Source organism: Salvelinus namaycush, unplaced genomic scaffold (genome assembly GCF_016432855.1).
Source record: "Salvelinus namaycush isolate Seneca unplaced genomic scaffold, SaNama_1.0 Scaffold1113, whole genome shotgun sequence".
Lineage (NCBI taxonomy): Eukaryota > Metazoa > Chordata > Actinopteri > Salmoniformes > Salmonidae > Salvelinus > Salvelinus namaycush.
Genome location: NW_024057802.1, coordinates 9,423 through 81,511, shown reverse-complemented (window position 1 = coordinate 81,511; position 72,089 = coordinate 9,423). Strand labels below are relative to the sequence as shown.

The 72,089-nt window shown below is 44.6% G+C and overlaps 1 protein-coding gene across 1 annotated transcript; it reads left to right on the top strand.

Moving 5' to 3' along the window:
• The first annotated feature begins 13,601 nt into the window (after positions 1-13,601).
• Positions 13,602-55,375, top strand: LOC120035845 (maestro heat-like repeat-containing protein family member 1). Its single transcript, XM_038982317.1, has 39 exons — positions 13,602-13,750; positions 13,966-14,064; positions 14,178-14,329; positions 16,156-16,296; positions 16,410-16,502; positions 16,977-17,055; positions 17,505-17,618; positions 19,676-19,749; positions 20,360-20,482; positions 20,644-20,754; positions 21,646-21,790; positions 22,426-22,466; positions 22,641-22,782; positions 23,408-23,460; positions 23,939-24,046; positions 24,353-24,472; positions 24,936-25,058; positions 25,522-25,668; positions 27,391-27,417; positions 28,391-28,513; positions 28,766-28,845; positions 29,154-29,298; positions 31,827-31,922; positions 32,016-32,120; positions 32,736-32,871; positions 33,292-33,404; positions 33,580-33,732; positions 33,812-33,966; positions 34,533-34,698; positions 34,826-35,022; positions 35,419-35,556; positions 35,696-35,810; positions 45,843-45,989; positions 46,394-46,582; positions 51,071-51,220; positions 51,592-51,726; positions 52,003-52,105; positions 52,557-52,622; positions 52,890-55,375. Exons 1-39 carry the CDS (start codon positions 13,663-13,665, stop codon positions 52,964-52,966), a joined length of 4,569 nt encoding a protein of 1,522 aa, XP_038838245.1. The 5' UTR covers positions 13,602-13,662; the 3' UTR covers positions 52,967-55,375.
• The last annotated feature ends 16,714 nt before the right edge of the window (positions 55,376-72,089 follow it).

The window sequence follows — 72,089 nt, the reverse complement described above, 5'->3', positions numbered from 1 at the left end:
CTTTACCAAAATAAAACAATAGAGCCATTCCCCCTCTATTATATCATACTTTACCAAAATAAAACAATAGAGCCATTCCTCCCCCTCTATTATATCATACTTTACCAAAATAAAACAATAGAGCCATTCCCCCTCTATTATATCATACTTTACCAAAATAAAACTATAGAGCCATTCCTCCCCCTCTATTATATCATACTTTACCAAAATAAAACAATAGAGCCATTCCCCCTCTATTATATCATACTTTACCAAAATAAAACAATAGAGCCATTCCTCCCCCTCTATTATATCATACTTCACCAAAATAAAACAATAGAGCCATTCCCCCTCTATTATATCATACTTTACCAAAATAAAACAATAGAGCCATTCCCCCTCTATTATATCATACTTTACCAAAATAAAACAATAGAGCCATTCCCCCTCTATTATATCATACTTTACCAAAATAAAACAATAGAGCCATTCCTCCCCCTCTATTATATCATACTTTACCAAAATAAAACAATAGAGCAATTCCCCCTGCTATTGTATCATACTTTACCAAAATAAAACAATAGAGCCATTCCCCCCGCTATTTCATCATACTTTACCAAATTAAAACAATAGAGCCATTCCCCCTCTATTACATCATACTTCACCAAAATAAAACAATAGAGCCATTCCTCCCCCTCTATTGTATCATACTTTACCAAAATACAAAATACATTAAAACCACTCCTCGTTTTGATTGGATAATTATTCAATGGAGATCTGTCCAGAGAGAGAGAGAGAGAGAGAGAGAGAGAGAGAGAGAGAGAGAGAGAGAGAGAGAGAGAGAGAGAGAGAGAGAGAGAGAGAGAGAGAGAGAGAGAGAGAGAGAGAGAGAGAGAGAGAGAGAGAGAGAGAGAGAGAGAGAGAGAGAGAGAGAGAGAGAGAGAATATAAGTCTATAAGAATAATAACAGAAACTCAACTGTAAGTGAATTAGATATTTTCAGCGACAGAAAGGTAGGAAACTAAGTAGTGTGATATCAGAAATGAAAGAGGAGTAGAATGTAATCTGTCATTTGCCAAGGAGAGTAGATGGTGATGTTCCACATGAGGGAGACATGTCTGCATGACTTCTCTCACCATGTCTGCCCTTCAAACTCAGAAACCCCCCACCGATAACCATAGAGCTGCAGGACATTTCAGCAACGTTACACCAGGGAAAGAGGGTCAAAAGTTCACCTCAATACGAGATCCTTTCAGATTCTTACAGATGATACAATCAGTCTCTGTGGGCTGGATGGAGGGAGAGGGTGTTGGGGTGCTGTGGGCTGGATGGAGGGAGAGGGTGTTGGGGTGCTGTGGGCTGGATGGAGGGAGAGGGTGTTGGGGTGCTGTGGGCTGGATGGAGGGAGAGGGTGTTGGGGTGCTGTGGGCTGGATGGAGGGAGAGGGTGTTGGGGTGCTGTGGGCTGGATGGAGGGAGAGGGTGTTGGGGTGCTGTGGGCTGGATGGAGGGAGAGGGTGTTGGGGTGCTGTGGGCTGGATGGAGGGAGGGGGTGTTGGGGTGCTGTGGGCTGGATGGAGGGAGAGGGTGTTGGGGTGCTTTGTGGGCTGGATGGAGGGAGAGGGTGTTGGGGTGCTGTGGGCTGGATGGAGGGAGAGGGTGTTGGGGTGCTGTGGGCTGGATGGAGGGAGAGGGTGTTGGGGTGCTGTGGGCTGGATGGAGGGAGAGGGTGTTGGGGTGCTGTGGGCTGGATGGAGGGAGAGGGTGTTGGGGTGCTGTGGGCTGGATGGAGGGAGAGGGTGTTGGGGTGCTGTGGGCTGGATGGAGGAGAGGGTGTTGGGGTGCTATGGGCTGGATGGAGGGAGAGGGTGTTGGGGTGCTGTGGGCTGGATGGAGGGAGGGGGTGTTGGGGTGCTGTGGGCTGGATGGAGGGAGAGGATGTTGGGGTGCTGTGGGCTGTGAGCTGCTCTGCTCCATGACTTCAGCTGAATAAACAGTGTATGTTCCACTGGTTACGTCACAAATGGCACCCTTTACCCTATATAGTGCACTACGTTAGAACAGAGCGCGGGTCAAAACTAGTGCACTATATCGGGAATAGGGTGCCATTTGGGACACTCCCCCAGTCTAAGCCATGTAGGGGTGGACCCGGACTTAAGGGCTTTGGTCTGTGCCTAACCTTTGTATTATTGCGCTTTAAACACCCTCATTTTATTGAATATGAAAATATTAACGAAGAGGGTGAGGTACTTGCCTGAGGGGCATAAAGATTTGTTTAACTGGTACATATAGCTTAGGTGGTTTTAAATGATTTCCACAAGTTTGACCCAGAGCCATATATACAGACTGGTTTGACCTAGTGCAAAACACCCTGAGAGCCCTTCACTGTACACTCTGAAGGAGAAAAGGGGCCCCATAGGAGAACCCTTTTTGGTTCCAGTTAGAACCCTTTTTGGTTCAACGTAAAACTCTTTTGGGTTCCATGTAGAACCCTCTGTGGAAACAGTTCTACATGGAACTCAGAAGGGTTCTACCTGGAACCAAAAAGGGTAAACCTGGAACCAAAAAGGGTTCTTCAAAGGGTTCTCCTATGGGGACAGCAGAAAACCCTTATAGGCTCTATATAACACCTTTTTTTTACCAAGAGTGTACCTGGTAACTCTGTTTTTAGGGTGAAATACAGTAGGTGACAATGTCTCACTGATAGGATAACATTATGTTTGAACTATAGATCGTGGTTTCATAAAACAACACTTTCACAGTTTGGTTTGTCATAGTTGTGCAAAACTCGACTATACCTGTTACAGTTTAAAAATACCTGAATAACTGAAAAAGCTAATTTTTCCCCTCATCAGAGTGAATGAACTTTCTCCCACAACTGTCAAGCCAAGGTAAATGTTCAGTAGTGGGGAAAATACATTCAACAACGCTCAAACTAGGCCCTTATTTAATCAGGTGATTGGTTTTCCTTCAGAGGCGTTAGTTTGTTGAGAACAGACAGAGTTGTGTTTATTGTACTAACCAGTTCTATAACTATTCAACGGGCTGAACCTCCATGGCAACCAGGGATCACATTGATTTACGTTCATGGTTGTCAATGCAGTCCCCATATGGACTATGGACAGGGCCAAATTGTCTCAATGCTTTGCATTCCTAATTCAAATTGGTCACAGGGTTGATATGCCTGTTGGCCTGTAATTTGTTTAATGTTGTTTAATAAAAGTCTAAACCTCCGTTCCGTCTCGTCTGTCTCCTTAAACTTTTCATTATGGACTGTGTTAAAACTCAGGAGGATAGACTGGGCCGCCAGGAGAGACCATTCATTTAGTCTCGGGGAGCTAACGGACTTGGAGCCGTGAAAATGCAGAGTTTTATAAACAGTCGTCTCCCCAAATCAACAGATGCAGCGATATTTAACGGAGAGTTATTGAGCTTTAGCCATGGCTGGTTTCCTAATGGGCCTCTCACCCTCATTGTTTATACTGACTTTAAGCTATAGCAAATGTTTGAATGTAGGATATTATTTAACTAGCTGGCAAATGTAAACCTTTATGTAAGCAATGTGGTATTGGAAAATGTATAAATAAAATGTCAAAGTAATGCTTTGACATTTTATTTCATATCTGATTCATGTCCATCACTCTTGAAATATCCGTATTCACTCTGCACCTACCAAATCATGGCTATTTAGATGTTTGCTTAGGTTGCTTAGAGTGACAGCTCAGTGCCCCTGGCAGTCTCTCTCTCTCTCTCTCTCTCTCTCACACACACACACACACACACACACACACACACACACACACACACACACACACACACACACACACACACACACACACACACACACACACACACACACACACACACACACACACACACTTACTACCAGTCCCAGACAAATATTTCCTGTGAATTTGGAGTGGGACTTGGATTTGACACATTCATTTAACAAGTGCCTCATTTCAATATACAATTTGTGTAATGAAGTTTAAATATCAAGAAATACAGTCTGGGCCTGTTACTACAGCTGCACTGTTTCAGAAAACAATTATTTGTGGTTTATAAAAAAGAAAATAAATTCCCATACAAATGACAAACAAAGCCTCTATCCACACAGAGACTACAACTCCATGTCCTAAACTAGCTCATTAGACAGCATTCAAACACACCAGAATATTTTAGTACAAACATCAGACAAAATACTTTCATTTTTTTTTCTTTTTTTCCCCCACCTTTATTTAAGCAGGTAGGCTAGTTGAGAACAAGTTCTCATTTACAACTGCGACCTGGCCAAGATAAAGCATAGCAGTGTGAACAGACAACAACACAGAGTTACACATGGAGTAAACAATAAACAAGTCAATAACACAGTAGGGGAAAAAATGAGTCTATATACATTGTGTGCAAAAGGCATGAGGAGGTACGCAATAAATAGGCCATAGGAGCGAATAATTACAATTTAGCAGATTAACACTGGAGTGATAAATCATCAGATGATCATGTGCAAGTAGAGATACTGGTGTGCAAAAGAGCAGAAAAGTAAATAAATAAAAACAGTAAGGGGATGAGGTAGGTAAATTGGGTGGGCTGTTTACAGATGGACTATGTACAGCTGCAGCGATTGGTCAGCTGCTCAGATAGCAGATGTTTAAAGTTGGTGAGGGAAATAAAAGTCTCCAATTTCAGCGATTTTTGCAATTCGTTCCAGTCACAGGCAGCAGAGAACTGGAAGGAAAAGTGGCCAAATGAGGTGTTGGCTTTTGGGATGATCAGTGAGATATTCATGCCAAATTGACTGGGAGGAGGGGTGGTCCAAAATAGGGGAGAGTTGTCAAAGTTTTTTCTTTGCTTTAGGGAGGGTAGTGTGGTTTTTGGGGGGCACAGGGGAGGGTAGTGTGGTTTTTGGGGGGCACAGGGGAGGGTAGTGTGGTTTTTGGGGGCACAGAGGAGGGTTGTGTAGTTTTTGGAGGGCACAGGGGAGGGTTGTGTAGTTTTTGGGGGGGCACAATTGGGGGGGTTGTGTAGTTTTGGGGGGGCACAGGGGAGGGTTGTGTAGTTTTGGGGGGTGGCACAATTGGGGGGGTTGTGTAGTTTTTGGGGGGCACAGGGGAGGGTTGCGTAGTTTTTGGGGGGCACAATTGGGGGGGTTGTGTAGTTTTGGGGGGGGCACAGGGGAGGGTTGTGTAGTTTTGGGGAGGCACAATTGGGGGGGTTGTGTCGTTTTTGGGGGGCACAGGGGAGGGTTGTGTAGTTTTTGGCGGGCACAGAGGAGGGTTGTGTAGTTTTTGGGGGGCACAGGGGAGGGTTGTGTAGTTTTTGGGGGGCACAGGGGAGGGTTGTGTCGTTTTTGGGGGGCACAATTGGGGGGGTTGTGTAGTTTTTGGGGGGCACAGGGGAGGGTTGTGTCGTTTTTGGGGTTTACATTTGCTCTTCTGCTCGTATTTTCCCTATTAACAATGGCTTGACTTACTTTTGATATTACCCTAATAAAGTTTAGAAACAGTTGTGAAGGTTTGTTATGGTGTGGCTATTACTAAGCTTTAGCTACTGCAGGTCTACGATATGAAGGCAGTGCGCCCCGTCACTCCAACTGACTCCGACAGTTGAACTTGAGGTGAGGAAGACTGTTTCAAGCCTACCAGAGTTAGTGCCTTTGAAAAATATTCAAACCCATTGACTTTTTCCACATTTTGTTATGTTACAGCCTTATTCTAAAATGAATTACATTTTAAAACATCCTCAGTAATCTACACACAATACCCCATAATGACAAAGCGAAAACAGAAATACCTTATTTACATAAGTATTCAGACCCTTTGCTCTGAGACTCGAAATTGAGCTCAGTTTACATTGATCCTCCTTGAGATGTTTCTACAACTTCATTGGAGTCCACCTGTGGTAAATTCAGTTGATTGGACATGATTTAGAAAGGCACACACCTATCTATATAAGGTCCCACAGTTCACAGTTCACAGAGCAAAAACCAAGCCATGAGGTCTAAGGAATTGTCCGTAGAGCTCTGAGATAGGATTGTGTTGAGACACAGATCTGGGGAAGGGACCAAAACATTTCTGCAGCATTGAAGGTCCCCAACAACACAGTGGCCTCCATCATTCTTAAATGGAAGATGTTTGGAACCACCAAGACTCTTCCTAGATCTGGCCACACGGCCAAACTGAGCAATCGGTGGAGAAAGGCCTTGATCAGGGAGTTGACCAAGAACCTGATGGTCACTCTGACAGAGCTCTAGAGTTCCTTTGTGGAGATGGGACAACTTTATAGAAGGACAACCATCTCTGCAGCACTCCACCAATCAGGCCTTTATGGTAGAGTGGCGAGACGGAAGCCACTCCTCAGTACAAGGCACATGACAGCCCACTTGGAGTTTGCCAAAAGGCACCTAATGACTCTCAGACCATGAGAAACAAGATTCCCTGGTGTGATGAAACCAAGATTGATGGTCTGATGAAACCAAGCGTCACGTCTGGATGAAACCTGGCACCATCCCTATGGTTAAGCGCATGGTGGTGGCATGCTGTGGGGATGGTTTTCAGCAGCAGGGACTGGGAGACTAGTCAGAATCGAGGCAAAGATGAATGGAGCAAAGTACAGCGAGATCCTTGATGATAACCTGCTCCAGAGAGCTCAGGATCTCAGACTGGGGTGAAGGTTCACCTTCCAACAGGACAATGACCCTAAGCACACAGCCAAGACAACACAGGAGTGGCTTCGGGACAAGTCTCTGAATGTCCTTGAGTGGCCCAGCCAGAGCCTGGTCTTGAACCCGATCGAACATCTCTGGAGAGACCTGAAAATAGCTGTGCAGCAATGCTCCCCATCAAACTCCCTGACAGAGCTTGAGAGGATCTGCAGAAAAGAATGGGAGAAACTCCCCAAATACAGCTGTGCCAAGCTTGTAGAGTCAGACCCAAGAATACTCGATGCTTACTGTGTAAAGGGTCTGAATATTTATGGAAATGTGATATTTCAGTTTTTTTTATTTATAAATGAACAAAATATTCAAAAAAACTATTTTTGCATTGTCATTATGGGGTATTGTGTGTAGATTGCTGAGGATTTTTTATTTATTTAATCCATTTTAGAATAAATATATATTTTTTTACCTGAGAAATAAAATCAATCAATCAATCAATCCAAACTGTGCAGCAGCCAATTGATGAATGGAACGAGACATCTGTTACAAAACAGCAAAAAGTTTAATGACATTCGTAGATTGTGAAGACAAGCCTTTGATACTGAGTAAGTCTACATGGTAGGGAGGGATGTATCTCTGTTTGTAGAGATTGACATATCTACAGTATGAATAGTCAATTTATTGTGGTGTTGAAAATGCAAACCATGATATTGAAGTGCCCGAAGATGGTATGCTTTGTTTATTGGTTGTGTGGTGCATTGGCACAGAAACCTGTTTTGTGGAAAGTTCATTGCATTTATTTTATATAATTATAAAAATGGCATCAAAATGTTGAAAATCTAATTTCCCCCTAGCTGATCATTGTCTGCTGCTGGCTCTGATCGTAGTGTAATGAAATAGGCAGGGAGAGTGAGCTCGTCTGTGGTGGTCGGCGAACGCTAAACCTTCTGGCCCGTATCCCTGCGTGGCATCGACTGTATCACAAAAGCATGCTGAATTGGCAAAGTCGATATCCACGGTTATAAACACAGGGTCGCTACAGTTATTGTTATTTGTGTTCGTAAACATTATTTTGAGTAAATTTTATGAGGGGGGAGGGTGTTCAATTTATTTTACAATACAAGGGGAGGGTCATGTGAAAATATTTATAACTTTGGGGAGAGGGGCGAATTTTTTTCAATGACACCTTGAGATGGACCAGTCCCCCCCCAGTAAATTGTTGGATTGGGTTTAGTTCATGCTGATGAATTATTATGATAGACTTGTGCCACATTGAATAGAAGAAGTCATAGGATGTAATATCACATGCGTCCTGTTTGACTTCAAATGCACTAATAGTTGAGAAAGAGAGGAAGTAAGTTGTGTTCATACATTCACCATGCATAAAACAATGTGATTCATGTCTTTATCTTGACTGAGCATCCCAAAGGGCATCCTACCCCCTATATAGTGCACTACTTTTGACCAGAGCCCTATGGGGAATAGAGGGGATAATGGGAATAGGGTGCCATTGAGGACGGATCCCTAATAGTTGAGAAAGAGAGGAAGTAAGTTGTGTTTATTCACCATGAGTATAGCAAGATTTTATCTTGATAGATATGGCATTGCACCTTGAACAGAGGCAAATGTGATTCACTACACTCATAATGAAGCCCTAGATTGATCTGCCTCTCCAATTTCCAAAGGCTTCAAGAAAGAAGGGCAGTTTCATTATGAGTTCCACAGAATGTCGTTAGGCTATGCCTTGACTATTTATTGGCCTACCTTGGATGCACATTTCCTTGACCATAAACCATGTTTTTCCCCCCCTATCTTCTCTTGGAGCGACCATGATGCCATGATCTTTTCAATTTGAAGAGTGGTGCTGATGTTGTCATCACTAAGAGCTTATTGAAAACATTTGTCAGGTTGTGCTGGTGTTTTTGCAGGTGACGGTAACAGTACAGTACATGCCTAGGCCTCTCGCTGGAGTGCACTGGAAGCAGGTAAATATAGAAGCCTAGTCCAACTGAGTGGCTCCCCCTAGTGCAGTTTTCTAGGTTTTGTCCAAGACCCAGTGGCTTGTTCTTAATGTTATTACCATCAGCAAGAGATGTCAAATAGCCAAGATGGTACAGCAGGCTGCTGAGGGGAGGACGGCTCATAACAATGGCTGGAACCAAATGGAAACCAAGGATTTGATGTATTTGATACTATTCCACCTATTCTGCTCCAGCCATTACCACGAGCCCGTTATTGTGACACCAACCTCCTGTGTAATAAAATACAATCAAATATCTAATCAAATCTAATTTTATTAGTCACATGCGCCAAATACAACAGATGTAGAGATCTTACAGTGAAATGCTTACTTACGAGCCCCTAACCAACAGTGCAGTTAAAAAAAATATGGATAAGAATAAGAGATAAAAGTAACAAGTAACTAAAGAGGAGCAGTAAAAAATAACAATATATACAGGGGGGTGCCGGTACAGAGTCAATGTGCGGGGGCACCGGTTAGTTGAGGTAGTATGTACATGCAGGTAGAGTTAATTAAAGTGACTATGCATAGATGACAACAGGGAGTGGCAGTGGTGTGGGGAGGATGGGCAATGTGAATAGTCTGGGTAGCCATTTAACTAGATGTTCAGGAGTCTTATGGCTTGGGGGTATAAGCTGTTTAGAATCCTCTTGGACCTAGACTTGGCGCTCCGGTACAGCTTGCCGTGTGGTAGCAGAGACAACAGTCTATGACTAGGGTGGCTGGAGTCTTTGACAATTTCTAGGGCCTTCCTCTGACACCGCCTGGTATAGAGGTCCTGGATGGCAGGAAGCTTGGCCCCAGTGATGTACTGGGCTGCTCGCACTACCCTCTGTAGTGCCTTGCAGTCGGAGGCCGAGCAGTTGCCATACCAGGCAGTGATGCAACCCGTCAGGATGCTCTCGATGGTGCAGCTGTAGAACCTTTTGAGGATCTGAGGACCCATGCCAAATCTTTTCAGTCTCCTGAGGGGGAATAGGTTTTGTCGTGCCCGCTTCACGACTGTCATAGTGTGCTTGGACCATGTTAGTTTGTTGGTGATGTGGACACCAAGGAACTTGAAGCTCTCAACCTGCTCCACTGCAGCCCTGTCGAAGAGAAGGCGGGCGTGCTCAGTCCTCTTTTTCTTGTAGTCCACAATCATCTCCTTTGTCTTGATCACATTGAGGGAGAGGTTGTTGTCCTGGCACTACACAGCCAGGTCTCTGACCTCCTCCCTATAGGCTGTCTCGCTGTTGTAGGTGATCAGGCCTACCACTGTTGTGTCATCGGCAAATTTAATGATGGTGTTGGAGTCGTGCCTGGCCATGCAGTCATGAGTGAACAGGGAGTACAGGAGGGGGCTGAGCACGCACCCTTGAGGGGCCCCTGTGTTGAGGATCAGCGTGGCGGATGTGTTGTACCTACCCTTACCACATGGGGGCGGCCCGTCAGGAAGTCCAGGATCCAGTTGCAGAGGGAGGTGTTTAGACCCAGGGTCCTTAGCTTATTGATGAGCTTTGAGGGCACTATGGTGTTGAACGCTGAGCTGTAGTCAATGAATAGCATTCTCACATAGGTGTTCCTTTTGTCCAGGTGGGAAAGGGCAGTGTGGAGTGCAATAGAGACTGCATCATCTGTGGATCTGTTGGGGCGGTATGCAAATTGGAGTGGGTCTAGGGTTTCTGGGATGATTGTGTTGATTGTGTTGATGTAAGCCATGACCAGCCTTTCAAAGCACTTCATGGCTACAGACGTGAGTGCTACGGGTTGGTAGTCATTTAGGCAGGTTACCTTAGTGTTCTTGGGCACAGGCACTATGGTGGTTTGCTTAAAACATGTTGGTATTACAGACTCGGACAGGGAGAGGTAGAAAATGTCAGTGAAGACACTTGCTGGTTGGTCAGCGCATGCTCGCAGTAATATGGCTAATATTGCTGTAATTGTTGGATAGAAAATAGAAATTGAATATAAAAACATAGATATTGTGATGTATCCAGTCCACATTGTCAAAGTATTTCAAGTCATGATGCATGACACAAAAACACATTATTTTCCTATGGCTATAAAGTTGTAAAAGTTACAGAAAAGTGATATCTCACGTACCTCGTGATATCCAGTCAGTGATCTATCACATGCATCAAAATCATTCAATCAGCTCAACTCCTGTCAAAGTCACGCCCACACTGACTCGACGCACATGATTAGGGGTGTTTACCTGCGTGCGATGCGTTGCAGTGGCATAGAGCTAATCTAGCTATTGGATGCTAACAAGTCTCTCTCTTTATATTGAGGAAAAATACAATATCACAGTGGAAGACAGTTAGTCAGCCAAGTATCGGACAATATACATCGCATTTTCACTGGATTACTGCGCGTGAGGAGATTCATCCTTGCGTTTGTCTGTAACGTTAGCTAGCTTGCTAGTTAACATCAAGCTAGCCTGTCAGACGGGCTGTTCAAAAGGTGGGGAGCCTACTTTGCTGCATTTAACGACGCTCATCATTCCACGTGTTCGCCTCTGGTATGCGGTTAACAGTATGGATGTTGTCAATATACTAGAATTGAATACGTGAAATGTCATCGACCCCATTGTCTATTGTTACAGGTGACCGCTAGCTAGCTCTGTTACAGAGCTTGCCCTTCTGTCTCAGTCCGAAACAGAGCTAACTTGTCACCTGTAGTAATAGACGATGTAGGTCGATGACACTTCATGTATTCACATACAATTATAGCATATTGACAACAACCATACTATTAACCACTTACCAGCGCAGAACATGTGGAATAGCTAACTTAGCTACGTAATATCCCAACCAAGAAAAACAAGTCTTGGTCTGACTAGGAAGTGCTGCACTTCTCTCTGACTGTTTTCAGGTTCAGACTCGTTATGATTTGACAGCTAGTTAACAGTTGATTTACTTTGTCATGCACGGCAACGGTCTGTTGCAACTCTTTGTTTCTATCCAGCATAGGACATGTCATGTGGCTATTTGCACTAGTCTTAAAGTTGCCACATAGTGACGCAAGTGAGCTAGTCATGATGTTACTGCACATCATCGCCAGTGAGAATATAATGGAGATTGCACCGTTTTAAGCACATGAAAACCAATCACATTGTGTTGGTGTTCTCCATTCGCCCGACTATTACCATAGACTACATTCTTTGACATGTCAAACATGCATGTTTTCTCTCTTTGCAGTGTGGTGAAACCAGATGAACAAGTTTTAACCCTTTCTGACCACCAAATGAAATCCTAAATATCTCCAGGCCCAGCCATCAGACAGGCACTATGGAGGAGTCAGATGTGGAGCGTGAGTGACCTCTATTCATAATTGTGTCCTTATGCCATTACTTCTTTTGATATTGGCTATCCCTTGCATGCTGTTTGGTGGTATGAATAGACCCCAGGTCTCTCATTTGTCTCACTCCTCCACGTCTATTCTGTATTCTCTCAATCCTCCATGTCTTCTCTCCCCATCAGAGGTGACCCTGGCCCTGCTGGATTCAGCCAATGACAAGGACCCAGTGGTCAGGGAGCAGGTCAGGAAGTCCATACTGACCCTGGGGAAGCAGCAGCCTAACAAGGTCCTGTCCATGTGCCAGGACTACCTGGTCAAGCACCCCAAGGTCAGACACCACTACTACTACTGCCACTTACTGTTGATTGGCTACTGTGTGGAGCAGAGACTGGAACACTATAATAAAGTCCCGAGTCTCATTAGCAATTTATGCTGAACTTGATGTGGCCCATGTTTGTAGGCTATCTGTGTCTGTATTTGTGTTGAGGTAGGTGGTGCTCAATGCTGGCCTACGTAAACATTGCTCTATGTTAACAATATTAATATATTCTTCTTACTACCAAGACCCAAGAAAATTGTAATACAAGCCTGATGTTTAAAACCTACTGTAGCAGTCATATGTTTCCATTGTACTTGAATAACAGCATAGGTTTCTAGTTCTGTTTTAGAGGTGTCGTTCCTCTTTCAGCCATTTATCTGTCCTGTCACCATCCTTGATGTAAATTTCACTCTCAGAACATGGGAAGTGGAGGTGTGACAGTGAAAGGGTTCTTGGATATGAGAAGGCTACTGTACTATGTGTGACCATAACCCTCTGATGCAAGGGCAATTTCAGACAGCACCAATGCTGCTCTGTGCTGCAGATTTCCACACAATGCTGGAGAGATAAGGTTTTGAGTTTTATTAGTTGTTTGCATGGGATACGCATGGTATACATCGTCCAATGAAATGCTTACTTGCAGGTTCCTTCTCGACAGTGCAACAACAATAATAAATAATAAAAGATTGCATTAGGATGTGAGATGTTCTAACATGAAGAAATAACACGCATCCTACCAGAAGCTGGAGACCTTATCATCACTTCTCTGTTGACTGGGACTCTGCATGCGCTGCTCCAACGATATGAATACAAAAGAGATGATGAAATGTACTGTATGGGAGAGACTTTTCATACAGGCCACTGTGTTGACATTAATGCATGTAGACTTAAGGCCTGTGTTTTGAAGTGAATTACAATGTATATGTATTTTCCTGCAGCTTGTCATTGGGCACAGAGTTGTCATACTGCAGACGATTGAGCTGATTGTGAAGACCAAGATAGACGATATCAGTTACCCGAAAATCAAAAGCATAATTTCTTTGGCCTCCGATGAAATGACCCGATCAAAGGTTAGATTGTTTCTGATGATTGTTATTTGGTCTCATCTGAAATACAAAGTTGGTCATTCAATTTCTCTGCTTTTAGCCTAATATTACGTGTAATCTAGTTATTCTTCTGAGAATGTACTTGATTTATCAGTGGTTATACTTTGTTCTAACATTGAGGCCATTGCATCAATCTGAACACATGAATAGTATCTGTTTGTTTTCATGTAAATACAAAAAGTATGGCCTAGGGTTTGAGTCAACAGCTCAGTTTTCATGTTTTACAGGATGTTGTACCTGATTGGCAACAGGCAGCCAGCAATATTCTGGTTGCTGTGGGAAACAAGTACATCAATGACATCATGGAGGAAATCCTCAGCAAGTTCCAGCCAGGGATCCTGCCTCATTTTTTTGTGGTCCAAACATTAGCAAGCCTCTCTGAATCCAATGGTAGGCTAACACCAGACACAATGGTGTCAAGCGCACTGTATAGAGCTGTCTAAATACTTAGGCTGCTAACATGTATCATTTATGTCCTGTCACCTAGCTTCCGAGAAGCATTTGTTTTTCTTTTTACAAAGACTATCCCCCTCAGTGTTTTTCAAATTGCTTAGAGATCTCTTGCCATTGTAATAGAGTTAGTCTAATCTTTCTTTTGTTGACAGTTTATGGTATGGTGCCGTTTCTCAATGCCATCTTGGGCACCATGCTCCCAATGCTGGGCATGGCCAAGCAGGACAACATGAAGTGGGTGTTCTCCTCTGGTAGGGCTAGATGCACTATATCCAACATACTGTAGGGTTATATATTATTATTATTATTGTACATGGTTAAACATGTGTTACCAGACCCAGTTTATAGACCTTCCTTCTCCCAGCTCTGTCCCACTTCAGTGAGAGTATCCTGGAGTACCTAGCCAACCTGGACAAAGCTCCCGACCCGACGGTGAGAAAGGATACGTTCTCCAGCGAGATCTACGCAGCCTACGACATCCTCTACTGCAGCTGGCTCCAGAGCAGGGAATCCAAGGTACACCACATTACATTAAGAGGAGCAGGAAACCAATTTCTCCTAATTACATTTCTGTCTCAACGGTCCCTCTGTTGTAGGGATGTCTTGATGAACGCAACCCCTTAGACTGTGTGCTGGTATTTATAGGGAAGGGAGGAGAGAGGTCCGCAGTCAGGTCAATGACTGATATCAGATGAATAAAGACATTTAGGAGAGTTTCCTGGACATATTTGCCTGGTTAATTCTCAGCAAGGTTATGCAGATAGGTTTTCTTGTGGTGTCTGAGTAGAGGACATAACCACAGTACAGGTTGGTCTAGGCTTGTGGGAAAACAAATAGTCCCTTATCTGTAATCTGGTCATAAACTCTGTATTCCTCCATTTTGGTTCTGAAATGATTAGCCACAGAGCAACTGCAGCATAACTGCTGCTCTTTTATTTTTGAGAATGCCAAAAGTAAGATGACTCCCCGTCTCTGCATTGGTAAACAGATTTCTGCTTCAGTTAGATGTGGACTCGGTTGATAGAAATCACTGGAAAAAGATTCAGTGTCCCAAATGGCATTGTATTCCCTAAATCACGTGTCAAACTAATTCCATGGCGTGCCGAGTGTCTGCTGGTTTTGCTCCTCCTTTGTACTTAATTGATGAATTAAGGTCACTAATTAGTAGTAAACAACTCCTTACCTGGCTGTCTAGGTCTTGAGAGGAAAAACCAAAAACCCGCAGACACTAGGCTCTCCGTGGAAAGAGTTTGACACCCCTGCCCTATAGAGTAGTGCACTACTTCTGACCAGGACCCATAGGGTTCTGGTCAAACCTGATGCTGCTATATCTGGTCAAAAATAGTACACTGTAGAGAATAGGGTGCCATTTGGGATGCAGTCCTAGTGTGGTGTTTCTCTCTCTCCCTGGCTGGTGCTGTAGCTATGACTGTGGTGTTTCTCTCTCTCCCTGGCTGGTGCTGTAGCTATGACTAACTGTGGTGTTTCTCTCTCTCCCTGGCTGGTGCTGTAGCTATGACTAACTGTGGTGTTTCTCTCTCTCTCTCCCTGGCTGGGGCTGTAACTATGACTAACTGTGGTGTTTCTCTCTCTCCCTGGCTGGGGCTGTAGCTACGACTGACTGGTGTTTCTCTCTCTCTCTCCCTGGCTGGGGCTGTAGCTACGACTAACTGTGGTGTTTCTCTCTCTCACCCTGGCTGGGGCTGTAGCTACGACTAACTGTGGTGTTTCTCTCTCTCCCTGGCTGGGGCTGTAGCTACGACTGTGGTGTTTCTCTCTCTCTCTCCCTGGCTGGGGCTGTAGCTACGACTGTGGTGTTTCTCTCTCTCTCTCCCTGGCTGGGGCTGTAGCTACGACTGTGGTGTTTCTCTCTCTCTCTCCCTGGCTGGGGCTGTAGCTACGACTAACTGTGGTGTTTCTCTCTCTCTCTCCCTGGCTGGGGCTGTAGCTACGACTAACTGTGGTGTTTCTCTCTCTCTCTCCCTGGCTGGGGCTGTAGCTACGACTAACTGTGGTGTTTCTCTCTCTCTCTCCCTGGCTGGGGCTGTAGCTACGACTAACTGTGGTGTTTCTCTCTCTCTCTCTCTCTCCCTGGCTGGTGCTGTAGCTACGACTAACTGTGGTGTTTCTCTCTCCCTGGCTGGTGCTGTAGCTACGACTAACTGTGGTGTTTCTCTCTCTCTCTGGCTGGGGCTGTAGCTACGACTGTGGTGTTTCTCTCTCTCTCTCCCTGGCTGGGGCTGTAGCTACGACTGTGGTGTTTCTCTCTCTCTCTCCCTGGCTGGTGCTGTAGCTACGACTAACTGTGGTGTTTCTCTCTCTCTCCCTGGCTGGGGCTGTAGCTACGACTGACAGTGGCAGAAGCAGTGGGATCCATGAGTCACCTGATGGCTCATGATAAACTGGAGGAGCAGCTTCCCAAACTCATTCCCACAATCCTCTCCCTGTACAAGAAGAACACGGAGCATTACGTCATCAGTAAGGTAGGTCGGCCTCTAATGACCGCTGCTGGTGTTCTATACAGGGAATAATGTGCTGTGAGGCACCCAGAGGTCTGCTCACTAATCAGCTCATGTTGTTTTCACCTCCCCTGCAGAGCCTGTGTCAAGTTCTGGATGCTTCTGTGAACATGGGCAGCAGAGTTCTGGAGACGCAGATCGACAGCCTGCTCACTACTCTAAACCAGCAGGTACGGCAAAGTGACAGTCCGCTGATGGCACAGTACAATGCAATGTTGAGGGAGCTAGCATGCAAGCATTTCACTGCACCTTTTACACATGCTGTAAACTGTTGATGTAACTAATAACATTTGATTTGAAAGTACTTCCTTGAACACACAAAGCTTCTTGTCACTCCGCCTGGGCTGTTTGCGCAATGTCAATATTATGTTTTTCTTTATTTAGCATAGCTAGTAATACTAGAGACTGACTAAGGTTTCTCTATAACAGGATACATAATAAATCACTTCCTGTTGTAGTCACATGGTTTGTGACTCACCCTATGCGACTTTGAAATGTCCTCGATGCATTGGTTTGATTGCACTTAGATCAACATCAATTAGATTGAATCGAGAACAAACTTTTCAATATGGATTGGTTGATTTGTATGAATAATAGTTAATGTACCTACATGTACAGTAATTCTCATTTTGCGCCCCCTCCAGGTTTGTGCACCTGTTGACTACAGCAACCCACTGACGGTGAAAAATCACAACGAGGTATTGAGATGCTTCAGCATTCTAGGTTGGTTTTGTGTTCTTCAATAATCAGTGTTTTGTTCTCTGGGTGTATTGGATTGAGGTCAGGGTTGTAGTCAGTACGGTACTAGGCCTATATACCATGTTCAGAGTTCCAGACTGTTTTCCCTCTTCAACCAATACAAGACTCTGTGTCTCAAGTGGCACCCTACTCTCTATATAGACTACTTCTGACCAGAACCCTATGGGCCCAATAGGCCCTGGTCAAAAGTAGTGCACTATAAAGGGAATAGGGTGCCATTGTGAACAAGGTCTTTGTTATTCTGGAACTCGGAGCTGCTGCAGAGAAACTACATGATGGACACCATGTCCTCCTGTAATGAGAGAATCCATGATTTAGATCTTAGATGGTGTGACTTCACTCAGAGGTAAATGTGTTTAAACTTTAAACAGTGGTCTGACTCTGTGCCATACGCTTCCTTCCTTCCTCCTCAGCCAACACCTTCCCAGACCGGCTGGTCATGTTTGTGCTTCAGAAACTGGAGAACAGTAATGAGAGGATCCGCATGGGCTCCCTGGCTGTGCTCCGACACCTCATCAACTCCTCCAGTAAGACTGTTAGTTAGTCTGGCTCGGGCCTGTCTGCACAGGACAGGAGGCACTTACTGCAGTGTATATATAGACACTACTACAAACTAATACAGAATATATATAGGCACTACTACTAACTTCTCCATGCCTATAGTCACTACTACAGTATACATATAGACACTACTACTAATTTACTACAATACATACAGTACCAGTCAAAAGTTTGGACACACCTACTCATTCAAGGGTTTTTCTTTATTTTACAATTTTCTACATTGTAGAATAATAGTGAAGACATCAAAACTGAAATAACACATATGGAATCATATAGTAACCAAAAAAGTGTTAAACAAATCAAAATATAGTTTACATTTTAGATTCTTCAAAGTAGCCACCCTTTGCCTTGATAACAGCTTTGCACACTCTTGGCATTCTCTCAACCAGCTTCACCTGGAATGCTTTTCCAACAGTTAAAGGAGTTCCCACACATGCTGAGCACTTGTTGGCTGCTTTTCCTTCCTAAAAGGCACATAAAGATTCTCAGACCATGCGAAACAAGATTCTCTGGTCTGATGAAAGCAAGATTGAACTCTTTGGCCTGAATGCCAAGTGTCACATCTGGAGGAAACCTGGCATCATCCCTATGGTGAAGCATGGTGGTGGCAGCATCATGCTGTGTGGGTGTTTTTCAGAAGCAGGGACTGGGATACTAGTCAAGATCGAGGCAAAGTACAGAGAGATCATTGATGAAAACCTGCTCCAGAGCAGTCAGGACCTCAGACTGGGGCGAAGGTTCACCTTCCAACAGGACAACGACCCTAAGCACACAGCCAAGACAACGCAGGAGTGGCTAAGGGACAAGTCTTTGAATGTCCTTGAGTGGCCCAGCCAGAGCCCGGACTTGAACCTGATCGAACATTTCTGGAGAGATAGCTGTGCAGCAATGCTCCCCATCCAACCTGACAGAGCTTGAGAGGATCTGCAGAGAAGAATGGGAGAAAGTTCCCAAATACAAGTGTGCCAAGCTTGCTGCGTCAGACCCAAGAAGACTCGAGGCTGTAATTGCTGCCAAAGGTGCTTTAACAAAGTACTGAGTAAAGGGTCTGAATACTATTTTGATAAATTAGCAAAAATGTCTAAACCTGTTTTTGCTTTGTCATTATGAGGTATTGTGTGTAGATTGATGAGGGGGAAAAAACTATTTAATACATCTTAGGATAGGGCTGTAACAACAAAATGTGGAAAAAGTCAAGGGTTCTGAATTATTTTCCCAAGCCACTGTACATGGTGTGCTTCACATAATGGCATCAGTTGGATTTCATTTAGCGGTTATCCCTTGTCCTAACAGTCGACACACATCTTCACCACTTTTACTTGCTCGACACACTTCACACAAACACGTCACTTGCAGGGGACACAGGTGTCCTGGGTTCTGTTCTTTGTGCATCCGTCTCCTCCCTGCGAGCTGTGTGCAATTTGCCTCGTGCAAAGGCTCACAGGGCATCTTTGCTGCTGCCTTGACTCTCATATGTCTCTCAGGTAGCCCATATGCCAGACTCATGATGAAGTGTCTCCTGGGCATAGTGTTGTTCATGCACTTCTTGAACAACACGTGTGTTGACAGCAGCCAAGTCAAGCATGTTGTGTGTGTTGACAGCAGCCAAGTCAAGCATGTTGTAAAACACAGCAACAGGCCAGCGGAGGGTGTCTCCTTTCAGAGTATAGCCGTGCCATGTGATCAAAAACATCCACACTAATTTATGGTGTTAAAACCATTCAAATAATGAAATGCCCTCCTAAAACTCCAGTTCTGTTTGTGATATTAAGATTCTAACAACCACAGTGTCTTTTTATATAGACTTATTTAAGGCAGGTCAAGGACGGAGGGGGGGGGCATGACTTAAATGGCAGAGTAATAAAATACATTAATGAACAGTCAAAATGACTACTTTAGCAGTTCTAGTGTTATTTGACCCTGTTCTCTGGATTTGAAAGTGTCACTGGTACTTACAAAGAACTTGTTTGATATGAAATAACCTCAAGATGTTACTCAAGGCTTTCTGTCTGTGATCTAGCATCCATTATGGAGTCGAAGAAGCTTCTCATCCTGGCCAGCATCAGACAACCACTGGCTGACCACAGCAATAAGGTAACCTCATGCCATGTGTAAATATTAAACTGTTACAATTTGGCACAGTTTTCTCTCCTAAAAGGCATAGAAAATAAAAACAAACACAGTTTCAATGACCCATATCCATGTGCTGTAACAAAACAAACACAGTTTCAATGACACATATCCATGTGCTGTAACAAAACAAACACAGTTTCAATGACACACATCCATGTGCTGTAACTAAACACAGTTTCAATGACACATATCCATGTGCTGTAACAAAACAAACACAGTTTCAATGACACACATCCATGTGCTGTAACTAAACACAGTTTCAATGACACATATCCATGTGCTGTAACAAAACAAACACAGTTTCAATGACACACATCCATGTGCTGTAACTAAACAAACACATTTTCCATTGGGAAACATATCACACATTATGGGCCAATTTCCTAGACATGGATTAAATCTGGTCCTGGTTTGAAAATCACTTTCAATAGGCTATAATCTCCATTGAACATGTATTTTAGTACAAACATATGCTTAATCAGGGAAACCGGCCCTACATTGTTTCTTATTGTTGTGTTGTATTAGTGTTTTGCTTGACCTCTGACCTCGGTCAATCGTTGCCCCCCTGCAGGTGAAGAAGAGGGTTGTCCAGGTGATCAGTGCCATGGCTCACCATGGTTACCTGGAGCTGGAGGGAGGAGAGCTGCTGGTCAAGTTTATCATCCAACACTGTGCTCTCCCCGACACCTACTATGTACGTCTGTCATAAATACAATCCCTTTTGGTCTTAAGACATTATCCTTGGCGAGGGATTAGCATGACATTGTAGATGGTGGATCAGTTAACTACTCTCTGACTTGTATATGGTGGTCCGTGTGTTTCTAAAGAACTGTGTGTGGGTTTGGTCTGTTGCAGCGTCCAGGCCAGCGCCCCAGTGACCCGGAGGAAGTGACCAATGAGGCGCTGCGGAGCATGTGTGACAACACACTTCACCTCTTCACTACGACCGTGGGACGCCTGACTGACGTGAGTCTACTGCATGGAGATAAGAATCCTCTCGGCAGGCAGGCAGGCAGGCAGGCAGGCAGGCAGGCAGGCAGGCAGGCAGGCAGGCAGGCAGGCAATATATCACCTGTTTTCTTCTCTCACATTAACATTTTATCTGATCAGCATATTTATGCACAAACATATATTTTGTAGTTCATGAAATCGTTTCAGGTATAGAGGCAGTGAACAAAGGACATTTTAATGTTTGTTCCTGCTGTAAAAACGGCTTTTGAATACATCGAAGCCAAGTCACACTTAACACCAAACATAATACTGTTTATGAGAAGAGGCAGAGGGTGGAATTGCTATAATATGGAGTTTTGTGTAAAGAAGCTCAGTCAGGAGAGTATGAACTATCATCCGATGTCTTGAGAGGAAAACCGGCTCACATCCAAAGACGGCATCACCCTGTCTGTTTTACAGCCAATCACTCTGCTCTTAGTTACTTGTTCCTTTGCGGTTCCCAACATCAACACTCTGAGATGACATGTCTCTTGTATTACTTCCCACTGGAAGCTATGAGACAAGGCATTGACAGAGACTGAAGAGAACAAGGATTTACCATGCCTTCATGGGATTAAATCTCTGCAGAATTGGGTTCAAATCATACATTAAATATTTTGTTTGATTTAGCATGTCTAGAGCTCTGGGTTTGATTTAGCATGCCTAAAGCTCTGGGTTTCAACTTTTGTGACTATTCTATTGGTTCAATTGCACCAGGCGAACTCAATGTTGTGATATTACTGTACATCTGTCTCCCTGTGGCAGGTGCTGTGTTCCATGCTGTACTACCTGACTGTCTATGTCTGTCTTCAGGTGCTGTGGTCCATGTTGTACTACCTAACAGTGATCCTCTGTCTGTCTCTTCAGGTCCTTTGGCCCATGCTGCTGTACTACCTGACCCCAGGTCAGTACTCCAACGCCACCACACCGCTCTGTAAGAGCCTCACGCTGCTGGGAACCAAGAAGAGAGCCTCCCAGGAGCCCAACTTCAACATCGACTTCAACGAGCAAGGTAGGTGTCTTTTAGAAGAAGGAGCTCCATTTACTAGGTGTGCAACAGAAATGTATTTTTTCTATCCCATCCTCCCTGGTAGACATTTACAGTAGATTAATACACAGTACATTACATTCATATTAACAAGCCATTATGTCTTCACGATGAGCCGGGGTGATCTGATCAATGAGATGAGGTCTTTTCCTCCCTCCCTTTTTCACTCACCGAGTCAGTTTTGCGTTTCCGTATTGGGATTCGGCACACAGGCCCTTTAATGTAAACGAGATGGTCGCAGCCCGGGCCCACTCCTCGTCAGCACTTCTTTGGGATTGGGATTTTTTTTTTTTTTTTTCTTCGTTGAAACTGTATTTTATACAGCCATTTTGTTCTCATTAAAGGGCCGTTGGTCGGTTCTTAGAGGCCAGACAGACCAGAGTGTCTGGTTCTGATTAGCTGAATGAGAAGCCACATTTATCACTAAATAAAGCACTAGCATTGCCTGGGTCCTGAACTGGTCGTTGTTTCAATCATTAAGCTGAACTCTTTGTGGGGAGAAGTATGAGCCTGGCCAGTTAATCATTCAGTCATTCATTATAATGCTTAGTCTGCTATCAACCTTGTTTATTCTCATCTGTTTCTTCTTTCTAATTCAGTTAATCTTCCCTCTCCACATATACTGATGGTGCGGCTCTTGGTGAGTATGAAATCCTAATGACATGCCACTTGAATGCTCATGGATTTCAGTTTGCTATGTGGGTGTTATAAAACTGGAACTTGATTTAAACCCTCATGAACTATGATCAGTGTCTCCAGTAATAGCTAGGCTATGTCTTTGTCTTACCTGTAAGTCGGGGTGTGTGTGTCTCAGGTGAATGGTTCGTTCCCGTTCCGGAGTCGTGGCCATGGTGCACCGTCTTTGTCTCTACTGAATGTTATAAGTCCTAATATCCACCCTAACGCTGAGACACTCTGGGAGAAGGAGATCCCTGCTCTCCTCAGCTACCTGGAAGGTAAAGGACCTCAACTCAATGACCCCAGAGTCTTATAACCTGTAGCGAGCAATGTCTGTTCGTCAAATGGCACCCTATTCCCTAGGGTGCCATTGGGGCTCCTATCTCTCTCTCCAAAGCAGAAGTGACTCTGAGGGCTTTTATTGCTGCTGCAGTATTGACAGCTTAGGAGGCTGTTTGAACCTCATTTTAATGTCAGTGGTGTAAAATAGTTTTTCCTCCATGTATTCTACTGAGAACTGACATCAATAAAGACGCATGCTTCTACCACAACAGCTGCAGTTAAGGGACGTTATAAGTGATTCACAATTTTAAAGACTATTTTATGGCCTATATATATATATATATATATATATATATATATATATATATATTTATTATTTTTTTGAGATATCATTTTTTTGTTGCTGTGGGCCATTTTCATCTTTCCATCATAAAAATACATAGCTTGGATTGAAGTAGAGCATAGGGTATTAAAACTGATCTTAAATCATTTTAGCTCTTTGGTCGGTTTTGGAACGTGCACAGAATATTCTACTGCTCTCTTTTTAAATGTATTTATTTTTTGTCTGGGAGGAAGTGCGTCGAGCGAGGTCTGAGTAGTATGGTCTATTCTTCTTTACAGAGTCTACCCCAGAAACACTAGACAACAAGAAATGGGAAGAGAGTCTATTACAGGTATGCCCGTCTTTATCTAACATCCTCTTTGTCTGTCCCCACAACACTGTCAATAAGTCACTATGGTGATCTTTATTTAACATCCTCTTTGTCTGTCCCCACAACACTGTCAATAAGTCACTATGGTGATCTTTATTTAACATCCTTTTTGTCTGTCCCCACAACACTGTCAATAAGTCACTATGGTGATCTTTATTTAACATCCTCTTTGTCTGTCCCCACAACACTCAATAACAGTCAATATGTAGAACAAGTTTTGTCCCAAATGGCATCTTATTCATTTTATAATACACTAATATACTTTTGACCAGGGTCAACAGTATGGCACTACATAGGGAATAGGGTTCCATTTGGGATGCATACAGTGTCTGACACAGTGTTGGATGAGAAATGTTTTCTGTTTCAGTCACAAAGGGATTTGATATACAGCATTATGATGTGGTCACATGGCTGTGTGGTTTTGTTTGGACATGTACAGTTCCTAGCCAAGTCCCTGGTGGCCATAGCTGATGACAAGTGGAGCTGTCAGCTGGCTATAGAGGCCACACGTTACCTGTCCACCTATAACCAGTCCCTGGAAGAGAAGGTTAGTGAACAACCTCATCCTAACCTCTCTTCAACCATGAGTAGGGCCAAGAGTTCTTCATGACCTGACCAGGGAATTCTCTGGTCTCCACTTAGAGTTCAGGGAAAACTCCTAGCCCTAACCATTAAAAGAACCTCAAGGAACTCTTCTGAACCTGATAAACATTAACAAAATCTTGTTAAAACAATATATTCTACAAAGTATCCAGATTGGTAGAACCTCCATAAGCCTCAGCAAAATCTTAGTAAAAGAATATCTAATACAAACTATCAAGGTTTCTCATCTTGGCTTCATGGCTCTTTCCAGAGTTTCCTCTACAGGTGCGTTGGTGTGACTCTGCAGCAGTGTTCCAATAAGGAGGTGGTCCAGAAGCAGCTACAGGAGATACTGATCAGTGCACGACACAACGACGCCATCGAGAGAGCGGTAAACCTCTTGGTCCCCGTTTGAGTCAGGCCATGATTCTCTTGATAGCATTTGCTTTTATTTATCATCAAATGTTCAGCGTGACCCGTGATGTAATTGTCTGCGTACGGCAGGGCAGAGCGTCGCCGTGCAGAACAGTGTTTCTTTGTGCAGCTAAATTGCCCATTTAAGACAGTCTTGTGACAAGTACTCTTAAGCCTTTGCTTATTTTCAAAGGGAGGTCACGTCTGCCTTCCTAAGCTGTAATTTGTGTCTGGTGTTAAGTTTACGCTAATTTCCGTTGTATTTTAACCAGATGATTAGGAATTGTGGTGTTTTTACAGTCTTTAGGCCTAATAGAGAGTGGTAGTCAAATTGTAATGCCGGTGTTAATGATAATCCAGATGTACTGTTTGGTCATTGGAGGCTGAAGCGTCCATTAAACTGTGCTAATAGAGTGTGTTTGGGGTAATGGGTTTCCCAGGGTGTCGCCATGGGGATCGGGCTGTGTGCAAGCAGTCATCTCGATGCCACTCTGGCCAAACTGGACGACTTCGGGAAATCTGACGCCTTCAAGAAAGCCTCAGGAATATTCAGCCTGCTCAAAGTTAGTATGCTATTCGTGTTTTTATTTTCATCGTAGGCGGATAAACACAAACTTGGCAATGTCTGCCTGCCTGGGAGGTTCTCTCTACACCGTACAGTCAGCAATTTAACACATTCAGATTGAAGATTTTATGGAGTTTGTTTTTCTTTCTACTACTTTGAGCATTTGATTGAGCCTGCCTGTAGTGCCAGGTACAGTTGGCACGGTTTGCACTTTTGGGACTATTCCATTGGTTCCATTTCACCAGACAAGCTCGATCAAGCCCTGCTAACCTATTTCTAAAGGAAACGGGTATTGATAAACTGATTTTAATTAGCCTAATTTATATATTTGAAGGTTTTTATAAAGTTGACATTCATTCTACATTTGAAATAGCTTTTTAGTCCACTACTAGGCTCAATCTGTGTCTGGGAAACCAGCCCCATACACTGTAATCCTCCCATCTCTACCTCCTCCTTCACAGGACAAGAATGACTTGGATGTAGAGAAGATGAAGAGCACGCTGATCCTGTGTTACGGTTACGTAGCGCTCCACGCCCCAGAGGACCAGATCCTGTCCCGCATCGACTCAGACATCCTCCGCAGCATCAGTAAGCACTTCAACACCAAGGTAAGGAGCTAGGGCTTGGGAGACACTCACATGATTGCTCCACCACATCCCTTTAATAAAGCTAGTCCACAAAGTTTCGACCCAAGAGTGAATCTCTGTCAGGAAGGCCTGGATGAAACAGCCAGCATCTCTCAAATTTAAATAGTTCTTTAGATGTTGTCATCAGTCTCAATGGACCCGTTTTGGCCTTCAGGGCACATAGTCACAAAGCGTCTCAGAGTTGGAGTGCTGCTTTGGATCAGTTTTATCTTTTAAATCATAATGAATAAGAGGGGGAGGATCTGATCGTAGATCAGCACTCCTACTCAGACACTACAGGCCCAGGCCTTCATCAGCATAAAGACCGAAGAGAGTTAGTTAGGGTGTTACATTTGGCTGCCCATACTGTTAGAGTACAGAGGCTGCCAGGGACCGACCTGTTAAATACCCCCACATGTCCTATAAAGAGGTGCGGCCAGTCAAATTAAACCCCACTCCCATCTCCAACCATCCATTTATCCCCCCATTGCAGAGAGAGAAAATAATCACTGAGCATTACCTGTCGCTGATCACCACATAGCACTGTGTTTTCCCTTTCCTCAATGGCAGCGTTAGCTAGCGTAGTCAGAATAGCTGCAGTTTCACATTATTCCTGAAACTCTATTTTTACCGTTCTCCGTTGGCCCAGTGAGCATGCTTGGGTTGGCATGGTACTGAGTGACCTCACAGAGAAGAAGTTCTGTGAGCATGCTTGGGTTGGCATGGTACTGAGTGACCTCGCAGAGAAGAAGTTGTGATAAGACTGAGTCTGATGGAGTTAAAAAGACATGCTGGTCAGACAGAGGATCCATCCCAAATGGAACCCTATTCCCTATAGTGCACTATATAGTGAATTTGGGATGTACACAGTCGGTTAGGCTCACTGCTCACAATTACATACTGGTGGTTATATGGTTAAAACCAACGATGGGTCATAATGTGAGGCATTTGAAAGGTACATAAAACCACACAGCACAAACCACAGTGAAAGGAATGTGTGATTATATCAACCAGTTGGAGAAGTCCTGCTACGTTGTAGTGTTTCAAATGTCTCACTCGTATCATTCAGGAGCTCTCTGTCTCTCCATGGCTACAGATGAACCTGGTTTATGTCCTCAGTGGTTCTTCTCCTGTAGCTGCCGGCCATATGCTTAGCATCACAATGACTGTCTGAACTAGCCTCCATAGTTGTCTTGGTTAAATGAGTCCCGTTAAACTGCAGCCTTCAGGGGCCGCTGCCAATGTACACTATGACCTCCAGATGTCCACTTGAATTGGATCATGGGATTTTATGTCCATGGTTAGGGTGGGTGATTGGACACACACACACACACACACACACACAGTGTTTAATGTTAAAAAGCCGAGTCTATATCCATCGAGTCGTTTGGGTTCCACACAGGGCTCATTTAATTGGCTACTGCTAGTTGGCTAGCACTAACATTTGCTAACCTTTTTAGTGCAATGTGGAAATAGAGGTTGAGTTCATCTGTATGTGTGAGACATTTAATGTACCGCTGTCCCTTGCCATGGTTAACCATCTAAACGGGGAACACTTTCATGGTAAGGGCCTTCTGTAGTCTGATAACATTTTCTTAATGAGGGGAAAGAGCATATTCTCTTCTCTTTAGGGGGAAAGGATATATTCTCGTCTAGTAGCGTACACTTGTGGATTAAACTCCTTGTTGCTTTTATGTTGTGCAGGTTCTGGGAATTAAAATAGAGACCAAGGTACCGTGACTGGACCCTAATGAAGGATCCTCTCTCTGTCTCTCACTAAAACTCCTCTAACAATCTCTTCTCTCTAGAACGCTGCTGCTTCAACTTTCTGAACTTTTAGAAGTAAATGGCTCAGCACCACATGTAGTTATAATGGGAGGCGGTGTATTTGTTTGCCTCTGTTTCAGAAGTTCAGAACGTTTAGTGCTTTTGAATGCCCTCCATGTCCTACTAACACGGTATGACACTATGGTGTTTCTAGGGCCTTGTGGTTTCCTCCTCCCCTGTTTGATCGAAGACACACACCAGCTCTTAGGTTGTGATGCCAAATCAGATGGTGGAATTTGATGTTCAAATTCTTTTTCCCCTTCCAGATCGCAAAGCTTACATTTCTGTCTGACATTTACAGTCTCCAAATCAAGGCATGGATGATCATTCTTTAAAAATACACCCTCTACTTGTTGATTGTTTAATTCATATTGACCTGTATCTACACATTGATATTTAAGCCAACTGAAAAGTAGTCAAATTCATCTTCAGTAGAATGTGTGACTTACCCAACCATAAGCTGTTGTTTCTTATGCCATTTTCTGAAACCATTCTATTGATGAGATGCTCTTATCAAGTTAAAAATAATAATAATTATCGACCCCTAACATTTTCAACAAAATCAAAAAATCACTAGGGTTGAAATCCTTGGTCCTGCTCTAGGCTCTCCAGCTATCTCTAGATGTGTTATGGATGGCATAGGGAACTTTAGAATCATAGGGTCAGTGACTGTCTGTCTGTGTATGAGGGCTGCACTATACAACTAATATGTGGTCGTCTTGCTCACAATGATGCCAACAAACTAAACCTCGGACTGCTATCGCCATGAACACAGTCTGAGGCTGTGTGTTTGTCTCTGTGTTTGTCTGTCTCCCTGTCTCTGTGCATATGTGTGTGTCTATCGGTGTGTGTGTACGCTGTATTCCCCCCCCATCAGGACCTGACCATGAAGCTGAGTCTGATTCAGAGTGTGGGGCTCATAGCCAAGGCCATCAGCACCGTCGTACGTAATCAGGGCTACATGTTCGTCCGCAAGCAGGAACTCATGGGAGTCATGATGGTCAGTGTTTATGTCATGTTTATGTATTCTGTTATGTCGTTGTTAGGACAGTGTTATGTATCCCTTATGATGGAGGGTTACATTAAATGTTACTGGATTTAGATCACACCAACTGTAAAACATTGTTTATGACTGCCTATGACAGCTGTTATGTCTTAGGCAGCTGTTAGAAAGGCTTTATGATATAAGGGCTGCTACAGTCAAGTGGTTCTGATTGTGTTGACCCATCTCAATATCTTCCTTTTATTGAAGGATTTTATCAAGGCAGAACCCACGGATGCCATGCGGACTCCGGTTCGCCACCTTGTGATGACCACGTGTGCCAACCTCATGTATCCTTTAATGCCCAGAGGTGTGCTAGTGGGTTGCATATTAGAACAGAGCCCAGAGATGTCAGCCATAGACTGTCAGCCTGTCAGGAGCTTGTCAGTACCAGGTGTTTCATCTTCCTCTCGGGTTGCAAAAATCAGGGAACTTTCTCCAAATTCCCAGGTATTCCAGAAATCCTGGTTGGAAGATTCTAGATATTCCTTCCCTCCTGATTCCAGGAATCTTCCAACCAGGATGTCTGGAAAACCTGGGTAGTTTTTGCAACCCTAGCCTCTACTGAGTGACATCCTTGACCCCAGGTTGATCCCAGTAACCTGGAGCCGGCACTGACGGAGAATGAGAACTTTGATATGCTGCGGACGTGTCTGAACGGTGTGTACGGCCTTCCCCCGGTGAACACTCCAGACAAGGACAGGGGAAAAGACGAGGAGGTGCTGGAGCCCCAACAGAGAGAGGTGAGAGATGACGCTGTAGCATCTCAATACCTCGTTGTGATTTTTCCCCGTCACTGGGTTGCTGTAGTCAACAGGTGCACAAACCTGGAGGCGCAAAATGAGAATTACTGTACATGTAGGTACATTAACTATTATTCATACAAATCAACCAATCCATATTGAAAAGTAAGTTTGTTCTCGATTCAATCTAATTGATGTTGATCTAAGTGCAATCAAACCAATGAAAAATTGACATTTCAAAGTTAATGGATTGGCATAGGGTGAGTCACAAACCATGTGACTAAAGCAGGAAGTGATTTATTATGTATCCTGTTATAGAGAAACCTTAGTTATGTTCAACTTTAGGACACACATGAACAACCTCAAGTATACATACACTGTATGCACAGCCCTTCTCTCTGTGTGTAGACACGCAGTCATCTCAGCAAAAACATAAACCTGCACTTTGTTCCTTCACACTCATTTTGTGAAAGTATGTCTTTAAAACATATCTTAAATTCATTTATCTGATTTAAAGGCCTTAATAAGTCAAAAAATGTCTTAAATTCAGTTTTCAAATGTCTTAAAGAATGTGACGGAGATGACTACACTGTTTTATATTGTGCTTCTGCGTAATTGTTGCTACTTTGGCAAAACGGCAATATTAAATAACAATCGAACCGCACTTTCAAGATGGTGTGTGTGTGTGTGTGTGTCGGGCCGTTGCCAGAGGAGAGAGAGAAGGTAGCCTATACAATCAGACAACAACCCGATCTGGGATGAGAAACCGACATTGTCCTTCTTACCTAAGAAATGTTGCTTATGTTGGTGATTAGGCTACACAACGTTCCTGCAGATTGTTTTGGTTGTAAAAACATTTTTGTGCATTAATCTACTTTCATTTCAGGAAGCAGATATCTGCCCTGTCCCTGTTTCGCTGCTGGCTCTCGCTCCTTCTCCCCCCTTTACACACAGAGTGAAGGGAGAGATGCAGTCTGACAGTTGAGCAACATTTTAGAAATGTAATTGTGGGAAAGACGTTTTAAAACAACTACTGTTAAGAGTAGAGTCTCAGCTTTGTGTATACTGTAAAAAATAATTTCTGTCAAGATAGAGGAAATGACACCACATTAGAAACGGATGATGAGCCAGTGGAACGGAGAGGAGCGTACCATTTGGGGTGAATACAATGGAAAGTTTTTGTAGGATGTTACATTTACTGTTAGATCAATTGCATTGCTATCCAGCAACAATATCATATTTAGAGTTAGCACTCTAGTTAATGTGTTTTGTGTTCCCACTTCCTCGGGCAGCAGGTAGCCTAGCGGTTAGAGCGTTGGGCCTGTAACCGAAAGGTTGCTGGTTTCAATACCCGACTCGACAAGGTGAAAAATCTGAGCAAGGCACCTCAACCTTAATTAGCTCCAGGGGTGCTGCACTACTATGGCTGACCCTTTAAAACAACACATTTCACTGCACCTATCTAGTGTATGTGACAATACATTATATTTATTTGTATCATTATGTAGCATATAGCCTAGGCCAATATACACAAACATGCAGGCAAATAAAAATAATCTGATTATTCTGGATCCTATTTTGTTATCGCACATCAGAATAACTATCATGCATTCCCTGAACATGTTAGATGAAATGTCTATAATAATGTCTGTCTTTGCACTGGATCAAGTCAGTCTTAGAGCCTTCCCTCTTCGCTACCTTGCTTCAAAGTACAGCCATTTGATCCTGGATTCACTGAATGAGTTATTTTATTAGACTTTTTGGTTGTAGGCTAATGTTCTAGTCTTATCCCATCATTATTATTGGATAATACCTCCAGGAGACCTACTGGGTGTGTAGACTTTTGTTCCAGCCCCAGTCTAACACGAGCAGCTGATTTGTAGAATCTGACAACAGGACCTTGTTAATCTGACTCCGGTGTGTTTGAGCACTGCTGAATCAAACGCCTGCACACCCAGTGACCTAGTTCTCCAGGTGGAGAGTTGACCGCATCTTTATACACTTACTGTGCTGTATTTTTTACTTTAAGGATTTTTTCACAGTGGTATGGGGATGTTATTAAGTATCATTGTAGCAGGTATAGGTATCGAAGCCTGAGTTCTGGACACTTAGCTTGTGATCTAGCTAATGATTAGCCCATTGGGGCAGCCTAAACAAATGCAGATGGGGAACCCCCTTGCTTCAGCCATCTATAGCCTAGCAGCCCAGGAATCATCAACTAGATTCAGACGCAGGCTAATTAAAATAAAAAATAAAATAAAAATATTGAGTGGATGGAACATAATGACTAATAATTAGACTACAATTAGACTTCAATTTGTAGACTACAAATTGACCACAAGAAGCCCAAACAGATATGTTTGACTAAAACATAATAATTTCAAACCTTGCTTACATTTGTGTACGATCACGTGTCTCTCTATAATGCGTGGGAATACTTGGGAACAGTCTTAAATTCAACTTCATGGAACCAGCAGATACCCTGAAAGTGGAGATGGTAAAGCTTGTATCTACTGCTTTTCCCACAGGCATTATACAAAGACACCTTCGATGCTCTTCAGGAGTTGTTGAGGAATATTCTGTCAAGAGACCTGAGTCCAGACGGACTCCAGAGTGTATTCAAGGTAAGTTGGTGATGAGAAGTATACGCTTAAATGTTGACTTATTTATACGTTGATCTTTAGCTCAACCTTGACTGTGTCTTTGGTCGTCCGCAGCACATTGAGGAGTGGTTGAGTTCTGGTCAGGGTCATGAGAGGGAGAGGGCGATGAACACCACCGCTCACATCCTACAGTTCTACTTCAACAACCTCCACGTCAAAGTGAGTCAGAAAAACATCTGCAAACCCTTCTTTCTCAGGTAATATTTGCTGAAGTCCTTGAGTTCTGTAGACATAAACTAACAGCAAATATAGCTGTGTTTGTGTTTTTCAAAACGTTTGAGATGCCATAATGTTCAGTAGCGTATCTTATGAGCTGACCTTTGTTTGCAGTGGTTCTAAAGGCTCATTTGGTAGGAACATGGGGCTTGTGGTACCAGGACCACGAAATACTGAAGGACATGGAAATAAATCATCCAGAACTCCTGGAGAACAGTAGAAGTTGATAAACGTGCTTCTTTATTGTTAAAGGGATACTTTGGTATTTTGGCAATGAGGCCCTTTATCTACTTTCCCAGACTCAGATGAACAGGTGAACTGAACTAGAAGTCTATGGGTATCTGCTAGCATCCTTGTAGATACCATTATACTTCGTCATTGTGCTAAGGCTAGTTAGCATTGGCTTGCGAAACGAACTATAATTTCCTTAATACTGGATACAGAGTCATAAAAATGGTATCCACAAGTAGGGGAAGTAGATACAAGGCGTCATCCTGAAGGATCCCTTTAAACGTGGAACCAACCCATAGCCTTAATCTGGGTGTTCTGTCTCTGTAGAACATGGTCACCTTCCACAACCTGGGTTCTCTCCTGGGCCGCCTGGCCCCCCGATGCACCGACCCCAACCCCCTGGTCCGCAGGGCAGCCATCGACTGCATCTACACCCTGCTCTACATCCAGCTACGCTACGAAGGTAACACACACCACTACACACACACACACACACACACACACACACACACACACACACACACACACACACACACACACACACTGTCTCTGATTCAATACGCCTCGTCTTGTATAGTTTCCTATTCTCTGGCGACCAGCTTAACTCCCCCAGCGACCAGCTTAACTCCCCCAGCGATCAGCTTAACTCCCCCAGCGACCAATACAGCCCATTTGTAGACACCTTTTAATATGGGAAACTCTGGTTCCATTACAAATGGCACCCTATTCCCTATATAAGGCTCTGGTCAAAAGGAGTTCACTATATAGCGAATGGGCTGCCATTTGGGAAGCACACCTCTGTGTTTGTGTGGCATTCTGCTGGGAGTGAGAGAGCAGTGTGTGGAGCTTAGCTGGTCTCATTGTCTCCCTGCCCTGGCGCTAGGCTTCTCTCTGGACTATAAAGACGACTCGGTGGAGAGACTGATCACACTGAGGGAGAGCATGGACAACCCAGACCACTCTGTCCTCTACAAGACCTGCTCCGAGCTGGCCAAGGTAAGGGACTCTGTTACACGATAGGAGAATACAGTCAGCATTACATTCACAAAATTCTGGTCAGCTCTTTCTGGAAAACCTGGGAATTTGGGGAAAGTTACTGGAATTTTGCAGCCCTACTTTCATAATGTGTCTGTCTTTATTTTGTCTGTCTGTTTTCCCCTCGTCTGTGTAGATCATCAGTAAGCGTCTGCCCCAGCAGCAGCTCAACACTCTGATCTTCATGTTGTTTGAGGGGCTGGTGGACTCCCAGTCTAACTGCTCCAGAGCCTCCAGTGTTCTACTCAACACCCTGCTGAAGAACAGAGGAGCTGGACTACAAGACCTGGTATACTCGCACACTCACTGACTCGCACACTCTCTCTCACAAACACATTTACCCCCTCTAAATGAGCTGTGTGTGTCAGGTATCAGAGATGCTGGAGGTGCTTCACAGCCGTCTGCAGATGATCAGTGAGGAGCAGGTGAAGGTGTCTGTGGCCCAGTCCATCCTCATCCTGGCTACACAGCACCTCCAGACTGTCATCAACACACTCATCTCCTACCCCCTGCCCTTCGACAGGTGAGAACCATCTCTCTCTTCCTCTCCTCCCTCCATCTCCCACTCCCTGCCCTTCGACAGGTGAGAACCATCTCTCTCTTCCTCTCCTCCCTCCATCTCCCACTCCCTGCCCTTCGACAGGTGAGAACCATCTCTCTCTTCCTCTCCTCCCTCCATCTCCCACTCCCTGCCCTTCGACAGGTGAGAACCATCTCTCTCTTCCTCTCCTCCCTCCATCTCCCACTCCCTGCCCTTTGACAGGTGAGAACCATCTCTCTCTTCGTCTTCTATCTCCCCTCTGTTCAACAAAGATCCCTCTCGTCTTTGTTTCTCCATTTGACAAGTGACAGCTCTCTCCTCTTCTCCTTTCCAAAAGTCAACTCCCGTTCTCCCTGCTTCATTTGACATGTTAATTCTCTCGCTCTCTCGCTCTCACACACACAAGTGAAACTCCATGAACTGAGGAATTTGGGGAAAGTTAGACATTTTGCAACCCTGTGTGTAGTAGCAGAGGAAATGGTTTCACTGCCTCCCATTCAAAGTGAGCGCTACCCCTCATGGTCACTTCTCCCTGTGTGATTCCCCAGTTGGAGCTGTGAGATGTGGATTGCCCTGGGGGCAGACAGTAAACTGGCCTCTCAGATCATGGAGATGCTGATGGAGAAGCTCAACGTCATGGTGCCCTACGTGGACAAGAAGGAGTCCATGATGAGAGGAGGCCTCACCAAGGTGGCCACCAGTCACCCTCTAGCTGTGAGTAGCAGGTTGTAGAGTGCTATGATGAGACTGTAGATGTCTGGGTAATGGTGGGTTGCTAGGTTTATTTGTGTCAAATGTACAAGTCTGAGCAATCATTTTCTATGCTGTTCTATTGTGTCAGATGACCTGTGCCCTGAAGGAGATGATGCTGAACGGCCAGAGCCAGGAGGCGGTGGTGTCCCTGTTCCCCCAGCTCTTCAGCTCCCTGCTGGTCCGCCTGGGCTCCAGCGTGGGCGTCACACTACCCAAAGACATCAACAGCTTCGGAACAAACAGGAAGAGCCCCACCAAACTGGCCGCCGGCTTCGACGTGTGCGGGTGGGTTAGGAGCCCACATGCGCTAGCTAGCACATACTGTATCATAAGACACACAGGGTGGAGTGCAGGGACACCCCATTAGATTATCTGGAGAGCCAGTGTTAGAAAATAACTAGAGGTTGGGTCCTACAGGGGTCCACATGAACCCCCCCAATATACCTCCCAGAAAATGTGATTACGGAGATCATCCAAACATATAAAACGTAAATATACACTAAGTACTGGTGACATACTATATGAAGTTATCAGTACAGGTAATCAAAAAGAGTAATGACAGTATCTGTTTCACTGATCATAGTTGCCATACGATGTGAAAATGAAGTTCCTTCAGGAACAATCTAGTTATTTTAATTGAAGGTTTAACTCCTTTGTCTGTGTGTGTTCCTGGGTCTGCAGGGTAGCGGTGGAGGCACTGCGGATCCTCCTGGCCCGGGCCCAGCTGGACGATGTAGTGAAACCCCTGGACCAGGAGGGGGCCTGGGACAAGATGAAGGACCCCCAGCAGCACATCACCGGGGTCACCCTCCTCGCCAGGTACACCCTGACCCTAACCCTGGCTTCATGTCCACATCCTGGTTCAACCCTAACCTCAGCCCTAACTCTTTCTTCATGATATGTACAGTATAGCTACCCTATGTGCTGTACCAGTTAGTGTGAGGTGTGTTGTTTTCAGGGCCATGGCCAGGCACGCAGGCCCTCGTCTCCCGGCCATAGTGGAGTGTCTGTGCCCCTGTCTCAACAACATCTACGAGTGTCAGAGGGTCACTATCACAGCCTTCTTCTCTGAGGTGAGCCAAGCCCAGGGCCCACTGTTGTAGGTCTGTAAGAGCCAAGCCCAGGGCCCACTGTTGTAGGTCTGTAAGGTGAGCCAAGCCCAGGGCCTACTGTTGTAGGTCTGTAAGGTGAGCCAAGCCCAGGGCCCACTGTTGTAGGTCTGTAAGGTGAGCCAAGCCCAGGGCCCACTGTTGTAGGTCTGTAAGGTGAGCCAAGCCCAGGGCCCACTGTTGTAGGTCTGTAAGGTGAGCCAAGCCCAGGGCCCACTGTTGTAGGTCTGTAAGGTGAGCCAAGCCCAGGGCCCACTGTTGTAGGTCTGTAAGGTGAGCCAAGCCCAGGGCCCACTGTTGTAGGTCTGTAAGGTGAGCCAAGCCCAGGGCCCACTGTTGTAGGTCTGTAAGGTGAGCCAAGCCCAGGGCCCACTGTTGTAGGTCTGTAAGGTGAGCCAAGCCCAGGGCCCACTGTTGTAGGTCTGTAAGGTGAGCCAAGCCCAGGGCCCACTGTTGTAGGTCTGTAAGGTGAGCCAAGCCCAGGGCCCACTGTTGTAGGTCTGTAAGGTGAGCCAAGCCCAGGGCCCACTGTTGTAGGTCTGTAAGGTGAGCCAAGCCCAGGGCCCACTGTTGTAGGTCTGTAAGGTGAGCCAAGCCCAGGGCCCACTGTTGTAGGTCTGTAAGGTGAGCCAAGCCCAGGGCCCACTGTTGTAGGTCTGTAAGGTGAGCCAAGCCCAGGGCCCACTGTTGTAGGTCTGTAAGGTGAGCCAAGCCCAGGGCCCACTGTTGTAGGTCTGTAAGGTGAGCCAAGCCCAGGGCCCACTGTTGTAGGTCTGTAAGGTGAGCCAAGCCCAGGGCCCACTGTTGTAGGTCTGTAAGGTGAGCCAAGCCCAGGGCCCACTGTTGTAGGTCTGTAAGGTGAGCCAAGCCCAGGGCCCACTGTTGTAGGTCTGTAAGGTGAGCCAAGCCCAGGGCCCACTGTTGTAGGTCTGTAAGGTGAGCCAAGCCCAGGGCCCACTGTTGTAGGTCTGTAAGGTGAGCCAAGCCCAGGGCCCACTGTTGTAGGTCTGTAAGGTGAGCCAAGCCCAGGGCCCACTGTTGTAGGTCTGTAAGGTGAGCCAAGCCCAGGGCCCACTGTTGTAGGTCTGTAAGGTGAGCCAAGCCCAGGGCCCACTGTTGTAGGTCTGTAAGGTGAGCCAAGCCCAGGGCCCACTGTTGTAGGTCTGTAAGGTGAGCCAAGCCCAGGGCCCACTGTTGTAGGTCTGTAAGGTGAGCCAAGCCCAGGGCCCACTGTTGTAGGTCTGTAAGGTGAGCCAAGCCCAGGGCCCACTGTTGTAGGTCTGTAAGGTGAGCCAAGCCCAGGGCCCACTGTTGTAGGTCTGTAAGGTGAGCCAAGCCCAGGGCCCGCTGTTGTAGGTCTGTAAGGTGAGCCAAGCCCAGGGCCCGCTGTTGTAGGTCTGTAAGGTGAGCCAAGCCCAGGGCCCGCTGTTGTAGGTCTGTAAGGTGAGCCAAGCCCAGGGCCCGCTGTTGTAGGTCTGTAAGGTGAGCCAAGCCCAGGGCCCGCTGTTGTAGGTCTGTAAGGTGAGCCAAGCCCAGGGCCCATTGTTGTAGGTCTGTAAGGTGAGCCAAGCCCAGGGCCCACTGTTGTAGGTCTGTAAGGTGAGCCAAGCCCAGGGCCCACTGTTGTAGGTCTGTAAGGTGAGCCAAGCCCAGGGCCCACTGTTGTAGGTCTGTAAGGTGAGCCAGGCCCAGGGCCCACTGTTGTAGGTCTGTAAGGTGAGCCAAGCCCAGGGCCCACTGTTGTAGGTCTGTAAGGTGAGCCAAGCCCAGGGCCCGCTGTTGTAGGTCTGTAAGGTGAGCCAAGCCCAGGGCCCGCTGTTGTAGGTCTGTAAGGTGAGCCAAGCCCAGGGCCCGCTGTTGTAGGTCTGTAAGGTGAGCCAAGCCCAGGGCCCGCTGTTGTAGGTCTGTAAGGTGAGCCAAGCCCAGGGCCCGCTGTTGTAGGTCTGTAAGGTGAGCCAGGCCCAGGGCCCGCTGTTGTAGGTCTGTAAGGTGAGCCAGGCCCAGGGCCCGCTGTTGTAGGTCTGTAAGGTGAGCCAGGCCCAGGGCCCGCTGTTGTAGGTCTGTAAGGTGAGCCAGGCCCAGGGCCCGCTGTTGTAGGTCTGTAAGGTGAGCCAGGCCCAGGGCCCGCTGTTGTAGGTCTGTAAGGTGAGCCAGGCCCAGGGCCCGCTGTTGTAGGTCTGTAAGGTGAGCCAGGCCCAGGGCCCGCTGTTGTAGGTCTGTAAGGTGAGCCAGGCCCAGGGCCCGCTGTTGTAGGTCTGTAAGGTGAGCCAAGCCCAGGGCCCGCTGTTGTAGGTCTGTAAGGTGAGCCAGGCCCAGGGCCCGCTGTTGTAGGTCTGTAAGGTGAGCCAGGCCCAGGGCCCACTGTTGTAGGTCTGTAAGGTGAGCCAAGCCCAGGGCCCACTGTTGTAGGTCTGTAAGGTGAGCCAAGCCCAGGGCCCACTGTTGTAGGTCTGTAAGGTGAGCCAGGCCCAGGGCCCGCTGTTGTAGGTCTGTAAGGTGAGCCAAGCCCAGGGCCCACTGTTGTAGGTCTGTAAGGTGAGCCAAGCCCAGGGCCCACTGTTGTAGGTCTGTAAGGTGAGCCAAGCCCAGGGCCCGCTGTTGTAGGTCTGTAAGGTGAGCCAAGCCCAGGGCCCACTGTTGTAGGTCTGTAAGGTGAGCCAAGCCCAGGGCCCACTGTTGTAGGTCTGTGAGGTGAGCCAAGCCCAGGGCCCACTGTTGTAGGTCTGTAAGAAGGAAGCAATATGGTAGAATGTCCACCACCACACTGATTCTTCCTATCCAGAACCTTCACATCTGCAAACATATAAATCTTGTGTCACACCAAGCAATTTGGATGCAATTTCTGTTGCAGATGCAAGTGACATCAACTTTGCTGATACACAAAGCAATTCAAATGTAATAGAAATTGCATGCAACATCCAACCCTGTCATACATCACGGTTTCATAAATGTTGTTTTGCCAAACGTTTGGTAATTGTAACATAATCGATATAGACAAAATGCTGGCTGTACAATTTAGCTAGCTAGCCAAAATGTTGCCAATTTGCCAACCATGTTTTGCCAAGCTACTGTAACTAGCTAGCAAACCAAGCTAGCGATGAGCTAAGCTAGCTAGCTAGTGAAGTTCATGTTGGACAGAAAGGTCTGGTGGAGGACACAGGTTAAAGAAGGATTTTTAAGCCTTGAGACAATTGAGATGGATTGTGTGTGTGTGCTATTCAGGGGGTGAATGGACAAGACAATATAGAAGTGCCTTTGAACAGGGTATGGTAGTACAGCAGGTTCCAGGCACACTGGTTTGTGTCAAGAACTGCAACTCTGCTTACTAAGCTAACATTTTGTTGATGTAATTAACCCCTTAGTTTAAGCACTAAACTATCTCCATATAGTTCCATGTATTTTTTAAAGTGGTGCACGGCTACTTTCAGACTAGTCTTATGAGGGTTGTGGGCGTCCTGGAGCAAAACAACTGACATGCACGTGTTTGTGAGGGTCATATTAGTGTATAGCCCAAACTGTTCAGACACTACAGACAGAAATTGGCAGATCGGCTGTACCGACTTCAGACAAGTCCTGTGATGCTTGTAGGGGGGGTCGTAAGGCAAAACATGGTGTTAGAGGGGCTGCCCACATCCACTCTAGGGGGTTTAGAGGTGTGACAGAGTTAGGATGTCAAACTGGACATTGTGGCTTTACAGTATTATAATACTTAGAAAACCATTTTAATTGCCGTTGTCACCAGGAGTCAAAGTACTTCACATTGCATTGTTGAGCTTTTGTAGGTCTCCTACATGTACATTGAGATATATCGGCTTCACACTGTGTTCTGTCTCTGTGTGTAACGCTAGTTACTGAACCACTGTGTTCTGTCTCTGTGTGTAACGCTAGTTACTGAACCACTGGCTTCACACTGTGTTCTGTCTCTGTGTGTAACACTAGTTACTGAACCACTGTGTTCTGTCTCTGTGTGTAACGCTAGTTACTGAACCACTGGCTTCACACTGTGTTCTGTCTCTGTGTGTAACACTAGTTGCTGAACCACTGTGTTCTGTCTCTGTGGGTAACACTAGTTGCTGAACCACTGTGTTCTGTCTCTGTGTGTAACACTAGTTGCTGAACCACTGTGTTCTCTCTGTGTGTAACACTAGTTGCTGAACCACTGTGTTCTCTCTCTGTGGGTAACACTAGTTGCTGAACCACTGTGTTCTGTCTCTGTGGGTAACACTAGTTGCTGAACCACTGTGTTCTCTCTGTGGGTAACACTAGTTGCTGAACCACTGTGTTCTCTCTGTGTGTAACACTAGTTGCTGAACCACTGTGTTCTGTCTCTGTGGGTAACACTAGTTGCTGAACCACTGTGTTCTCTCTGTGGGTAACACTAGTTGCTGAACCACTGTGTTCTCTCTGTGGGTAACACTAGTTGCTGAACCACTGTGTTCTCTCTGTGGGTAACACTAGTTGCTGAACCACTGTGTTCTGTCTCTGTGGGTAACACTAGTTGCTGAACCACTGTGTTCTGTCTCTGTGTGTAACACTAGTTGCTGAACCACTGTGTTCTCTCTGTGGGTAACACTAGTTGCTGAACCACTGTGTTCTCTCTGTGGGTAACACTAGTTGCTGAACCACTGTGTTCTCTCTGTGTGTAACACTAGTTGCTGAACCACTGTGTTCTGTCTCTGTGTGTAACACTAGTTGCTGAACCACTGTGTTCTGTCTCTGTGTGTAACACTAGTTGCTGAACCACTGTGTTCTCTCTGTGGGTAACACTAGTTGCTGAACCACTGTGTTCTCTCTGTGGGTAACACTAGTTGCTGAACCACTGTGTTCTCTCTGTGGGTAACACTAGTTGCTGAACCACTGTGTTCTCTCTGTGGGTAACACTAGTTGCTGAACCACTGTGTTCTGTCTCTGTGTGTAACACTATTTGCTGAACCACTGTGTTCTCTCTGTGGGTAACACTAGTTGCTGAACGACTGTGTTCTGTCTCTGTGGGTAACACTAGTTGCTGAACGACTGTGTTCTCTCTGTGGGTAACACTAGTTGCTGAACCACTGTGTTCTGTCTCTGTGTGTAACACTAGTTGCTGAACCACTGTGTTCTGTCTCTGTGTGTAACACTAGTTGCTGAACCACTGTGTTCTGTCTCTGTGTGTAACACTAGTTGCTGAACCACTGTGTTCTGTCTCTGTGTGTAACACTAGTTGCTGAACCACTGTGTTCTGTCTCTGTGTGTAACACTAGTTGCTGAACCACTGTGTTCTGTGTCTGTGGGTAACACTAGTTACTGAACCACTGTGTTCTGTCTCTGTGTGTAACACTAGTTGCTGAACCACTGTGTTCTCTCTGTGGGTAACACTAGTTGCTGAACCACTGTGTTCTCTCTGTGGGTAACACTAGTTGCTGAACCACTGTGTTCTGTCTCTGTGGGTAACACTAGTTGCTGAACCACTGTGTTCTGTCTCTGTGGGTAACACTAGTTGCTGAACCACTGTGTTCTCTCTGTGTGTAACACTAGTTGCTGAACCACTGTGTTCTGTCTCTGTGTAACACTAGTTGCTGAACCACTGTGTTCTCTCTGTGTGTAACACTAGTTACTGAACCACTGTGTTCTGTCTCTGTGGGTAACACTAGTTGCTGAACCACTGTGTTCTCTGTGTGTAACACTAGTTGCTGAACCACTGTGTTCTCTCTGTGTGTAACACTAGTTGCTGAACCACTGTGTTCTCTCTGTGTGTAACACTAGTTGCTGAACCACTGTGTTCTCTCTGTGTGTAACACTAGTTGCTGAACCACTGTGTTCTGTCTCTGTGGGTAACACTAGTTGCTGAACCACTGTGTTCTGTCTCTGTGGGTAACACTAGTTGCTGAACCACTGTGTTCTGTCTCTGTGGGTAACACTAGTTGCTGAACCACTGTGTTCTCTCTGTGTGTAACACTAGTTGCTGAACCACTGTGTTCTGTCTCTGTGGGTAACACTAGTTACTGAACCACTGTGTTCTGTCTCTGTGTGTAACACTAGTTGCTGAACCACTGTGTTCTCTCTGTGGGTAACACTAGTTGCTGAACCACTGTGTTCTCTCTGTGGGTAACACTAGTTGCTGAACCACTGTGTTCTGTCTCTGTGGGTAACACTAGTTGCTGAACCACTGTGTTCTGTCTCTGTGGGTAACACTAGTTGCTGAACCACTGTGTTCTCTCTGTGGGTAACACTAGTTGCTGAACCACTGTGTTCTCTCTGTGTGTAACACTAGTTGCTGAACCACTGTGTTCTGTCTCTGTGTAACACTAGTTGCTGAACCACTGTGTTCTCTCTGTGTGTAACACTAGTTACTGAACCACTGTGTTCTGTCTCTGTGGGTAACACTAGTTGCTGAACCACTGTGTTCTCTGTGTGTAACACTAGTTGCTGAACCACTGTGTTCTCTCTGTGTGTAACACTAGTTGCTGAACCACTGTGTTCTCTCTGTGTGTAACACTAGTTGCTGAACCACTGTGTTCTCTCTGTGTGTAACACTAGTTGCTGAACCACTGTGTTCTGTCTCTGTGGGTAACACTAGTTGCTGAACCACTGTGTTCTGTCTCTGTGGGTAACACTAGTTGCTGAACCACTGTGTTCTGTCTCTGTGGGTAACACTAGTTGCTGAACCACTGTGTTCTCTCTGTGTGTAACACTAGTTGCTGAACCACTGTGTTCTGTCTCTGTGTGTAACACTAGTTGCTGAACCACTGTGTTCTCTCTGTGGGTAACACTAGTTGCTGAACCACTGTGTTCTGTCTCTGTGTGTAACACTAGTTGCTGAACCACTGTGTTCTGTCTCTGTGTGTAACACTAGTTGCTGAACCACTGTGTTCTGTCTCTGTGTGTAACACTAGTTGCTGAACCACTGTGTTCTCTCTGTGTGTAACACTAGTTGCTGAACCACTGTTCTGTCTCTGTGGGTAACACTAGTTGCTGAACCACTGTGTTCTCTCTGTGTGTAACACTAGTTGCTGAACCACTGTGTTCTCTCTGTGTGTAACACTAGTTGCTGAACCACTGTGTTCGCTCTGTGTGTAACACTAGTTGCTGAACCACTGTGTTCTGTCTCTGTGTGTAACACTAGTTGCTGAACCACTGTGTTCTGTCTCTGTGTGTAACACTAGTTGCTGAACCACTGTGTTCTCTCTGTGGGTAACACTAGTTGCTGAACCACTGTGTTCTGTCTCTGTGTGTAACACTAGTTGCTGAACCACTGTGTTCTCTCTGTGGGTAACACTAGTTGCTGAACCACTGTGTTCTCTCTGTGGGTAACACTAGTTGCTGAACCACTGTGTTCTGTCTCTGTGTGTAACACTAGTTGCTGAACCACTGTTCTCTCTGTGGGTAACACTAGTTGCTGAACCACTGTGTTCTCTCTGTGGGTAACACTAGTTGCTGAACCACTGTGTTCTGTCTCTGTGGGTAACACTAGTTGCTGAACCACTGTGTTCTCTCTGTGGGTAACACTAGTTGCTGAACCACTGTGTTCTGTCTCTGTGGGTAACACTAGTTGCTGAACGACTGTGTTCTCTCTGTGGGTAACACTAGTTGCTGAACCACTGTGTTCTCTCTGTGTAACACTAGTTGCTGAACCACTGTGTTCTGTCTCTGTGTGTAACACTAGTTGCTGAACCACTGTGTTCTGTCTCTGTGTGTAACACTAGTTGCTGAACCACTGTGTTCTGTCTCTGTGTGTAACACTAGTTGCTGAACCACTGTGTTCTGTCTCTGTGTGTAACACTAGTTGCTGAACCACTGTGTTCTCTCTGTGGGTAACACTAGTTGCTGAACCACTGTGTTCTGTCTCTGTGTGTAACACTAGTTGCTGAACCACTGTGTTCTCTCTGTGGGTAACACTAGTTGCTGAACCACTGTGTTCTGTCTCTGTGGGTAACACTAGTTGCTGAACCACTGTGTTCTGTCTCTGTGTGTAACACTAGTTGCTGAACCACTGTGTTCTGTCTCTGTGGGTAACACTAGTTGCTGAACCACTGTGTTCTGTCTCTGTGGGTAACACTAGTTGCTGAACCACTGTGTTCTGTCTCTGTGGGTAACACTAGTTGCTGAACGACTGTGTTCTCTCTGTGGGTAACACTAGTTGCTGAACCACTGTGTTCTCTCTGTGTAACACTAGTTGCTGAACCACTGTGTTCTGTCTCTGTGTGTAACACTAGTTGCTGAACCACTGTGTTCTGTCTCTGTGTGTAACACTAGTTGCTGAACCACTGTGTTCTGTCTCTGTGTGTAACACTAGTTGCTGAACCACTGTGTTCTGTCTCTGTGTGTAACACTAGTTGCTGAACCACTGTGTTCTCTCTGTGGGTAACACTAGTTGCTGAACCACTGTGTTCTGTCTCTGTGTGTAACACTAGTTGCTGAACCACTGTGTTCTCTCTGTGGGTAACACTAGTTGCTGAACCACTGTGTTCTGTCTCTGTGGGTAACACTAGTTGCTGAACCACTGTGTTCTGTCTCTGTGTGTAACACTAGTTGCTGAACCACTGTGTTCTGTCTCTGTGGGTAACACTAGTTGCTGAACCACTGTGTTCTGTCTCTGTGGGTAACACTAGTTGCTGAACCACTGTGTTCTGTCTCTGTGGGTAACACTAGTTGCTGAACCACTGTGTTCTGTCTCTGTGGGTAACACTAGTTGCTGAACCACTGTGTTCTGTCTCTGTGGGTAACACTAGTTGCTGAACCACTGTGTTCTGTCTCTGTGGGTAACACTAGTTGCTGAACCACTGTGTTCTCTCTGTGTGTAACACTAGTTGCTGAACCACTGTGTTCTCTCTGTGTGTAACACTAGTTGCTGAACCACTGTGTTCTCTCTGTGTGTAACACTAGTTGCTGAACCACTGTGTTCTCTCTGTGTGTAACACTAGTTGCTGAACCACTGTGTTCTGTCTCTGTGTGTAACACTAGTTGCTGAACCACTGTGTTCTGTCTCTGTGGGTAACACTAGTTGCTGAACCACTGTGTTCTGTCTCTGTGGGTAACACTAGTTGCTGAACCACTGTGTTCTGTCTCTGTGGGTAACACTAGTTGCTGAACCACTGTGTTCTCTCTGTGTGTAACACTAGTTGCTGAACCACTGTGTTCTCTCTGTGGGTAACACTAGTTGCTGAACCACTGTGTTCTCTGTGTGTAACACTAGTTGCTGAACCACTGTGTTCTCTCTGTGTGTAACACTAGTTGCTGAACCACTGTGTTCTCTCTGTGTGTAACACTAGTTGCTGAACCACTGTGTTCTCTCTGTGTGTAACACTAGTTGCTGAACCACTGTGTTCTGTCTGTGTGTAACACTAGTTGCTGAACCACTGTGTTCTGTCTCTGTGGGTAACACTAGTTGCTGAACCACTGTGTTCTGTCTCTGTGGGTAACACTAGTTGCTGAACCACTGTGTTCTGTCTCTGTGGGTAACACTAGTTGCTGAACCACTGTGTTCTGTCTCTGTGTGTAACACTAGTTGCTGAACCACTGTGTTCTGTCTCTGTGGGTAACACTAGTTACTGAACCACTGTGTTCTCTCTGTGGGTAACACTAGTTGCTGAACCACTGTGTTCTGTCTCTGTGGGTAACACTAGTTGCTGAACCACTGTGTTCTCTCTGTGTGTAACACTAGTTGCTGAACCACTGTGTTCTGTCTGTGTGTAACACTAGTTGCTGAACCACTGTGTTCTGTCTCTGTGTGTAACACTAGTTGCTGAACCACTGTGTTCTGTCTCTGTGTAACACTAGTTGCTGAACCACTGTGTTCTGTCTCTGTGTGTAACACTAGTTGCTGAACCACTGTGTTCTCTCTCTGTGGGTAACACTAGTTGCTGAACCACTGTGTTCTGTCTCTGTGGGTAACACTAGTTGCTGAACCACTGTGTTCTCTCTCTGTGGGTAACACTAGTTGCTGAACCACTGTGTTCTGTCTCTGTGGGTAACACTAGTTGCTGAACCACTGTGTTCTGTCTCTGTGGGTAACACTAGTTGCTGAACCACCACGTGGTGACAGAGCTGATGATGATGGATGTCCTGATGAACAACATGATGGAGCGTATCTCTGACCCCTGCTGTACCGTCCGCATGCTGGCCGTCAGGGGGCTGGGGAACATCGCTGTGGGATCACCTGAGAAGGTATGACTGATTTTAATCTTACCTCAATGTGGCAATATTACGCAGGCAAAAGTATTAACAGATGTTTCAAGAGATACCAGAGGGATAGGGTTAGGATATACTACAGAGCAGGATCAATGAGTTAGCCAGATATGTTTTATAAACAACTCAAAATATATATTTATTTTCTGGTTCATTAAGAAATCTGAACTGTGTTTTTGGTTGAGTCAATTAGACCATGCCAATTTCAAGTTGATATAAAATAAGTTATTTCAGAATATTTAGGCAAGTTATCTGGCTAACTGGTTAATCCTACTTTGTAGTATATCCCTCTGGTCCAACCAAGACCGCAGCAGAGGGGAACAATGTTTCAGACAAATATGGGTCTCTATGTAATCACAACCTATACAACATCTATTTTATAGGTAAATAAATATGCCAAGGAGCTGCTGGCTGCTATGAGCTCTGGGATGGAGGAGAAGGACGACCCTGGGAAGCGCATCACTCTAGAGGCCATGTCGGGCCTGTCCAAGGTGCTCCTCTACCTGGACAAGAAGAACGTCCAGCTGCTGGTCGTCTACATCTTCATGAAGATCAAACCCTTCCTGGAGAGTGTGAGTAGAGCAGAGACACACGTCTCTGTTGTCATGGTTACCACCCTGCTGCAGCCCACTGTCATGGTTAACACCCTGCTGCAGCCCACTGTCATGGTTACCACCCTGCTGCAGCCCACTGTTGGTAGAGTTACCACCCTGCTGCAGCCCACTGTTGGTAGAGTTACCACCCTGCTGCAGCCCACTGTTGGTAGAGTTACCACCCTGCTGCAGCCCACTGTTGGTAGAGTTACCACCCTGCTGCAGCCCACTGTTGGTAGAGTTACCACCCTGCTGCAGCCCACTGTTGGTAGAGTTACCACCCTGCTGCAGCCCACTGTTGGTAGAGTTACCACCCTGCTGCAGCCCACTGTTGGTAGAGTTACCACCCTGCTGCAGCCCACTGTTGGTAGAGTTACCACCCTGCTGCAGCCCACTGCTGGCTTGCCTCTGAAGCTAAGCAGGGTTGGTCCTGGTTGGTCCCTCGATGTTGCTGGAGGTGGTGTTGTAGGGCCAGTAGGAGGCACCCTTTCCTCTTGTCAAATTTTTTTTTTTATCCCAATGTCCCAGGGCAGTGATTGGGGTCATTGCCCTGTGCAGGGTGCCGTCTTTTGGATGGGACGTTAAACACTTATTGTTAGAGTAGGGGTGTTAACCCTGGTGTCCTGGCTAAATTCCCAATCTGGCCCTCATACCATCACGGTCACCTAATCATCTCCAGTTTCTGATTGGCTCTTTCCTCCCCCTCTCCCCTGTAACTATTCCCCAGGTTGTTGCTGTAAATGGGAATGTGTTTTCAGTCAACTTAACTGGTAGAATAAGGGTTCAATCAAAAGAAATAAAGAGTTGAATCCTGGTCTCTGTACATTGATTCCATGTACTGTAGCTTTTGTCTATTGACTTTATTACTTTGGGGCGGCGGGTAGCCTAGTGGTTAGAGGCGGGTAGCCTAGTGGTTAGAGGCGGGTAGCCTAGTGGTTAGAGGCGGGTAGCCTAGTGGTTAGAGGCGGGTAGCCTAGTGGTTAGAGGCGGGTAGCCTAGTGGTTAGAGGCGGGTAGCCTAGTGGTTAGAGGCGGGTAGCCTAGTGGTTAGAGGCGGGTAGCCTAGTGGTTAGAGGCGGGTAGCCTAGTGGTTAGAGGCGGGTAGCCTAGTGGTTAGAGGCGGGTAGCCTAGTGGTTAGAGGCGGGTAGCCTAGTGGTTAGAGGCGGGTAACCGAAAGGTCGCTAGATCAAATCCCCGCGCTGACAAGGTAAAAATGTCGCTCTGCCCCTGAAAAGGCAGTTAACCCACTGTTCCTAGGCCATCATTGTAAATAAGAATGTGTTAACTGACTTGCCTAGTTAAATAAATAAAAAATTATAAAGTTACTGAAAGGTTGCCCTCACAAAATAGGTTTCTTACCACAAGGGCCTTTTGTAGTTAATAACATAAGACATACAATTTAACCTGAGATGATACATTGAGGTGTATGTGGTTACAGCTTAACCTGAGTTGTTACATTGAGGTGTATGTGGTTACAATTTAACCTGAGGTGTATGTGGTTACAGCTTAACCTGAGATGTTACATTGAGGTGTATGTGGTTAGTTTAACCTGAGATGTTACATTGAGGTGTATGTGGTTACAGTTTAACCTGAGGTGTATGTGGTTACAGCTTAACCTGAGGTGTATGTGGTTACAGCTTAACCTGAGGTGTATGTGGTTACAGCTTAACCTGAGGTGTATGTGGTTACAGTTTAACCTGAGGTGTATGTGGTTACAGTTTAACCTGAGGTGTATGTGGTTACAGTTTAACCTGAGGTGTATGTGGTTACAGTTTAACCTGAGGTGTATGTGGTTACAGTTTAACCTGAGGTGTATGTGGTTACAGTTTAACCTGAGGTGTATGTGGTTACAGCTTAACCTGAGGTGTATGTGGTTACAGCTTAACCTGAGGTGTATGTGGTTACAGTTTAACCTGAGGTGTTACATTGAGCTGTATGTGGTTACAGCTTAACCTGAGCTGTATGTGGTTACAGTTTAACCTGAGATGTTACATTGAGGTGTATGTGGTTACATTGAGGTGTATGTGGTTACAGTTTAACCTGAGGTGTATGTGGTTACAGTTTAACCTGAGATGTTACATTGAGGTGTATGTGGTTACATTGAGGTGTATGTGGTTACAGTTTAACCTGAGATGTTACATTGAGGTGTATGTGGTTACAGTTTAACCTGAGATGTTACATTGAGGTATATGTGGTTACATTGAGGTGTATGTGGTTACAGTTTAACCTGAGATGTTACATTGAGGTGTATGTGGTTACAGTTTAACCTGAGATGTTACATTGAGGTGTATGTGGTTACAGTTTAACCTGAGATGTTACATTGAGGTGTATGTGGTTACATTGAGGTGTATGTGGTTACAGTTTAACCTGAGGTGTATGTGGTTACAGTTTAACCTGAAATGTTACATTGAGGTGTATGTGGTTACAGCTTAACCTGAGGTGTATGTGGTTAGTTTAACCTGAGATGTTACATTGGTGTATGTGGTTACAGCTTAACCTGAGGTGTATGTGGTTACAGTTTAACCTGAGATGTTACATTGAGGTGTATGTGGTTACATTGAGGTGCATGTGGTTACAGTTTAACCTGAGGTGCATGTGGTTACAGTTTAACCTGAGGTGTATGTGGTTACAGCTTAACCTGAGGTGTATGTGGTTAGTTTAACCTGAGATGTTACATTGAGGTGTATGTGGTTACAGTTTAACCTGAGATGTTACATTGAGGTGTATGTGGTTACATTGAGGTGTATGTGGTTACAGTTTAACCTGAGGTGTATGTGGTTAGTTTAACCTGATGTTACATTGAGGTGTATGTGGTTACAGTTTAACCTGAGATGTTACATTGAGGTATATGTGGTTACAGTTTAACCTGAGATGTTACATTGAGGTGTATGTGGTTACAGTTTAACCTGAGATGTTACATTGAGGTATATGTGGTTACAGTTTAACCTGAGGTGTATGTGGTTACAGTTTAACCTGAGGTGTATGTGGTTACAGTTTAACCTGAGATGTTACATTGAGGTGTATGTGGTTACAGTTTAACCTGAGGTGTATATGGTTACAGTTTAACCTGAGGTATGTGGTTACAGTTTAACCTGAGGTATGTGGTTACAGTTTAACCTGAGGTGTATGTGGTTACAGTTTAATCTGAGATGTTACATTGAGGTGTATGTGGTTACAGTTTAACCTGAGATGTTACATTGAGGTGTATGTGGTTAGTTTAACCTGAGATGTTACATTGAGGTATATGTGGTTACAGTTTAACCTGACGTGTATGTGGTTACAGTTTAACCTGAGATGTTACATTGAGGTATATGTGGTTGGGTCTGAGTTTATTTGAATTATTCCTGATATCAGTCTAGCGTCTGGTACCGTAAAATATGCTTTTCTCTCTTGGTAACTCCCCTACCTGATAGATTAAGGTGAAATTACACCAATCCCTTACACGGAACTCAAACCGGCTGCATGCGTCCGCCATCGTGCGCACATTTATTTTGTCCCCCTACACCAAACGCGATCACGACACGCAGGTTAAAATATCAAAACAAACTCTGAACCAATGACATTAATTTGGACAGGTCGAAAAGCATTAAACATGTATGGCAATTTAGCTTGCACTTGCTAGCTAATTTGTCCTATTTAGCTAGCTTGCTGTAGCTAGCTAATTTGTCCTGGGATATAAACATTAGGTTGTTATTTTACCTGAAATGCACAAGGTCCTCTACTCCAATTTATCCACACACAAAAACAGTCAACCGAATCGTTTCTAGTCATCTCAACTCCTTCCAGGCTTTTTCATTGTTTAACTTTATATGGTGATTCGCATCTAAACTTTCATAGTATTACCACGACAACCGGAAACAGTTCGTCTTTCAATCACCCACGTGGGTATAACCAATGAGGAGATGGCACCTGGGTACCTGCTTCTATAAACCAATGAGATGGGAGAGGCAGGACTGCATCAAATAGGAATGACTTGTATTTTAGCCCTTGGCAACGCAGACGCTCGCGAGCAGTGTGGGTGCAATAATTGAATAACAGATTCCTAAATGTATTTTGCAGCGCACGCGACACAAGCGGTGTAGTCAGGGTATTAGAGACTAGTGGCCTCTGAGGAGGATGCTTGTGATGGGGCTACAACGTATGAAACAGATTTGTAAGGCTTATTAGGTTTCTCAGAGAGAAGGCAAGATATTATATGTTTGATATTGGGTGTTTTCCGCTCCTAGTTTCTCAGGGCCAGATTACTATCATGTAGAAGTTGACAGTATCAACAAAAGGACAACCTTGTTTTAATAAATGGATGTTAGACTGAGTCGCTCTGGATAAGAAGGGTTTGCTCTGCTAAATGACCAAATGTATTACATGAAGGTTAAAGGTTCTGTTATGTAGGTCTACTGGTGTGTGTTAACGTTATGATGGGTTTAGGTTGGATCCTCTAACTGCGCTCCTGTACTGTTGACCCAACAGGAGAATGATGAGATCCGCTGTGCCTCCATTATGCTCCTGGGGAACCTGTCTAAGTTTGGTTCAGGAGAGCCTGTGTTCAAGGACCAGATCCACAACGTACTGGTCAGCCTGCTGCTGCACCTCAGTGACCCCAACCTGCAGGTGGTCAAGGTGGGTAACCTCACATCAACACTCAGGCAGTGGACTTGGGAAACTATGGTTCTAGAAACTGGTTTGATGTTTGGTACAGTATACCTGTTGTCTAGATTTCTTTGCAGTCCTGTGCTTTACATACCTAGAATTAATCTGATATAGTCTGGTTTATATCATAGATTCATCTGATATAGTCTGGTTTATATCATAGATTCATCTGATATAGTCTGGTTTATATCATAGATTCATCTGATATAGTCTGGTTTATATCATAGATTAAAGTAAATGATATGTTATTACATCATCATGTGGATTGAACTGAAGCAGCCTTTGTGCCGAGACTCAGATGGGAGACTAAAAGACTGTTTCCTGTCTGTTTCTCCGTGCAGGCGTGTAAGTATGCCATGCGAGTGTGTGCTCCGGTGGTGGGCTCAGAGCTCATCACCACTATGTTCCAGAACCATCTCCACGAGGACAAGAGTCTGCACTACGGAGAGTTCATCAACGACCTCACCAAATATATTGTGAGTTGATCACTGTCTAATACCGTAATACTCTACTCACCGTCCACAAACTGGTACAGACCTCACCATCGGCCATCAAAACCAGTAACGGAGATCTGGCATCAGAACGAGGCAATTATTTACCTACTGTAGAAAACAGCTTTTAAATGTGTTGCACGCTATGCAATCAGTAGAGCAGTTGCCTTGGAAACCCACCTTGAATAATGTTCTATTACAAAAGGTTACGGTTATTTTTCTCTTTTTTTATGATAGATCTGTTATTTGATTTGTTCCCAGATTCAAGACTTCCCTGGCATGCTCAACTTCTACCACATCACTGTCATCCAGTTCTTCAAAAGCAACTGGGCCGAGGTTCGGGCCGGCGCTGCTATGTTTATCGGTAGGTAGGGAAACTGGTCAGGGTGGGATGTCTGTTTTCTTTATCTCGCTTTCCTCAACTTCACCTCAACACCAGGGTTGGGGTCTATTCCATTTCAGTTCAGGAAGTACACTGAAATCCCAATTCTCTTCAATGCTTTTCAATAAGGAAAAGTGTAATGTGGTTTATCTTGTGAATTGACCTCAACCCTGCTCTACACGGCTCTGTGTCTCTGCTTCTGTAGCTATCCCAATGTCTTTGTAGTCATTTATGAGTTAGAAAAATGTTGGTCATTTTTCAGACAGTGTTCTGTTATAATATAGGATAAATGTCATAATTAGTTGTAATTTCAAGAAGAGAATATCAATGAAGCTGTTTGCACAAACCAAATATTCTCTCTCATTGACCATGGTAGAGATTTTCACTTAAATATTTATCCAATGAAACGTTAATGTCCTTTATTTCTTTGTAGGTTTCCTTCTGGGTAATCTTCCTGAGGAATTATTTTCTCACATCAACATGGGGAGTGTGACCAAAGGTAGGCTTAGCGGTTTCTCTAGTTCTACTTCCCCGTGAGTTGGGCCTGTTGGAACGGTTGTTCTAGTCTGTGTGATGAGTACTCCTTCCATGTGATATTACTGTAACTAAATGTGTATGTTGGGCCAGGAGTTATTCCTGCTCAGATCCAATGATCAGGGAAACCTACCTCATACTCATTGTCTTCTATGCAACGCTAGTCCGACAGGAGTGAAGCCACCTGGGGGAAGACAATGACCTCATGTGTTCTGTGTGTGGTGTCTCCCAGGTCTGGTCATGCTGCTCCAGGACCCAGACCCAGTGGTGAGAGTCAAGGCAGCTGAAGCTATGGGTCACTTCCATTGAACAGACACACATCCTGCCTGCCATTCATTACTTCATTAGCTGTTTTAGAGTTGTTACTGTTTTCCAGGAAGATGATCTGGTACTTCACATGTTGACAGTGCAACTTGAATTAGTCCTTGAAAGTATGTACTAGTGACCAAAGACTGTACCTCCATGTATAGAACAACATGCATAGCACTTTGGAGCAGTATTATGAAATCTGAAATGTTTTGAATTAGTCTTTTAGAATGTTGACAGTGTGTTAGGGTTAGGTCAATAGGTCAATGGGCCTGACCTCCGCTGAGCTTAGGGTTTAGCTGAATTCCAAATCGAGCCCTATCCCCTCTTCCCTACGCACTCCTGTAGACCTGAAGGGATTAGAACGGTGTAGGTGATATGGTAGTTAGTTCCTTGGCCTCCTGATGGGACTTGGCTGCCGGATGGAATCTCCACCATATTGGTTATAACTATCTGTCCCTTTCAGGTCAAGAGAAGGGGCTTGAGGGGAGGGGCTAGGGGTTGATCTCCAGCCTCCACTCCATTCACACTAGTCTAGTGGATCAACCACTGAAACACACGTAGGGCTGGCACTATTACCCTGTAACCCACCGTTATGGATGAAGACCGTAAAGAAAATAACCGCCATGACCGTAAATATGATGTGTGCGGTTAAGTCCCTTTCTTCTGCAACATGGACTCTTAACGGGATTAAACTTTGTTGTAATGTAGAATGTGCATTCAAATGATAACTGGTGTGGCTCATGCAATGGAATGTACTGTACTTTTTGTAATGTCTATTGAGTTGAATCACCAAATCACAGCACACATTTTACTACCTGCTTTGGTCCTATGGGTACACTCGCAATGGCTGCCAGTCCACCCATTATGCCAACGTTGAGTTGAATGGGGACTCCCGTTCTATTCATTGTGTTTCTATGGCAGCACATGCAGTCAGGAACGCAGGAGAAATGTGCGTCTACATTTATTAATTTGTATTCTTTTTGCTATTTGAACGGTTGTTACGGTGACCGCAGTCATTTGGCTGACAATTGCCGTCCTACAAAGTACCATGACCGTCACAGCCCTCCACACAAGGATGAGCAGTTATCAGCCATGTCCAAGGAGACTGTCTGTCAGCAAGGAACCAAGGCCCAAACCATCCCATGTACCCGTTCTTACAGTTACTTCTGAGGCAGAAGGGATTTCAGAGGCTCCATTTATTCTCATGCTAGGATGGTCTAACAACAGGACTGCATCCTAAAACACTATTGTAGCTAGTTCAGAAAATGTCTTGTAGGAACAGGAGTTTTCTTCTGACCACAAGACCTCACCAGGAGGGGAGAAACAGGCCCTAGTTATATAGTTATACATTGAGGGCCCAGAGTTTCTTTTTGTCAGGGGAAATGCCTGGGTCACTTTCATTAGGACCTCACAATAGAAAATTAATACGGGAAATTCGTATCGTTGGACTAGTCCAGATAGTCCCTCCCCGTTTTCAGTCAGTTTTCTTCCGTTTGGTGCCTATTGAACGTGACCCCTAGTCTGTATCTGTTCTTCTTTACCCCAGGTACAACATGTACGCAACCAGGCACTCCCGTGGAGTCGTTACAGTGCCAAATAATCAGACCTGGATTTAAATACTATTTGATTTATTTCAAAAATGGTGTTTACTTTAACCTGCCAGAGGGGCGGGGTTTGCAGTTTTGCCAGCGCTATTCTATTGGTTCCATTGTGCCAGCAGGCAAGCAGAATTAAGAACACCTAAAGTACTTGAAATGATTTCAAATAGTATTTGAACCCATATCTACAAATAATAGTTTTACTGGGTAGCTGCATTAAGATGGACGCAATAACCTTTTCCTTTTCATATCTCTCCTTGTCTTATCTCACCCTTTCTCTTAAATGATGGAATGCACTTAACTTTTCCACTCTTATCTGTTTCATGTTATTGGGTTAGGGTACTGATTTATAACAGGTTATGAGGTCTTAAGCGATGCCATTCCTGTCAAGTAAGTTTTACGTTGCACTACTTAATCAGTCTGTCATTGTACACGGTGAATGACACATCCACATGTTTTTGTTGTGTTACTGATGGGTAGAGATGTTTGTCTGTGGTAAAGTGCAGTATAGGCACTATTTAATGTGTTGCCTACATTGGGTAAAATTCCTGGTAATGAAGTACAGCTGGATTGGACCTGTGTGTCTGGGGTGTTTGTGGGATGTTGAAGGGTTACTGAGGATGATGGCTGTTCTGTTGGACCAGTCTTTGTTAATGTAATACGTTAATGTGACATCTTTCAATAATGGACATGGGAAAAGTGCACTGTATTGTGTATGCACACTGTCCATTTAAAATGGAAACGGGCCTTTGATGTTGATGATGATGGCAATCATATTTTATTTTGAAAATAATAAAGTGGCGAAACCTTAAAATAACTGGTGTCCTGAGCCTTTTGTGTCACAACTGTTCAAAGGAAAGAACTAAGACATAATACATCATATGGTTATTAAAGCTGTTTTATAAGGAAAATATGGAGAAAAGTTCATATAAAGGAAAGGTGCTTATATACTATTGAGGATACGAACCTTACTGTACAGTATGTGAAAGCTTATTTGATAACCTGTGGGAGTCCCCTGCTCTCTTCACACAGCATTCATCTGCAACAGCATCTGTCTGGTGGAAGTGAATTGGGGAATAAGATTTAATTGTGTCCATCAGAGCAGTTTTTCTAAATGACTAATGGTTTTAATATATCTCCTGAAAAGCTCACTTCAAAGTACTGTCCACTGGGTCTCTTCACAACTCCTCAAAAGGAAGAGAGGAGAGTATTAGAAGGGTAGTTTGAAGACTGAGAAGGAAGTGAAAGTCTCACCCAGCAGTATTTGGATCCGTAGTGTTCAAGGTGAATCAAACAATTGGTGATTAAGGTAATTTAACTCTAGGCCATATCATTTCTGTTACATTCACTGCACGTTCTAACTGGACACTGTATTAAACTGCAGTCAGCAGATTGGGGTCTCAGGCAGTCTATGAGATAATCAACGCCTAATAGAATAGAATACATAGCGGCGTATTGAATCTGAGTCAATTTAACTTAATGACGAAACAGGCAGGCTTGTTGAATATAATGGGCTGAACCTTGATAACCACTAGCCCATGTGAATGACTGGATGTCCTCTTCAAACTGCTTACAGTGACTGCTCTGCATGAGAAACCCATATTGTCTAAATAAGCAATCCAATCTCAAGATGCGTAATGGTGATTTAAAATGATCAGTGTCATTGCATTGAATGGCACCGGTGTTCTCAGGTCAACACAGTTAATTTCAGATAACAATTGGTTTACCGTAAATGGCAGCTCCACATTGTCATGCAGGTCATTTCAAATCTTAATTGACCGTCTTTAAATAATGACTTTGAAGGTAATGCAATCATATACTGTAGCTGCACTTGAGGAGGCTGTGGATTGGAATGCCAGCTAGATCAGTGGTCAGGACAGGAGATGGAGATATTTGTACTTCATTGTCCTAGAGAAGACAGGAGATGGTGATATTGGTGCTTCATTGTCCTAGAGAAGACAGGATATGATGATATTTGTACTTCATTGTCCTAGAGAAGACAGGAGATGGTGATATTGGTGCTTCATTGTCCTAGAGAAGACAGGAGATGGTGATATTTGTACTTCATTGTCCTAGAGAAGACAGGAGATGGTGATATTGGTTCTTCATTGTCCTAGAGAAGACAGGAGATGATGATATTTGTACTTCATTGTCCTAGAGAAGACAGGAGATGATGATATTTGTACTTCATTGTCCTAGAGAAGACAGGAGATGGTGATATTGGTGCTTCATTGTCCTAGAGAAGACAGGAGATGGTGATATTGGTGCTTCATTGTCCTAGAGAAGACAGGAGATGGTGATATTTGTACTTCATTGTCCTAGAGAAGACAGGAGATGGTGATATTTGTGCTTCGTGAGAAGACAGGAGATGGTGATATTGGTTCTTCATTGTCCTAGAGAAGACAGGAGATGGTGATATTGGTTCTTCATTGTCCTAGAGAAGACAGGAGATGGTGATATTTGTGCTTCATTGTCCTAGAGAAGACAGGAGATGGTGATATTTGTACTTCATTGTCCTAGAGAAGACAGGAGATGGAGATATTTGTGCTTCATTGTCCTAGAGAAGACAGGAGATGGTGATATTTGTGCTTCATTGTCCTAGAGAAGACAGGAGATGGTGATATTTGTTCTTCATTGTCCTAGAGAAGACAGGATATGATGATATTTGTACTTCATTGTCCTAGAGAAGACAGGAGATGGTGATATTTGTACTTCATTGTCCTAGAGAAGACAGGAGATGGAGATATTTGTGCTTCATTGTCCTAGAGAAGACAGGAGATGGTGATATTGGTTCTTCATTGTCCTAGAGAAGACAGGAGATGGTGATATTTGTGCTTCATTGTCCTAGAGAAGACAGGAGATGGTGATATTTGTGCTTCATTGTCCTAGAGAAGACAGGAGATGGTGATATTGGTTCTTCATTGTCCTAGAGAAGACAGGAGATGGTGATATTGGTTCTTCATTGTCCTAGAGAAGACAGGAGATGGTGATATTTGTGCTTCATTGTCCTAGAGAAGACAGGAGATGGTGATATTTGTGCTTCATTGTCCTAGAGAAGACAGGAGATGGTGATATTGGTGCTTCATTGTCCTAGAGAAGACAGGAGATGGTGATATTGGTTCTTCATTGTCCTAGAGAAGACAGGAGATGGTGATATTGGTGCTTCATTGTCCTAGAGAAGACAGGAGATGGTGATATTTGTACTTCATTGTCCTAGAGAAGACAGGAGATCGTGATATTTGTGCTTCGTGAGAAGACAGGAGATGGTGATATTTGTACTTCATTGTCCTAGAGAAGACAGGAGATGGTGATATTTGTACTTCATTGTCCTAGAGAAGACAGGAGATGGTGATATTTGTGCTTCATTGTCCTAGAGAAAACAGGAGATGGTGATATTTGTACTTCATTGTCCTAGAGAAGACAGGAGATGGTGATATTTGTGCTTCGTTGTCCTAGAGAAGACAGGAGATGGTGATATTTGTGCTTCGTTGTCCTAGAGAAGACAGGAGATGATGATATTTGTTCTTCATTGTCCTAGAGAAGACAGGAGATGATGATATTTGTGCTTCGTTGTCCTAGAGAAGACAGGAGATGGTGATATTGGTTCTTCATTGTCCTAGAGAAGACAGGAAATGATGATATTTGTGCTTCATTGTCCTAGAGAAGACGGGAGATGGTGATATTTGTACTTCATTGTCCTAGAGAAGACAGATGGTGATATTTGTTCTTCATTGTCCTAGAGAAGACAGGAGATGGTGATATTGGTTCTTCATTATCCTGCAGAAGAGAAAAGGCAATAATAGTTTGTCTAACGTTGTGACCAATGATGCATATAAACCCTGGATTGCTGATGCTATGTATTGGCCATTGAGAGGCTTTAAAGCCACTGGTCAGCCATATTGGCTCTCCCCAGAAGAAGTAATCCTCTATAGCAGGTATTCCCAAACTGGAGTACATCAAATGTTGTTTTTTTTCTTTCACATTTTCAAACAGTCCATTTATATTTTCCAACGGGGCTATACATTTTGGTGAGGTTTTTTCCTCGCCTGAGTAACCTCGTTTCACTGCCAAAAATAAAAGTAAACCATCTAGTGTACAACGAAATAACACAATGTCAAATACAGGTAGCCTAGTCAAATAAATAACATCCAATCACAAATAACAACACAATGTCAAATACAGGTAGCCTAGTCAAATAATTAACATCCAATCACATGAACCGTTACTCTCTCGCAGGAATTTCATTAACGGTCCGTATGTAGCCAAACATATCTGCTGCTCATGTTGGTATCTGTACTGATGGCGCAAAAGCCATGACAGGGAGACATAGTGGAGTGGTAACGTGCGTGCAAGCAGTTGCTCCCGACACCACTTGGGTACACTGCAGCATCCACCGAGAGGCTCTTGCTGCCAAAGGAATGCCTGACAGCTTGAAAGACGTCTTGGACACTACAGTGAAAATGGTTAACTTTGATAAGGCCTCTGAACTCTTGAGTATTTTCTGCACTATGCAATGATATGGACAGTGACCATGTAACGTTTTTACAACATAAAAGTGCGCTGGTTATCATGGGGCAAAGTATTGACACATGTTTTAGAATTGAGAGATGAGCTTTAGTTTTCTTTACTGACCATCATTTTCACGTGTCTGACCGCTTGCATGATGATGAGTTTCTCACACGACTGGCCTATCTGGGTGATGTTTTTTCTCGCCTGAATGATCTGAATCTAGGATTACAGGGACTCTCCCCAACTGTATTTAATGTGCGGGACAAAATTGAGGCTATGATTAAGAAGTTGGAGCTCTTCTCTGTCTACATGAATGAGGACAACACACAGGTCTTTCCATCATTGTATGATTCTTTGTGTGCAAATGAACTCAAGCTTACGGACAATGTCAAATGTGATATAGCGAAGCATCTAAGTGAGTTGGGTGCGCAATTACACAGGTACTTTCCCAAAACGGTTGATGACACAAACAACTGGATTCGTTATCCCTTTCATGCCCTGCCTCCAGTCCACTTACCGATATCTGAACAAGAGTGCCTCATTGAAATTGCAACAAGTGGTTCTGTGAAAATTTTATTTAATCAGAAGCTACTGCCAGATTTCTGGATTGAGCTGTGCTCAGAGTATCCCGCCTTGGCAAATCGCGCTGTTAAGACACTGATGCCCTTTGCAACCACATACCTATGTGAGAGTGGATTCTTGGCCCTCACTAGCATGAAAACTAAATACAGGCACAGACTGTGTGGAAAATGATTTAAGACTGAGGCTCTCTCCAATTCAACCCAACATTGCAGAGGTATGTGCATCCTTTCAAGCACACCTTTCTCATTAACCTGTGGTGAGTTATTCACAATTTTCGATTAACAAATAAGGTTTTATATGTAAGATGGTTAAATGAAGAGCAAAATGATTGCTTATCATTATATTATTATTTGTGCCCTGGTCCTATAACAGCTCTTTGTCACTTCCCACGAGCCGGGTTGTGACAAAAACTCACACTCATCCTTAAGTTTAATGAATGTATCGTATAGTGTGTGTGTGGCAGGTTTACAATGATGGCAAAAAACAACATTTGAGATTGCGCTGACCCTGGTGCTAGAGGGGGTACGCAGCTGGAGGTTGAATGTTTGAAGGGGTACGGGACTATAAAAAGTTTGGGAACCACTGCTCTTTAGGAATGAATGGAATTCTACAGTATTTCAATTAAGGACAAAATTACATAATTCATGATTTTGTTGTTTTGGGGACAGTAACATTCGTAATCCCTAAAATTATATACTTTAATTAAGGAAAATGTTTGATATATATTTTTTCATTTTTATACGTTTAGTGCACATAATACAATTTCAAAGTATGCATTAATATAAAACGTGTTAAAAATGAATCTAGACATTAATAAATGTATATTTTTTTCAATGGAGGAGGAGTACCAAGATGGCTGCACTGTGGCTTTAATACAGCGCCCCCTGTTTGTCATCCAGGGTGTATACACATCATTGGTTGTGACTCATGTCATGCCACAGAACCATGGACCTTTCCCCTGTACTGTAAAATCTCCCTCCCACATCCCTAACTTTACATGTTGATGAATGGGTCATGTCTAAGGTTTTTACACCTCTGCAAACAGTTGAAAGCCTCATTAATAGGTACTTACAGTACCAGTCAAACGTCTGGACACATCTACTCAATCAAGGGTATGTCTTTATTTTTACTATTTTCTACATTGTAGAATAATAGTGAAGACATCAAAACTATGAAATAACACAAATGGAATATTGCAGTAACCAAAAATGTGTTAAACAAATCAAAATATATTTTAGATTCTTCAAAGTAGCCAACCTTTGCCTTGATGACAGCTTTGCGCACTCTTGGCATTCTTCAACCAGCTTCATGAGGAATTATTTTCCAATAGTCTTAAAGGAGTTCATATGCTGAGCACTTGGCTGCTTTTCCTTCACTCTGCTGTCCAACTCATCCCAAACCATCTCAATTGGGTTGACGTCAGATGATTGTGGAGGTCAGGTCATCTGATGCAGCACTTCATCACTCTCCTTGGTCAAAAAGCCCTTACACAGCCTGGAGGTGTGTTTTGGGTCATTGTCCTGTTTGAAAACATATTATAGTCCCACTAAGCGCAAACCAGATCGCTGCAGAATGCTGTGGTAGCCATGCTGGTTAAGTGTGCCTTGAATTCTAAATAAATCACAGACAGTGTCACCAGCAAAGCACCATCACACCTTCTCCTCCATGCTTCACTGTAGGAACCACACATGCGGAGATCATCTGTTCACCTTCTCTGCGTCTTACAAAGACACGGAGGTTGGAACCAAAAACCTCAAATTTGGACTCCACCGCTCTAATGTCCATTGCTCGTGTTTCTTGGCCCAAGCAAGTCTCGTCTTCTTATTGGTGTACTTTAGTAGTGGTTTCTTTGCAGCAATTGGACCATGAAGGCCTGATTCACGCAGTCTCTTGTGAACAGTTGATGTTGAGATGTGTCTGTTACTTGAACTCTGTGAAGCATTTATTTGTGCTGCAATCTGAGGTGTAGTTAACTCTGCTGCAGAGGATAAGTTCATTAGAGGTAACTCTGGGTCTTCCTTTCCTGTGGCGGTCCTCATGAGAGACAGTTTCATCATAGCGCTTGATGGTTTTTGCAACTATACTTGAAGAAACTTTCAAAGTTCTTGAAATGTTCTGCATTGACTGACCTTCATGTCTTAAAGTAATGATAGACTGTCGTTTATCTTATTTGAGCTGTTCTTGCCATAATATGGACTTGGTCTTTTACCAAGTAGGGATATCTTCTGTATACCACCCCTACCTTGTCACAACACAACTGATTGGCTCAAACGCATTAAGAAGGAAAGAAAATCCACAAATTAACTTTTAACAAAACACACCTCTTAATTGAAATGCATTCCAGGTGACTACTTCATGAAGCTGGTTGAGAAAATGCCAAGAGTTTGCAAAGCTGTCATCAAGGCAAAGCGTGGCTACTTTAAAGAATCTAAAATCTAAAATATATTTTGATTTGTTTAATACTTTGTTGGTTACTACATGATTCCATGTGTGTTATTTAATAGTTTTACTACAATGTAGTAAATAGTAAAAAATAAATAAAAACCCTTGAATGAGTAGGTGTGTCCAAACTTTTGACTGGTGCTGTATATCAAACTTCAGGAGGTAGTTATGAGAGTGAAGGAATGTCTTCCCTTTCATGAATGATGGAACATCCTCAGTATGGGCGGACGGCTGCCTCCCATCACATTGAAAAAGGATCATTACGAGGTTTCCTTGTTATGCATCAGCTAATGTTCCATCTGATCACAAGACTATGATGTCATATCACAGGACTCAAGGATTTTCATGATGTCATATCACAAGAATATGATTTCATAATTTCATACCACAAGGATTTATTATGATATCATGTTGAATTTGATCACTTATTAAAATGCGTGACAGGAGCAGGTTATAGATCTGTCACCTGACCAAGGAGAAGGACTCCTCCACCACCTCTCTCTCGTGTAACCACATGAGGGAGCTAAAGCTCATCATAATGAAGTAATCCTCACGTTGTCGTTTCAACCTTGCTGAATTGCTAAACGTGAGAGTCAGACAGTCATACATTGAGTGGAATGCTAAAGACAACGAAGAGAGTGAGAGAAATGTGATTATTATCCAATGGAAACGGTTCTGGGGATGTGGGTTAAAAGGTCAAACACACCGTGATCAGATTGTGTTTATCAAGTCATTCACATTACCTTGCAGAAATCCCCTTTAATCCTTCTCAGGGTTGAATCCTTATAGTCTCAGGATTAGGGAAAACGTGTGTATATGTGAGGTCAGGTAGATGTGATTCTACCTGGGTTCCAAATGGAACCATATTCCCTTCGTAGTACACTACTTTTGACCAGAGTCTAGGGTACCATTAGGGATGCTACCTCTGTGTGCCTGAGGTAATTTTCTATGTTGGAAAAACACTAACTGTCCTTCATCATAATCAAGTTGATCTTTTCCATTGTCACCGTACGGTCACTACCTCCTATCGACTTGGGCTGTTCTGTTTCTTGGCTGGTTTAAACAGGGGATTACTGCTCATTTGTTGCTGTATGATAACGTCTCTCATTGGCCATTATTGCTCTAATGCTGCCGATGAAAGGGCCTGACAAGACCCACACACACACACACACACACACACACACACACACACACACACACACACACACACACACACACACACATACACACACACACACACACACACACACACACACACTCTCAGAGGAGCGAGACAGAGATCCGGTGTTAATCACAAAGACTTTAGGAAACCAGCCTTGCATACAGACTCTACAATATGACAAACTATAGGTGGGAAACTTAATGAAAGATTACAGCACCCTTGTGAGATGTTACTGGAAGGTCATTGGAATGATTTTGATAACAGACTGAAGGTGACACTGGAAGGTCATTGGAATGATTTTGATAACAGACTGAAGGTGACACTGGAAGGTCATTGGAATGATTTTGCTAACAGACTGAAGGTGACACTGGAAGGTCATTGGAAGGTCTTTGATAACAGACTGAAGGTGACACTGGAAGGTCATTGGAAGGATTTTGATAACTGACTGAAGGTGAAACTGGAAGGTCATTGGAATGATTTTGATAACAGACTGAAGGTGACACTGGAAGGTCATTGGAATGATTTTGATAACAGACTGAAGGTGACACTGGAAGGTCATTGGAATGATTTTGATAACTGACTGAAGGTGACACTGGAAGGTCATTGGAAGGATTTTGATAACAGACTGAAGGTGACACTGGAAGGTCATTGGAAGGATTTTGATAACAGACTGAAGGTGGTATTGATTCCTGTCCTCATGCATATAGGAAACAAGACAAACACCTAGAGATCTTTTCCTCCTCAATCACTTCTCGCCTTTCTTATTTCAAGGTTTAATAGAATGTTAGTGTTATTCCATGGGAGAACCAGTATGGAGGCCCACCTCTCTCTCTCATCCAGTATGGGGGTCCACCTCTTTATCCCCCTCTCTCTTTCTCTCAACCTCTCCCCCTCTCCTCCACCACATCTCTCTCACTCTCCTCCACCATCTCTCTCACCCACTTCTCCACCAAACCTCTCTCTCTCCTCCACCACCTCTCTCTCCCACTTCTCCACCAAACCTCTCTCTCTCCTCCACCACCTCTCTCTCCCACTTCTCCACCAAACCTCCCTCTCTCCTCCACCACCTCTCTCCCCCACTTCTCCACCAAACCTCCCTCTCTCCTCCACCACCTCTCTCTCCCACTTCTCTACCAAACCTCTCTCTCTCCTCCACCACTTCTCTCTCTCTCTCCTCCACCACCTAACTCTCTCCGCTACCTCTCTCTCTCCTCCACCACCTCTCTCTCCTACTTCTCCACCAAACCTCTCTCTCTCCTCCACCAAACCTCTCTCTCTCCTCCACCACCTCTCTCTCTCCTCTACCACCTCTCTCTCCTCCACCACCTCTCTCTCTCTCTCTCCTCCACCACCTCTCTCTTTCCTCCACCACCTCTCTCCCCCTCTCTCTCTCTCCACCTCTCTCTCCACCTCTCACTCTCTCTTTCTCTCCTCCACCACCTCTCTCTCCTCCACCACCTCTCTCTCTCCTCCACCACCTCTCTCTCTCCTCCACCACCTCTCTCTCTCCACCACCACCTCTCTCTCCCTCTCTCTCCACCTCTCTCTCCACCTCTCTCTCTCTCTCCTCCACCACCTCTCTCTCTCCTCCACCACCTCTCTCTCCATCTCTCTCTCTCTCTCTCTCCTCCACCACCTCTCTCTCTCCTCCACCACCTCTCTCTCTCCTCCACCACCTCTCTCTCTCTCCACCTCTCTCTCTCCTCCACCACCTCTCTCTCTTTCCACCTCTCTCTCTCTCTCCACCTCTCTCTCTCTCTTTCCTCCACCACCTCTCTATTTCCTCCACCACCTCTCTCCCCCTCTCCTCCACCTCTCTCTCCCTCTCTCTCCACCTCTCTCTCCTCCACCACCTCTCTCTCTCTCCACCTCTCTCTCTCTCCTCCACCACCTCTTTCTCTCCTCCACCACCTCTCTCTCTCCTCCACCACCTCTCTCTCTCCACCTCTCTCTCTCTCTCTCCTCTACCACCTCTCTCTCTCCACCTCTCTCTCTCTCCACCTCTCTCTCTCCACCTCTCTCTCTCTCTTTCCTCCACCACCTCTCTCTTTCCTCCACCACCTCTCTCTCCCTCTCTCCACCTCTCTCTCCTCCACCACCTCTCTCTCTCTCCACCTCTCTCTCTCTCTCCTCCACCATCTCTCTCTTTCCTCCACCACCCCTCTGTCTCTCTCGCGCTCTCTCTGAAATTACAGTCATTCATTCCCACATGGCAGGCGTGGAAAGCTAGACAGAAGAGGAATGTATCTGGAGTTGTCCCCACTCTTTCAGGACATACTGTATGGCTTTAATTTGTGACTCGATTGCTTTTGCTCACATTTGATAGTTCCCATCAATTTATACTGTGGTGTGATACAATGAAAATACCTTGTTGTGCTCTGAAACCATTATATTTGAGATCCTATAGTAATCTTGATTCTGGTCCGGATCAAGGAAATTGTCCGATGGCACTGGCTTGGTATTAGAAAACCTATTTCAATTGCAGACTGAAAGAGTTTTATTGACTTTGCAGTAAACTTGAAAATGTTTCATGCAACTTTTTATGCCATTTGTTTTCTTGTCCTGAGTTTACAGTTTTTGCCATATTCATACTGACATATAAAATTACTATCATGTCAAAACAAATGTGGATTCCAATACAATTAGTAGCTAAGACAAACTGTGGATGATGAATTGTTGCATTGTGTCTATTGTCTTGCAGCCCAACCCATAACAACACCTCAGTAGAAGGAGAACTTGATGATTGCATACTACTACATCAACCAAAACAATAGCTAGTGTGTTGCTAGGCTTAACTGGTGAGCTGCCATGCCCTTGGAAAATGATCACAGTTACTGCAAATTGAAATAACTGGCTGCTCCTTCCGTTGATCATTTTCAATTTGGGTGCTTGGGTGTGTTCTATCCCATCAGGATGATATCCCCATAAGGATACTCTGTGTCTGGGTTTCACTGCAGGTTCAAGAGAAGCACACACACACACACACACATACAAACACACACACACACACACACACACACACAAACACACAAACACATACACGCTCACACACACACACACACACACACACACACACACACACACACACACACACACACACACACACACACACACACACACACACACACACACACACACAAACACACACACACACACACAAACACACACACACACACACACACACACACACACACACACACACACACACACACACACACACACACACACACCACACACACCCTAGTAAGGTGGAGTCAGTGTGATCATAAACGAACCGTGAAATTAAGAAACAGATAGCTAGCACATAGTCTCTCTGGGGACCCTGATGCTAGGGGGAGAGAAGAGCAGCCCTTCCAGGCCAGTGGGAATCATTCGCTTTAGGAGGGGACTCTGTCCTCCAGCCGTTCTCTTCAGAAGGCACTGGGAGGATGAGCTAAACTCTCGCCGCTCATCCACTAGGGCAAAAGGAGGGAGGGAGAGGGTGAGAGGGGCTGGCTGTCCTTTAAACAAGGCTAATGGACACCAACTCTTTGGTGAGGGAAAGGGAGAATTTAAACTGGACTGATAATTAAAAATGCTTGATGCAACAACAGTAGTAAACAGTATTCCACCTAAAAATATCTCTAAATGAACTAACCTTTATATATATATATATATATATAGATATAAAATAACCCTAAAATATTTTTTTTCTGGAGTTTCTATGGCTAAAACCACCAGGAAATCAAAACTTAATTGTCACAGAGAACCTTCATAACACATGCACATATTCAAATGAGTTTGCCGCGCCCCATGCAGGCACAGACTGTATGTACATTATCATGGATTAAGTTGTAATGTCCTCTGGATCATATGGAGACTGTTAGTGTGAGCCTGAGAGAATTGAATGAGTTGAGAGAATGCTGTCTCTTTCTGTCTGTCTGTCTCTCTCTCTGTCTCTCTCTAACTACCACTGAATAATCTGGGAGGTAAGGTGTTAAAACAGCACAGCTGGAGCAGGAACCTGTTAGCTTCTGGGGTGTGTTTTGTTCTGTCACTGTCATGCTTCTATCCAAGACCCAGAGCTGACGCTGTCACTGTTGATCACCAAGACTGTTAAAGCTGTTCCCTCTGAACAGAGCTGACGCTGTCACTGTTGATCACCAAGACTGTTAAAGCTGTTCCCTCTGAACTGAGCTGACGCTGTCACTGTTGATCACCAAGACTGTTAAAGCTGTTCCCTCTGAACAGAGCTGACGCTGTCACTGTTGATCACCAAGACTGTTAAAGCTGTTCCCTCTGAACAGAGCTGACGCTGTCACTGTTGATCACCAAGACTGTTAAAGCTGTTCCTCTCTGAACAGAGCTGACGCTGTCACTGTTGATCACCAAGACTGTTAAAGCTGTTCCCTCTGAACAGAGCGGACGCTGTCACTGTTGATCACCAAGACTGTTAAAGCTGTTCCCTCTGAACAGAGCTGACGCTGTCACTGTTGATCACCAAGACTGTTAAAGCTGTTCCCTCTGAACAGAGCTGACGCTGTCACTGTTGATCACCAAGACTGTTAAAGCTGTTCCCTCTGAACAGAGCTGACGCTGTCACTGTTGATCACCAAGACTGTTAAAGCTGTTCCCTCTGAACTGAGCTGACGCTGTCACTGTTGATCACCAAGACTGTTAAAGCTGTTCCCTCTGAACAGAGCTGACGCTGTCACTGTTGATCACCAAGACTGTTAAAGCTGTTCCCTCTGAACAGAGCTGACGCTGTCACTGTTGATCACCAAGACTGTTAAAGCTGTTCCCTCTGAACAGAGCTGACGCTGTCACTGTTGATCACCAAGACTGTTAAAGCTGTTCCCTCTGAACAGAGCTGACGCTGTCACTGTTGATCACCAAGACTGTTAAAGCTGTTCCCTCTGAACAGAGCTGACGCTGTCACTGTTGATCACCAAGACTGTTAAAGCTGTTCTCTATGAACAGAGCTGACGCTGTCACTGTTGATCACCAAGACTGTTAAAGCTGTTCCCTCTGAACAGAGCTGACGCTGTCACTGTTGATCACCAAGACTGTTAAAGCTGTTCCCTCTGAACAGAGCTGACGCTGTCACTGTTGATCACCAAGACTGTTAAAGCTGTTCCCTCTGAACAGAGCTGACGCTGTCACTGTTGATCACCAAGACTGTTAAAGCTGTTCCCTCTGAACAGAGCTGACGCTGTCACTGTTGATCACCAAGACTGTTAAAGCTGTTCCCTCTGAACAGAGCTGACGCTGTCACTGTTGATCACCAAGACTGTTAAAGCTGTTCCCTCTGAACAGAGCTGACGCTGTCACTGTTGATCACCAAGACTGTTAAAGCTGTTCCCTCTGAACTGAGCTGACGCTGTCACTGTTGATCACCAAGACTGTTAAAGCTGTTCCCTCTGAACAGAGCTGACGCTGTCACTGTTGATCACCAAGACTGTTAAAGCTGTTCCCTCTGAACAGAGCTGACGCTGTCACTGTTGATCACCAAGACTGTTAAAGCTGTTCCCTCTGAACAGAGCTGACGCTGTCACTGTTGATCACCAAGACTGTTAAAGCTGTTCTCTATGAACAGAGCTGACGCTGTCACTGTTGATCACCAAGACTGTTAAAGCTGTTCCCTCTGAACAGAGCTGACGCTGTCACTGTTGATCACCAAGACTGTTAAAGCTGTTCCCTCTGAACAGAGCTGACGCTGTCACTGTTGATCACCAAGACTGTTAAAGCTGTTCCCTCTGAACAGAGCTGACGCTGTCACTGTTGATCACCAAGACTGTTAAAGCTGTTCCCTCTGAACAGAGCTGACGCTGTCACTGTTGATCACCAAGACTGTTAAAGCTGTTCTCTATGAACAGAGCTGACGCTGTCACTGTTGATCACCAAGACTGTTAAAGCTGTTCCCTCTGAACAGAGCTGACGCTGTCACTGTTGATCACCAAGACTGTTAAAGCTGTTCCCTCTGAACAGAGCTGACGCTGTCACTGTTGATCACCAAGACTGTTAAAGCTGTTCCCTCTGAACAGAGCTGACGCTGTCACTGTTGATCACCAAGACTGTTAAAGCTGTTCTCTATGAACTGAAGGGCTGTGTCCCAAATGGCACCCTATTCCCTATATAGTGCACAACCCTATGGGGCCTGGTCAAAAGTAGTGCACTAAATAGGGAAAAGGGTGCAATTTGAAACACAGCACTTCAGTTCAGAGGGTATTAACAGTATATTGCCTGATATCTAGGATAGTGGTCTGGGAGAGCCATGTGTGAAGTAAAGGGGAGCACAGTAGCCCAAGTGGTTCAGCTCCAAGAGCAAGCTGTTTCCAACTGTATATCTCCCTGACGTCATGCAGCTTCCTCATCCAGTCAAATACATGAAATAACATCTGGGCTGGATGATTGCTGATTGGTCGTCTTTCAGTGTCATGCTGTTTTTCATGCTCTCCCCTGGTACTGTATCTCCCTGAGCTCCTGTGGCTGTAAAAGCATCCTGGTTACAAATCATCAGCAAACCGTGTGCAGTCTTACTACTTGATTTACTGTGCCAACCACCTGTTTGGGCCTGGAGACTAAATGATCGGGCTAATCGTAGAGATAGTAATTAGTGAGTGTACGTGCAAATCTTACTCCATCTGACTGAATCACATGGGCTAATTAATTTCATTTCACTAAAGCAATCTGTTCCTTTCTGGAGATGGGTCATTAAATCAAGGGACTTGTTCCCAGTCAAATATCCTAGATTGCCGTTCTATACCTTCCAGTGGTGTAGGGAGATTGATTACGTTGCACCTCTGGCCTGAGTTCACAAGTATTGTACCGAATTAACATCTATTTCCACCTTCATCCTCGGATAACTCTGTTATTTAAAGTAGCAGAAGAGCTCACTGTACAGAAACGTACGGGTACATCCCATATAACACCCTATTCCCTTCATAGTGCACTACTTCTGGTTAAAAGCAGTAGACTATATCGGTAATAGGGTGCCATTTGGGACACATCCTGTGACTGACTGTCTGGTTCTGCAATAACATTAGCTCAACACCCACCGTGATAGGTCATCACATTTCATTCCACCTGATAGAGACCATGCAGCACTTCACAAATAGTAAATGAGGCACATTAATATCTGGTCTTATCTAGTTAAATACGCTCCCTTGTTAATGAGCAATCACCAGCCTTAATTAACCAGCAATCGCCCACTTCTTAAATTTAATTAAATGCCACTTGAACCGTTTAATTGTGACAGCACTTAAATAGTTTTGTCCTGACTGAAGTAAGGATGCATTCCTCAGGGAACAGTGAATTATATTGTGGTGAGGAGGACGCTGTTCAAAGATCGCTGCTGTGTATCTAAATTAAATGTCCATTTATTCATGTGGAAATCAATTCTGATAATATGACTTTATTATAAGTATTACAAGTTAACACTGTTGGTGTCTAATGGTATGGTGGCTGTGTAGTTGAATTTGTCTGTTATATCCTCACCTATCTTTCAGTGTTAGCAGCTAACTGTGTTAGATCAAGTCTCCATCGGCTTAGATTTACAACTGAGAAAGAGAGCCAGCAGTTCTGGTAAAATAAGACTGTAGAGGCTATAATGGATATCTGAAAAGATACGTGCACATGTTCAAATGGATCCTTGGATAACTACAACCAGTTGTCCCTTCTTGACTAAATTCACCTCAATTCATCATGTTGAGAAAGCGAGAGAGAGCGCATTGATAGAGGAGAAACAGAGACAGAGAAAGAGAGAGAGAGAGAGACAGAGAGAGAGAGAGAGAGAGACAGAGAGAGACAGATATAGAGAGAGAGAATAAGAGAGAGAATAAGAGAGAAAATAAGAGAGAGCAAATGAGAGAGAGAAAGAAAGACAAAGAGAGAGAGAATAAGAGAAGGAATAAGAGAGAGTTATAGAGTGTGTGCTCTGTCTGGTCGATGCCAGCGGCCCCAGACATTCCCCGCTGCTTGTTAGTGTGCCAGGACCTTAGCACCTCTGTGCTCCGCTCCGTGCTCCCCTCCCGCTCCGCTCTGTGCTCCCCTCCCGCTCCGATCAGGCCGGGCCAGGGGTTACACACAGCCAATTTACACTGACGGACATTCAACTTGTCAGCTCACAGTTGCTGCAAGAGAAATAATGACTTGTCGGCTCATCTGTGTTTTTTCCCCTCCAGAATGGAGCGATGGAGCTGGACTTGAAAATAAAGACACAAGGCAGGTCTGAAACATGTGTTTGTGTACCAAATGGCACCCTACTCCATACATAGTGCACTACGTGTGACCAAAGCCTTATGGGCCCTGCTCTGTAAAGGGAATGGGGTGCCATTTGGGACGCGGCGCCCTGTAAGTATAGCTCACTGTGCCCTCAAACAAAGTGAACCAGAGAAGGGACCACCTGGTGAAAAGTTCCCCTAGCGATGGCTCCACATGCCCACCCATCTCAGCCATGGCCTAATTAGAATAATTGCAGGGATTGTCTAACAAAGAGGAGCATGGGAAGTCCTGAGGTGGGACAGGAGAGGACATGGTTACACATATGGTTCATCGGCTGCTGGGAGTTTTTTTTTCAGAAAGTGAGTTAGATTTGAAAACAGAAAGTAAATGAAGGCCTTTGGTTGAGTGAGACCAGAGGTGTTTAGTTGTCAAAGGCCTGTTTCAGTACCATAAAACTTTCTTAAGGGGCTCACAGTACTATGTGAATGTGCTTTTGCTGTGTGAATGTTCATCAACAACATGGGAAAATTCACTCTAACTTGGAGACATAATTCACAGACCAGATCATATCATCAGATGTTGATTAGACTTTCTGTTGTTGCTGAAATGCTGCAAGTTTTGGCATCAT

What these genes read in the sequence shown, in the direction of transcription:
- LOC120035845 (XM_038982317.1), top strand. Translation starts at nt 13,663, where the DNA reads ATGGAGGAAATCCTCAGCAAGTTCCAGCCAGGGATCCTGCCTCATTTT. An exon ending in CTCTCCCCGACACCTACTAT is followed by an intron (nt 20,483 to 20,643) that starts GTACGTCTGTCA and finishes GGTCTGTTGCAG; the next exon opens with CGTCCAGGCCAGCGCCCCAG. An exon ending in ACCACGTGTGCCAACCTCAT is followed by an intron (nt 28,846 to 29,153) that starts GTATCCTTTAAT and finishes GGTTGATCCCAG; the next exon opens with TAACCTGGAGCCGGCACTGA.